Source organism: Leiobunum rupestre, chromosome 4 (genome assembly GCF_980474605.1).
Source record: "Leiobunum rupestre chromosome 4, qqLeiRupe1.1.hap1, whole genome shotgun sequence".
Taxonomy (NCBI): domain Eukaryota; kingdom Metazoa; phylum Arthropoda; class Arachnida; order Opiliones; family Sclerosomatidae; genus Leiobunum; species Leiobunum rupestre.
In genome coordinates, this window is record NC_143387.1 from 6,622,817 (window position 1) to 6,694,905 (window position 72,089).

Genomic DNA, 72,089 nt, shown 5'->3' on the forward strand with positions numbered 1-72,089 from the left:
TATCCATGAAGTATCAGCTCCTTTGATATTGCTTTATTTTTAAAGTTCTAAATTTACCATGGATCGAAATTTTAACATTTATAATACTAGTCGATTAATTTTGTGACTTCGCAAGCTACCGCTGATTTTTACCTCTCCGAGGGGACAAAGTTCCCTAGGAGGGGTTATACAATCACCGTGTCTGTCTGTCTGTCTATCAGGCCTGCGTTCACATTTTCGGGGCAAAGGGTAATCACTGCGTTCGCAGTTTCTCGAAGGGTCGGCAAAACCACCGTGTGACGGTGAGCGTTAACTGATTGCTTTGCGGTTTGGTTGGTCTTTTTTCGTCAACGCTCACAGTCGCGACAGTTTTAACTCAGTTTGATTGGATATTTCGTTATTGTAATGTTTATGTGTAGGTTGTGATGGTTGAGTCTGTTGTGTTTGTATGGGTGTTTTCTCTCCAACTTCTTCTGAATGACTTTGGGACGGACAGAGTGCTGAGTGTTATGCAACCTCTCAACGAAAATGAAAAACCGTTTCAATGTTGCATTGGAAAAGTTGAAGAGCATAGTCAAAATTGCAAAAAACCACTAAAAATTACTGGAAGAAGAAGCAGTGGATTCGCGAAAACCTTAATATGCGAATGCGAAGATAACCACAGTGTAAAACTTGTGTCATCGACTAGAGTGGGAAATCGTTTGTGGTAAATTGTTTGATGTTCATCGCTTATATGTGTTCCGGCATGTTAGCGATTCAATTTCAAAACTTTTGCGAGTTCGCCAAGTTTGGAAAATTTAGAAGAGAAACGTTTAATGATATATTTATTTCATTCTCGTCTATTATAGACTACTTGAAAATTCAATCTCTTTCTTACGCGATTCACGAAGAAAATCATATTAATTCTCTATTAGAAGGCACAATTGCAGGCTCTAAAGCCTTTTCAATAGAAACCGACGCACGACACCATTGTAGAAAGAACTCGTATCATTCGGATGTAGTGGGCCTGGGAAAACATACGCATAAAGTGGTCGAAATTGTCCATATCAGTAAAGCGGAAGAGAGATCTTCGCAAAAGCATGAAGCTTATGGAACGCAAAAACTGTACGAATCGTTCCAAGAGAAACAAATTAAGGTTTTCGACCACGCCCACGACCGAAACACTACGGTAAATAAAATAATTCGAAATTTAAATGGTCCGACTAACACCAATGCTCGTTGGCACGGTGTCAAGGCTTTCGCCAAAGGGTTGACCGCAATTTGTGATTTGGCATCCACAGCTTACTGAAATCACGTGTTCTGGGCAATTGAAAATTGCGGAAGTAACGCGCAAAAATTGAAAGAAAGATTGTATAATGAACTGCGTCGACCATTACACCGGAAATCACACATCGTGTTTCGTGGAATCTCCCTGTAGGAAGGATAACTATATTCCCAGTACCATCATTATAACGGGAAAAAGAGCGGAAGATAGTCTCAAAAATTATATACGGCCGACGATGTTATGATGTGTCGGGACACGTTTTACCTAGAGAGTTTTAATAATTCTTGTCTAATTTACCTTGATAAAAGAATCCACTACCTAACAACCATGTACGTGGTACGCCAAACTTTGGCTGTACTCGATTGGAACGAGCACGTAGGCAGGTATTTTACGTCAACTTCGACAATAAAATCCGATAACCACGCTTATCGGCAAAGTGGAAAAAGGAAATATGTAGCAAAAACTTACAAGTAAGGCAAATTGAAATATTGATGAAACGAAGAAAATGTTAGGAACTAATTTAAATTTCCATTTTTATTTTTCAGTTTCGTAAAGGATATTTGGCGACGTATGAAAAGTTCCCCACCAAACGGACAACAATAGTTTCCACTCAACCTATTATAATATTTGACTTGGGCCTACTGTTTTTGCTTATTCGGGCATCAAATAAAAAAATATATATTAATTTCATTTCATGTCATTTATATTGTACTCAATAAAAAATAATAAATACAGCGGTTTTTAAATTGATTGTTTATAATCCTATAGGCAAATAGGTCTTAGGTGGTACAGTCGGACCAGGGCCCAGCCTCTGGATAATTATGGTAGCTGCCTAATATTGAAAACTACTTATTATTATTACCTTTTTGGATTTGATTTGTAATTTTTTTCAATTGCTTTGTAAAGTAGTCTTGTTAATATGAACTTAATCCGTGTACCCTACTTTATTAATAACGGAATTTTGCAGTATCTGAGTATCGTAATAATAAAAGTCAGCGCGACACTCACTTTTTAAGCCTAATTTACAAATATATTATAGTTACGTCATTCTTGTACCAGGACCACTAATTTAATCGTACGACATTGATCGTACTAAAATATACAACTAACCATATATTTTTCCAGATATATTTCTAAAAAAGGTGATTTTTACTGGGTTTGTAAATATGTAAATAAACAACAAAAAAGGGAATTAATACCCTTTTTTATTAGTAAAGTGAGGATTTCAAGGCGAATAGAAGTGTTATCTTTTGAAAGTACCTTGCTATTTCTAATAAAAACGGTCTTTGGTTCACAATTTGAGGTTTATTTGTAATATTTGACCGTTAGTGGATAGTAACTGAATAAACCACAAAATCGAATAGATCAATAGTTCAAAGGAAGTCTTTATTAATCTATTTATTATTTGTATTTCAGTTTTAAAAGTGTAAAATAATACGTTGATTTTTAGAGAGATCAGAGCAATATCCGCCAAATACACGCGGGAATGATGGGTACCCGGTTGATTAAAACTCGTCAAATTTATTATATTTATATATAGGTAGTCTCGAGTTGAACATTAAAACCTCTTCCTTCCCCCACCGTAACGCTATGGAAAAATTAACCCGTTTTTCCACCAAATGCTATGGGACTTTCTAATGGGCTTCACGCTATGGCAAAATCAACTACTTTTGGCGCATTTTTAACTTAAGAATGGTTTATCTGATTGTTTTAATTTTTTAACGGAATCTTCGTTTGACAGTAGGTTGTGTGCTTTTGTATATTTTTACCTCTCCGAGGGGACTTTGTACCCTAGGAGGGGTTATACAACCACCGTGTCTGTCTGTCTGTGGGTCTGTCAGGCCTGCGAACGCGTTCGCATTTTCGGGGCAAAGGGTAATCGCTGCGTACGCAGTTTCTTAGAATTAGGGAAAAGGTTTTTCCAAAAGTGCCCGTTTTTGTTGTCATTGGGTATAGTATAAATATTTTTCATTTTCCGTTAGTACCGGGCGGGATTCGAACCCAAGCTCTCCTGCACGTCAGGTGAGCATTATACCACAGAACCACGGATACATTGTACACTTCCAAGGAGAGGTATATTTTGGCTTGCCAACTTGTATTAAATTAATTGCCAAATAAGTCTTTAAAAATTAATTTACAAACGTTCTTGTAAAAATTGATACCACCAGATGTCAATACAACTACAGCTCCCAATATTTTAACCTTGGTTGTCTAGCCTCTTTTGATTATGTCTCAATTCTATCATAAAAATTAAAATGGAGTATCGCCACGATGCACTAGCTCGTGTTTTACCTAAGCCTTGGCTTACACTTCGATTATTATTTTTTTTGTACTTTCCTATTTGTTGTCCGTGCATGGTCGAATGGTTAAATGAGAGACATCTGCGCTTAATGCGGTTCAGGGATTGACGAGTTCGAACCTCGTCTAAAGATAATTAATGTTTTTGTATTTAAGATTTTTATTTGATAATACATATTAATTTATATCCTGTTTACTTAATCTATACAAGACGGAATCATATTATTTTAATTAATATTATTATTATTCAGTGACGCAGACAAGGGGGTTTTCTAGGTCCAGACTCCCGGTCCTTGGGCCTAGCTTTGACTGTACTACATTTTCACCCACTTCTCGACCCCCTCTTAACATTCACATACTTAGACCCCCCTTTGTCGAATTTCTGGCTACACAGTGTTGGGTAAAATACTTTCATTTTGGTATTTAAAAAATACTGAATACTCAAACGATAAAGTATTTAATATAATGAAATACTTAATACTCCTACGGTAAATGATTCAAAATATAATACTAAATACCCACAGCATAAAGTATTTAAAATAAATAAAATACTTTATTTTAATATTTTAAAATACTAAAATACTCAAAATGCTGTGATTTCTTGAAAAGCGGTAAAAATGAAAGACTGTTCGAAAGATTGAAAATATTCCACTTTTACGCGCGATCTAAAAGGCAGATTGTCTCGTAAGGCTCGAGTCGTCGCTACTCCAACGCCACCACGTGCGATAAGCGGAAATTTTCACGAGTTTGTTCATGAGTATGAATTAGGCGTATTACCTCCGCTTGATGATGTTGTATGGAGACTATTTTGATGGATGAAGTATTTCTGCTAAAAAAATCAGTATTTTGTTCAAAATACAAAAATGTATTTAAAATATAATACTAAATACATTTCTTTAAAGTATTTGAAATAAAATACAAAATACTGAAAAAGTATTTAAAATACTACCCAACACTTACTATGTAAGTTAATGTTTAATTTAATCTTCTAAGGAGTATGTCTATTCAACCGAATCCCATTTGAAAGAATTTTTCTAGCAATAATTTCAATTTATAGGCATTGTATAGAGGTGTCCGTCACTTCGAAGAATCTCGTACGGACCTTGATTCCGAATCTCAAGAATCTAATCAGGAATCTTGAGAATATTCGAATCTTCGGAATCTTGGAATCCTACTCGAATCGATGAATCACATCCGAATCACGGAATCTCGTGTGAATCACGGAATCTCGTGTGAATCACGGAATCTCGTTCGAATCACGGAATCAAAGATTAATCACGGAATCTAAAATTGATTCAAGGTATCACAGTCATAAGCGTCGGCCACACTTACAGTAACTGTCGGCTCTATCATTGTCACCGGTATTAGAGATGGACATGAATCTGTCCGATTCTTCGAAAAAAGCGACTTGAATGGAGACCACGGTGCTATCTATTAATGAAAAATTAAGTTAAATTTTAACGTCCACTTTGGATTTTATGATGTGTTCTCCCACACCCGGCGAAAAGCGCCCGGCTCGGCGTTGCGATTCTGGTTGCTAGTTCTCTTCCGATGGTACAGCTTCCTTCCCCAGGATGTGTCGGGATGGAAGTGCTGACTCTTAAGATCCGCTTTACCACTGGCTGGATTACGCTTTTTAACATATATGACCCGGGTGGTGTAGCCTCCAGACAATTTTTCAACGATCTTATCCTAGGAGTTGAGACACCAGCCATTATCCTAGGCGATTTCAACGCCCACAACACACTCTGGGGTAGTAGTCATACGGATCAGCAAGGCCGCGTCATCCAGAGTTGGCTAGAGGCCCAGTACCGTCTGGTCCTCCTCAACACTGTTGTCGCCACCAGCCGCACAACTCGGGGCCCAGAGGCTGCCCTCGATCTGACTTTCGTAAGCTTCACATTGGCTATCTCCCTCCCCTGGACAATTTTAAACCGAGGAACAAATAATCATCTCCTTATTTTTAGAGGTGACCCAGCATCATAAATGGGCAAACCTCCGGAGGGCTTGAAGAGCCTCATTGAAATTAACGTTAAGCCCTCCAGCCCTTCAAAGTTCCATCCGGAGGTTTGCCCACGTATGCCCAGCACACACTACACGTTCTACCGAAAGTGATATGCATGGCGCTGTCATTCATCCCCGCCGGGGTATGTCCCTGAACCATTACTGACGTGACCTACCAATGCCCCATTCTCGGCAGAGGAACTATATGGGGTCATCTCCGGGTTACGCAATACGGCTCTGGGCGTGGATAACATGTCTAACCTTATTATCAAAAATACTACTCTGGCGTTCCGCACAGCACTTCTGAGTTTCTACAACCGCCTGTGGGAGGCGGGCATCAAGCCGTCGAGGTGGAAGCAAGCCATCCTCCATCCGATCTTAAAGCCGGGCAAGTTCCCCACTTCTGATGATTCATACAGAGATATCTCTCTCCTCCCGAACCTAAGAAACCTTTATGATAAACTGGTACTGGGCCGTCTGGTTTGGTTCCGTGAGGAAAATCATATTCTCCCCCAAGACCCATCGGGATTCCGGAAGGGTCTGCGGGTGCCGGATAATGCTTTCCGGTTGACTAGGACGGCACAGTGCGCCCTAAGACCCCTTCGGGAGTGTTCCTCACCACGAGCTCCTCTATTAGTTCCAACGTTGCAGCCTCGAGGGCATTCTTCTCTGCTGGGTGGAAAAATTAACAGATCGTACCTCCCAAGTGCGGGTCAACGGTTAAGCAGGGCGTCCCTCAGGGCAGCTCGGTAAGTCCCCTCCTCTTCAGCATCATGCTGGATGGGATTCCCTTGCTATGTCGAAGGACGGTCTACCAAGGTGAACGCGCAGATGATATCGCTGCCTGGATATGCGGTCGGAACTTGGAGTGTCTATATACGACCATGTAGGTCACCCTGTGGCGTAAGATGGGGCCTAAACTACCAACCGCTGAAATACAAATGCTGATCTCGACTTCTCTGGAACGTCTCAATCTTTTGAAGGCGGTTTCGGCGGCTGACTGGGGGGCTGACAGAGCAGTCCTTAGACTGCTTTACACCCATCTCATTCGCTCCAGGATGAATTATTCCAGCTCTCTCTCTATGCGTCGGCCACCTCCACTGCTCTTGGTAAGCTCGACAAGGTTCAAAATGCAGCTCTCCGAGTCATCCTTGGGGTCCCGCCCTCATTAGCCATTAGTATCATGGAGGCGGAAGCAGCGCTTCCTCCATTGTGCTTCAGACGCGAATTGTTGGACCTCCTCAACCTCGCTCCGTGCGTCGTGGTGGACACTCCTTCTTACTACACCTCCTTTTTGAGGGGAGGATTGTCTCCTCTCGAGACTTTGGAACATCGCTTCCCGTTGGGACGTTTACCATTCCTCCTCGGGGCTTGGCGTTTGGCACAGGCCAACAACCTGAGCTGGCTCTTCAATACCGCCCGCCGCGACGTTTCTCTCGACTTGGCTCACTACCGCTAAGGAGGATAACAGTTGCGATATGCTACGTTTCCTCTCGGCTCTAGAAAGAACGCTACAGACATCTATACCGACGGCTCGTTGGCTGAGGGCTCGGGTGTGGCGGGTGCGATCCCGGCTATCAATGTCGCGTCTTGTGGATTCCGGTCATTCCATAAATAGGATCGAACTCTTCGCTATTCAAATGGCTTTGTCTTACGCGTCGGTCAACCTCCAAGGCACTTTGGTTATATGCTTGGATTCAAAAAGCGCTCTGACGAAGCTTCACTCTCGTTCTACGGACTCGGTGGTCACCACCATTGATGACATTTCTGATGGATACCTGTGGCCCATAACTCGCCTGTGGTGTCCGGCTTATGTTGGAGGTCCGGGCAATGAAATGGTGGACCGTCTGGCGGGAGTTACTAAGGAAAAGGGCGCCTGCCGCAGGGTAATTTCATCGACTTTGACTCAAGAGTGGTCAGTAACTAGGACACAATGGCGTCTTCTGTAAAAATATTGTTTATAATTGCTGTAATTTATTTTATTCACCAATTTAAAAACGATCCAATCAACGCGAGGTGTACCTATAATTATCGCCTTTTGGGTCAAAATATCACTTAACTATCTTATTTTGGTGTCAACGATAGCGACTTCTGTTGAAAAAAGCGCTACTTGACGTCGAGCCGACACTTGCTTTAAGGCCCGAAATCGGTTTTTTAATGATTTGAAACGGTTTTAAGCGATTTAACCAGACATAATTTAGAATGTTATATCATAAATTCTCTCTGGTTTAACTAGGTTCACACTTATGGTCGAAAACGATTTGAAGATCTTCTAAACCTTTTAGACGTATCGCGTATGTGTGAACGTGGCTATAGTTGAATCGTATTCGTATTACCGAGCGTATTAACTCGTCGTATTCTCGGGCGTATTACAATCGATTACAATTTGGTTGCCTCGAATTTGGAACTGTGAACGTGAGGTTTGAATCTCATGCAGACGGAAAATAAAGAAAGCAGGGTGGAACATAAGGACCTTTTTTAAAGTGAACCAGTAAGTAGCAGTGACCATCGACTTAGCCTTCGACCCCGTGCCCTGAAATACCTGAGCTAATTCATAATATGTATCCGTAGACCAAGATGAATTAAAGGCCACACCGGCCTTCGCATTATTACAATTTCCGGTGTTAAATTATGAAAAGTCACCTGCTACTCGATTTTCGGGCTGGATTTTTCAAACACCAGTGGGACCCTTTTATTTAGTGGTCCAGAGAACCACTGACCCTTAACTGACCACTTTCAATTTAATTTTTAAACTGACCTAGACAATTTTTAACTGGTCATTTGCCTAGTCACACCGCCTTTTCTATAATATTGGAACAGCTAGATTGGTTTTGGTTGCGAATAGATGAATCAAGGAACCTTGTACAAGTGTGTAGCCGAACAAGAATCACGGAATCTAACAGAATCAGGGAATCAAATAAGAATCAAAGTATCAAGAGTGGAATCACTGAATATTAAGGAATCATGGCGGAATCACGCAATCTGGCTAGAATCTAGAATCTTAGCAGAATCAAGAATCTTGATTCCAGATTCCTTCATTCGGAATCTCGTACACAATTCCTCAACGTGACGGACCCCTCGCATTGTATGATTTTTCTTAAATATCTGAATTTATGACTTTCAAGGATATAACAGGGTACGTGACGAATTTAATTTTTCAGACTAAAGTACACTTCACTTTAGGAAATATTGGAAACTTGTAGGTCATCCATCACACGGGACAGTTTTAAATGTAATTAATTGGGAATGTTTAGGCGGTGTTTTCAAAAATTTAATATTGTTTGTATGCAAGTACAGAATGTAAATTTTTGGGGGGGGGAAATACAAATTATTGGCTGTTACTGAACATCACAATGAATATTGTACCACGGGTTACATGCTGTCACATGGAGTAGTATAAGATAGGTTAGGTTAGGTGACAGGGGGTTCCCGGAAATAGACTGCTTTTGTTCTCCACCCAAAGCCCCGGTTTTTATCCCTCCTACGAATTTTTTTTGATATTAGTACATATTGAACTAATAAAACAGCTCTTCGTCAGTTTTACTTCGCCCAATTTTATTGTTTTCGTAACACATAAGTGTAAATTGAAATCCGGCCAATTTGGCGAGTTTTTCGATCGCACTTAGGGATTGCAATCCAGCAGGGTTTTCAATCCAGCTGGATTTTTGATGGACCGACATCAATCCAGCTGGATCCAACGCAGATCCAGCAATTTCTATATTTAAAAAAAACAAAAGAATTTTATCAAAAATGCCCAACAAGTTAGAAAGCCAAAATATCCCTTAAGTTTTCCATAGAGAACTAACCGGTGTTTTTTTTGAAAGGCGATACTAGCGGTACCTGGCTGTCGTACTGTACTAAATAGATATTAATAACAAACTTTCGGACTAGCCCAAATTCTGGCCACTATGTATAGATATTTGTATTTTATAGCCCAAAATGCAAAGACTTTTATGTTGAAATCTTAATAAAAGTAAAAAATATATTCCCACGAAATACATTTTTGGCCAGGCCGGTATTTACCACTATTTGCCACATTATTTTCCACCTAGTATTTACCACCTCGGAGCCCTAAAATCAACCTGTTAAAAATATAACTCCTGCTCGTATCCTGTTCGCAACTGTACTTTTAATTATATCACTTAATCTATAAATTACAAAAATCTTGCTGAATAAATAATATATATAATAAATAATATAGAATAAATTACGTTAATGAGTTCATAAAAACGTAAAGGTTGACGGACTTTTCCCAAAGTTGTTTGTATAAATATCGTTGCAACTAAATTTACCGTAACCCTAAGCACTCGGCCAGTCCCAAAAGTAAAAAAAAAAAAATTAGGAGTTGGAGCGAAGAAGCCCCATACATACAGAACACACACAACATTCTCTCATGTTTGAACACAAACACACAGTAAACAAAACATTACAAAAACACGAATTCGAATACAAACGTTCAAAAGCTGGTTTACACTAACAATTAATTAAAACCGTCGTTACGGTGGGCGTTAACGTTAAAAATATATCAGATGTAACGAGGATTTTAGCCATTACACCGGTTTTGCCCTGGTGAATCTTTTCTAAAGTTCATGAAACTGCCAACGCGGTGAATACACTTTGCCAACAGTCACACCAAAAAATGGTAAAACCCCTCCTCGGGAATTCTGTTACGGTAAAGTCTTATTAGAAGTAGGAGTTATAAAATATTAGTCTTGAAGTATTTTAAAGTATTAAATCAATCACGTTTGTATAATTTGTAACGCACGTGGGTTGGGGGTATCTATCTACAAAAACTAGTTAAGGAGATTCTTGTTCACATCTTGGAAGAATAAGGCAGACAATTACAAATAAACCAGACTATTGTAAATACTGGCAACTAGCTACATTTAATTAAATATTAAACCACATACATTAATACAAGAGGCCTTTTTTTAATCTTTTCTGGAAGTAAAATCTCACGAAACAAATGGTATTGATGGTCTTGTCTCACGCAGGGCAGTAGCGCACCTAGCAAAGCAGAAACGTTCACTTTTGTGACATTCGCGGCGCGCGAATCGCGATTCACGTGCCAATTATTTAAAAAATAATTACTTGCGAATCCCCATCGCTGGATCCAGCACCAAAAATGCGCAGGGTATTTTAGATTATTTCCAAGTGAAGAAAATTGAAGAAAGTGGAATGAGCATTTGGGAGAAAAATCTGGATTTAATGAGCTTTCCGGATTTTATTTGTAACTGTTAATTATGGAAAATACTCTGAAAGACCATTTGCCAAGCTGTCTGAATCAGATTTTTGTCCTCAAAGAATTTTAAACAAGGAAAGAAGGTTCTCAAAAAATGAACATTACCTCTTTCATCTTCTTTATGACCGTGAAATCAAAGGTTTGTCGAATAGTATCGAGCATTTGTCTCGTATGAGTGCTAACAAAAATCTTTCAGTTAGCTCGTTATAGTTAATCAAATGGAAAGCAATGATAAAGAGTTGGAAGCTGGTTTGACCGCTTACATGTAAAATGTGCGAGGCACTCAAGAGTATTGGTATAAGCGATGCGGTGAAGTGAAAACAATTTGTTTTATTATGGTCCACCTACGTGTCTTATAACTCTAAATACGATTAAATTGAGCTGTACGTTATCATTTGCGATCTTTTTACCCATCAAGGGAAAAAGGTTCTAAAATTCCAGTTGGTGAACTTTGCAGTAATGACCCAGTTGCCGTAACACGACATTTTCATAATAGGTTTCAAGCTGTTTGGCAAAATCTCATAATGAGTAAAGAAAACCCAGTTTTGGGGGAAGTTGAACATTTTTTTAGGGTAGAATATCAAAGTCGAGGTGCTCCTCATATTCATTTTATTTTATGGATACAAAACGCACCGAAAATTGGCGAAGCGCCTAATAAGGTCGATATGAACTTTATCCAAAAACATGCCACTTGCGCGTTGCCAAACAAGACTAAAAGCCCAACGTTGTACTATTTAGTATCCAAGTATCCATGGCACAAATGCAATCGAACTTGTTTGAGGAGGAAAAAATCAGGTGATAAGTTTATAACGCATTGTCGTTTCAAGTTTCCCAGAGAAGCTACTAGTATAGGTAAACTGAATGAAGTTGACACCACTATAAGACATCATGTCTCAGTTTTGTCTCTGGAACATCGTCGAAAAAGCTCTATTCGCTGGCTAGAACAAAGGCTGAAATACAAATTAATGACTATAATCCTGTATTGCTTAGGGCTTTCAAAGGAAACATGGACATTCAGTTTGTAGCGGATGATAAAATGGGTATTGCACGTGAAATTACTTCGTACATTACGAAAAAAGATAAATCTGACCAAGATAATTTGTGGAATGATTTGGCGAATAAAGTTGTTCGTAGCCTAAAAGCTATATCGGTACGAGAAATCGGCAGTTACCAGCCAGCTGATCGTTTAACACATCAGCATTTGTACGGAAAGTCAGGTAGTTTCGTATTCGTGAATACTGCTCCTAAAGAACACAGAAAGCGCTTACTTAAGCGATATAAAGATTTGCTATATTTGAAAGAGAATGAGCCCAAAAGCACCGATATTTCTATGAAACAACAAGTCAATGATATTTACCCTAATCGCTTTGACAGTCGAGAAAACACTTGTTTGTATGATTGGGCGAGATTCTACTATCGTGTGCCAACAAAACCGAACTCAAAAGGTCCTTCTGAAATATTAGAGTTAGAGAAAGGAGCTGGATTCGTGAAGCCTTTTCTAGTTCAACATACGAAATACGATCCACCTAAATCTGAATCATTACTAGCTGTATTGTACTCACGTGAAAATGTTTTCGAAAAAAATTATTTTGTACTACTTAAAAAATTATTGTAAAGAAATATAATTGGAGAAATATGTCTACGATTTTACTAAACAGTAAACCTAGTGGAAATAAATATAATTTTCGGTAATGTATTGTTAAATGTTCATTAATATAGTTTTGGTATGATAAGTGTCAATGTATGTTTTAAAATATTTATTTTCATTGTATATTTCTACGTTTAAATACGTTCATTTTAAATTGATTATCGTTTCTGCTCTTAGTTTTACACCAGAATCAAAACTATTTGATACATACTCTCGTAACAATAATTATAAATTCAAATTGATAACAAATTCATATTTAGTGTTTCGTAATTTGAATTGAACTTATAACCCACGAAATAATAAAATAAATATATTACATATAATATACAGGGTCTTTTTTTTGCTCGGAAAAGTGTTTTTTTCAAAAACTATTTATAGTACCGATTTCAAATTTGGAAGGTCAATTCTCTATGCCGGGGGACATCAGTTTGAGAAATTTGAGCGTTTTCGGTAATGTTTTTCACCAATTTTGAAAAATTATTTTTCGACCACTAGGTGCGAGATAAAAAATTTCTATTATAAAGTTGTAGGCCGTCATCGAAAACCCTTAAAAATTGTTCACTCGACGAAAAACAACTTATTTATCAGTGAAAATTCGAGCTTGAAAAATTTACAAGTTGGTGAAGCCAAATTACGATTGTTTGAAACGATAATTGAAAAGGGAACAAGTCTAATACAAACGTAGTAGAGTTTTCACACTTGAAAAAATGTACACGTTTGGTTTTTAAATGCAGATATTTTATTCACATAAATTTTTACAAAACATTTTCAATAATATCACCATTGGCTGCAACACAGGTTTGTGCGCGGACAATTAAGTTCTCAAACGCTTTCTCTACCATTTCTGGTGTGACGTCTCGGCAAGCACTGATTATTCGTCTAATGAGTTCCTCCCTAGTTTCAATGGGCGTGGCGTATACCTTTGCTTTAACGAATCCCCAGAGAAAATAATCCAGCGGTGTTAGGTCAGGTGACCTTGCTGGCCAATGCACTGGACCATTTCTCCCTATCCACCTTTCAGGAAACTCGTTGTTGAGGTGCTCAGTTACTTGCCGGGAAAAATGCGGAGGGGCGCCATCTTGCTGAAACCACAACTGACGTCTTTCAGCCAATGGAAGGTCGTCGATTGCGTCACTCAGTTCGTTCTGTAGAAAATGTAAATACCTTTGGCCGTTGAGGTTCGTCAGCAGGAAAAAGGGACCAATCAAACGGTTTCCAACAAGTCCAACCCAAACATTGACCCGTTCAAATTGAACCTGGTGATGATATTCAAAACCCCAATGTGGGTTGATGTCAGACCAAAGATGGCTGTTTTGATGATTAAAGGGCCCATCTCTAGAAAATGACGCTTCGTCGGAGAACAAAACATGGCGCAAAAATTGTCTATCTTCTTGGACAGCATTTAGTAACCAGTTGCTAAATTCATAACGTATTTGATGGTCTCCGTCAATTAGTCCTTGGTGGAGCGTAGCTCTGTATGGGTGATAGCGATTCTTACGAAGAATTTTCCACACACGATTTGCAGAACAAACCAAATCAGCAGCGGCGTTAGCGCAACTGTGACGAGGATATGCCACAAAGTACGCGAGTACATTGTTCTCGAAGTCTAAATCCGGTTGACCCAATCCGCGAAACCTAGGTTGCAAGTTACCAAATTGATTGAAATCGTGAATTGCTCGTCTTACTGTATTTACAGATGGTGCTCCATTTGGATGTCTTTCTGCGAAGATTTCAGTCACTCTTCTAAGGTTTAGCGCTGTTTCTCCATAGTAAATGGCAACTATCTCGGTACGCTCAGCTACTGAATAACGAGGCATTGTTCGAAATATTATCAAACACTGAAAATAATATCCCAAAGTTTTCCTTTAAATACCCAATGCATGTTTAGGATTGACCTATAGCCTCGTGTTTTTTAAATCCGGTCGTTTTTTTAACCAAAGTTTCAACTGGATTAGGTAATTCGGTTTCAATTATCGTTTCAAACAATCGTAATTTGGCTTCACCAACTTGTAAATTTTTCAAGCTCGAATTTTCACTGATAAATAAATTGTTTTTCGTCGAGTGAACAATTTTTAAGGGTTTTCGATGACGGCCTACAACTTTATAATAGAAATTTTTTATCTCGCACCTAGTGGTCGAAAAATAATTTTTCAAAATTGGTGAAAAACATTACCGAAAACGCTCCAATTTCTCAAACTGATGTCCCCCGGTATAGAGAATTGACCTTCCAAATTTGAAATCGGTACTATAAATAGTTTTTGAAAAAAAAACACTTTTCCGAGCAAAAAAAAAGACCCTGTATATATTATATATAAATATAATATATATATAATATATTTATAAAATATTACAAATAGAACATTTCAAGAAATAGGTGTGTATAGTTCTCAAAAAGGGACATATATTATAGGAAAAAGCTCAGCTACGCTGAGTAAAGAAGGTGACATATAGGTAGACCTGAGTCATTCGTTGCGGCCAAGAAGGGACAGGTATTTGAGTGGATAATAAATAGTTTTAAATGTAAATTAATTCCAATTCAGTTTTTTTGGGGTTACACACATACGTAATTTACGAGGTTACCGTATACCTTTAAAATTATGTAGTTTTTGACTATCGCCTTCTAGTGACCAACGCTGTATGTATATATCAAAACACACTAAAACTACATAACCGTAGTGGCAACCAAATTGTTTATTACCCGTAAACTGCGTATTTGATTAATGAAAAAAAGTGTTAACAAAGTGTACAACACCAATGTACAAATATCATCTTATGTATTGCTGTTTTCCCTTTCAGCCAATATATAGCGGCCATTTTTATTAACGATGCACAGTATTAGTTACATGTATATAGTACACAAACGACTATTTTATAATAATGGGTTTACTAATTGGAAGGATAAACTTTCAACGATTGTCTGTACACTATAAACACTTAAATTTTTAAGGTTTAATAAAGTTCGCGTTCGGTCTTGGGCGAGTACGCCACCGTTCTGAAAAACTTAGTTTTACAATATTTACGTGTAAAATAGAAAATATAAGTCTAATTTTGAAATATGTACTAAACAGTAGACAGTGCACTTTTCCACTAAGTAACCATAAAACAAGTTTTAATAAAAATTAATATTTAATCATAAATATATTTCACCAACTTACTTCATTATGGCCGCTATATATAGGCTGAAAAGGAAAACAGCAATACATAAGATGACATTTGTACATTGGTGTTGTACACTTTGTTAACACTTTTTTTTCCATTAATCAAATACGCGGTTTACGGGTAATAAACAATTGTGGTTGCCACTACGGTTATGTAGTTTTTAGTGTGTTTTGATATATACATACAGCGTCGGTCACTAGAAGGCGATAGTCAAAAACTACATAATTTTAAGGGTATACGGTAACCTCGAAAATTACGTATGTGTGTAACTCCAAAAAACTTAATTGGAATTAATTTGCATTTAAAACTATTAATTATCCACTCAAATACCTGTCCCTTCTTGGCCGCAACGAATGACACATATCACCTTCTTTACTCAGCGTAGCTGAGCTTTTTCCTATAATATACGTACACGAGACCTAACAGCTTTCCACCGTCTAAAAAAGTGTCGTAGGTAGAAGAAAACGTGGCCGCTAAGGAGACCCATAGCTCGAATAGCTTTCCGCGTAGTGTCCAGTCACAAGAGATTCGCCACCTGGTTGATAGGCGCAGTGAAATTCTGATAGAAGAAATTACCAAACGCAGATGCTATGGCTGAAGGGCATGACAACGGCCCAGACTGAGTTTCAAAAGACGATGGCGGAGGTAGCAGGGACTTCGATCGGACGAAGCTCCAAAAGCGCTTGGGATGAGTTGCCAGGGTATCATGTAAGCTTGAGACAAAGTGATCAGAAGCAATACGAGTCACTTTCCGAAGGGCATTACTAAAGGTCTTATATTTTGTCCAATCAGTATCTTTTGAGCTTCTGTTTGCCTCATTAAACAGTGCTCCCTTAACATGGCTCTCGTGTACAAGTTCACCCGTAATCCAGGGCGACCGTTTTTTACCGCGAAATTGAATAGATGGAACGTTATTGATAGTGAGCCCGGACTAGCGACGCGCGAACGTAGAGCGCTAACTGATGGGCCGTGAATCCTTTTAACAAATAGACTACACAAAGTTTTGTCCACTTTTGACCGCTGATACTGGACAAACTATACATGTAGAAGTTAGGGTTTAATGACATTGGACAATATTGCTCCTTTGATCAAGCTGAAAAACATGTTTCAATTTGAAAGAAATCTGTCGAAAGCCAAATCCCATTGAAGAAGTGCGATGTCCTTTGAAGAAATTTAAATACTTACCGATAGGTCTTCGAGCAAACAAAAAGACGCGAAACTCGGACCAAATAGATCTTCGAGTGATAAACTATATTAAATGAAATAGCCAGAAATTTCAACGGTAGACCAGAACTTTTCGTCCTATTTGGAACTCGTCAGTAAAGTGCGGGAAATCTGGTTTGCGACTATTACAAGAAAAACTAAGCCAAACATTAAAAATTTCAAAACGCGTGGCGTACCAACGGAAAGCTAAATGGGGGGGGGGGAGTGGTGGAGAATAGTTAATACGAAATGTTTAGTTAAAAGGAACCACCTATGGACTGTAATGCAGAGGAGACCCACGAAGGGTCGGAGTGTGCAATAACTGGTGGCTTTACCGCGGAGTCGGGGTCCGGCTCTTGTAACCCATACGGGCGGTGGCGCGCTGGGAGATGTAAGCTCCGTCCAAATGGTCCTATCTCCACCTCCGACTTCGGTCCGGTGTGGGCTGGTAACTGGACTTCGGCCCAGGCTAAAGGAGAGGGGCCGGGCAACCTGGCCGCCTCGGCGGATTTGGTAGCCTGCTGTGGGGCTGTGGGCCTCCGTATGAGGGCACGGCGGTCCTGTTTCCTGGCCTTTTAAATCTGACGCTTTTAATTCAGAGGTTGATAATAGTAGCGAATAAGTAATAGTCGCAAGCCAGATTTCGTGCACGGTACTGACGAGTTCCAAATAGGACGAAACCGGTCTACCGTTGGAAATTCTGGCTATTCTATTTATCACTCGAAGATCTATTCGGTCCGAGTTTCCCGTCTTTTTGTTTGCTCGAAGACCTATCGGTACGAGCTATTTGTAAGTACATGTATTTAAATTTCTTCAAATTTGTTTAGGTGTTAAATATATTCCGATATTTCGTAATTTGTTTAATAACTAACATGTTTTAAATATGTATCTATAAACCTGTCAAAATTCAAATATAACCTTTATCTTCGCGCGCATGTTTTTAAAAACCCAAAATAAAGGGGTAAGGCTAGTTCCCACTTGGCGGATTTTCGAGACGAATAAAATTTTCACGCAACGAAAAAAGACGCGTTTTTTCGGTCGCTGGTGAAGCGGTTCTCACTTAAGCGCGAAAATTTAAAACGCTGAAAACAACTCGTGCGGGTTTTTAGTAATGTTTTAGGCCTAACATAAAACATCAGTTCAAAATGAACCAAATGGATGTTCCTGTTGATAATTTCAATAAATAAACGATTCTTCTATTCGTGAAATAATTACCTTTACTTTAGTATCTTGGTCAAGTTGGCTGAGCCGCTTTTCTAAAGACCTAGGCTTAATAAGTGACGGACGGGAGCGGAACAAATCGAGGGAACGCGTTTTCTGATTGGCTGAAGCTTTTTATCGCCAAGGTGTGGACGTCAAAAAATAGAACATTCGCTAGATACCACGGAGACGCGACTTTAGCGGCGAATTTGAAAAAAATCGCCAATTTTATTCGCGAGCGTCAATTTTCAGCGCGAAAATAGTTTTTTTCGCTAAGTGGGAACTAGGCTTTAGTGTTATTTATGTTATTCTGTGATAAACACGTTTGGCGTTGTTATTCCTCTTGTAGCGATTTTACGGAACCCTTTATGTGAAATTTTGTGAGCCCAAGTTATCAGTATTTCACTTTTAATATTAAACACATCGTGGTGTTTACCTTTTTAATTATCGTTCGTGATGTAACTTTCGATTAAGTACGCGCAGTTTCAAACTTCAGCGAATTGGTTTTAAGCGACCTATTTTTCAGTCGGTAGGCCATCCCCTCTTTGTGATTTCCCAAGCTATTCCTTTACATTTTGGTGCCGAAACCGCATATCAAAATCGAATTTGACGGTAATTAGAAGCGATTCGTGATCAGCGCGAACTGATAAACTTCCATCATGTCGGCAAATGCCACAGTCCTCTCGAGATTGCGCAAGAAGAGAGGTATCATAAGAGAGGGGGATGTCTATCCGGTGATTGAGAGCTTGGCTCCCTCCGTTCTCCCGTTCACCCGCGCCTCTCCCCCATCTCAATCACCAGAATTTCTATTCACCAGAATTTCTAATCACCAGAATTTCCAATCACCAGAATTTCCAATCACCAGAATTTCCAATCACCAGAATTTCCAATCACCAGAATTTCCAATCACCAGAATTTCCAATCACCAGAATTTCCAATCACCAGAATTTCCAATCACCAGAATTTCCAATCACCAGAATTTCCAATCACCAGAATTTCCAATCACCAGAATTTCTAATCACCAGAATTTCTAATCACCAGAATTTCTAATCACCAGATTCTCCCGTTCACGGGTTGCTTTCCCCCAACCCCCATTCACTGGATACTTTATCTCTCGTTCACCAGCTCCTTTCCCCCATTGCTTTCACCCCTTCTAATCACCAGTTGCTTTCCCCCATCCCCATTCTCCAAAATTAGTTTTCCTCGCGCAGATATCTGGAGATTAGATTTTTTACCCGTTTGCTTATCGCTTCAGAACCCCTTAATTTTCTAATCTCTAGGTAATAAAAACAAGTTATTTACATTTAATTTTTTATTTTAGAACTTTGTTTTACATGTTAGTAGGTACTATCAGATATTCCATTAGATGGTTATCTTGTACATTACACAATTAAAACAAATTAAAGTAGTTAAGTTTACAGGCATTTAAATGGGGTGAAACGATCTCCTGCAACTTAATTTAATTTAATTAAAAGTTCTAACTCACGTATTTGTAGTGTTTAGCAACAGTATCGTCTGACATCCGAGGGACAGTCACAAACGTCTTCTTCTGGTACAGGTGAGAAGCTTTTGTCAGAGACCGTAGTTGCTTTTGGCATCGGGGGAATGTCCCATTCTAGCGAAAGGTACTTTTTTTCCGATGGTGAATTATCCCTAGCCGGACAGTTTGGAAAGAATCTAGCATGTTCAAGTTCTGGTACGTCTCCTGATTCCCATCCTTCTAATACGCCGTGGCACTTGTAACATCGTACTTCATCGCCCCGCTGAATATAGTAGAATCCAGCCTTCGCTAGTTGTTCCTTAGTAACGTGCGGATTTCTCCAGTGACGAAAAGTTTCAAGTCGATACGCTTCGATGTCCATACTGTAAACTGATAGTTTCTATAAGCTATTGTCAACATTCTTAAGCCTAAATTTCAATAAATGTTTTTCTATTTATTTTGGTTAGACTCTATGACTATTTGACTAGAATCTAAGTCTATTTACTTCAATTTAAACAAGGCCTAATTTCCCTCTACAGTAAAATAATAAAGTCACTTACTTTTACGGAAATCCTGAAGCCTTTGCCAGTAAATAGAGTCGAGAAGGCGGGGAACGGAGCGCGAAAATCTACGTGTCTCTTCTCGATGAGGTCCAGGAACTAAAAGAACGTTGAGTCGTATATCTAGAGATCAAATAACACTCGAAACTTCAAGTAAATCCTGATTTCTCATTGGCTGAAACCAATTGACGTCACGGGAGAATGTAAAATGTAACCAAAAATAGAGGTTACTGCTCATCGGTTAGCGGAGAATGTAAAATGTAACCAAAAATAGAGGTTACTGCTCATCGGTTAGCGATAAAAAATTCGTCACGTGTTAAATTAGGCAAATTAGAATAGCTGAAAATACATTGCGCTTACTTCGCACTAATTTACTTCTGATACAACTTTGATAAAAATTAATCCTGTTTCGGGGCTGTAGCTTGGCTCCCTCTGTTCCCCCGTTCCTCCCCCACCCGCGCCTCTCCCCCATCTCAATCACAAGAATTTCTAATCACCAGATTCTCCCGTTCACGGGTTGCTTTCCCCCAACCCCCATTCACTGGATACTTTATCTCTCGTTCACCAGCTCCTTTCCCCCATTGCTTTCACCCCTTCTAATCACCAGTTGCTTTCCCCCATCCCCATTCTCCAGAATTTGTTTTGCTCGCGCAGATATCTGGAGAATAGATTTTTACCCGTTTGCTTATCGCTTCAGAACTCCTTAATTTCTAATCTCTAGGCAATAATAACAAGTTATTTTCAATTTAATTAATTTTTTATTTTATTTTAGAACTTTGTTTACATGTTAGTAGGTACTATCAGATATTCCATTAGATGGTTATCTTGTGCATTACACAATGAAAACAAATTAAAGTAGCTAAGTTTACAGGTTAATTGATTATCTACGAGTAAATTAGTAAAATCTTGTAGTACTTCCGAGGGTGATTTAAAACAGCCAAAATAAGATTTTACTTGATGGTACGAATTAAATTGATCAGGGTACAAAAATAAACCCTCGAAAGGTTTTCCATATAATAATTCGTGAATTTTTTTAAGGTTTTTAACAATAGCTAAGTACATGCATTCGATAACATTTTTATGTTCGTTTAAAAGATTTATTTGAAACTCACCGATTTCGCGAGCTCCCAGATCCAGAACATGACCGTAGGCAGAGTTCAATTTGATGTTGTTGGTAGTGGCGACGACGGATACGTTGTTGTCGTGATAGTCGATGATGTTGTGGGTTAGAGACGATGCTCCGGTTTGCGTAGCGGCGAAAAGCTCTCCCCAAAGAGAGAGTAGATTGGTGAAAGCTTCGGAGGTCAGGAACAGAATATTTTCGTTCGATTTTTTGAAGAAGAGAACTTGTAATTTTGATCCGTCGAAACCAAAAGAAATGTAGACTGATCCTCCTAACGTGATTTTTATGTTGATACGTCTTTCTTGGCCCCTGCGTTTGGATACGGTATGCGTCTCGGCTATAGAAAATGAAAATGTTAAGCCTTTGTCTATTGAAATAGTAATAGTATTAATAAAATAATGCTTACCAATAGATCGTTTTTCCATGTTTACGGTAGATGAGGATGCACTTCTTTTCAGTTCAGAGTCTCAGAGAGAAATGACGCAGTTCCTATCTTGTTGAGATTAATTCATCACGTGATCTAAACTTCAAATAACCCTCAAATTCTATCGGCTCTCTCTCTCTCTCTCTGAGATAACAGTTCTAGACACTCGAAATTAAACCGTCCCGTGCTCGAAACTGCCTCTAATTATTCCCATTGACGTCACATATTAATCCACTTGGAAGAAGAAAAAAACCCATTGTAGTTTCCTCTCGAGAGCTTGTGATGCAATCATATCCTAGAAAACAATACAATTAATAGAAATTAACATAAAATTAGTATACTTTTAATACCATTTTGTGAACTACAGTGAAAAAAGTTACAATTTTACGGTAGAAACGTTTTCAAAATACCACAAAATGAACTCAAATAAGAAAATTGTAATTAAAATAATCACTACGGCTATAATTTTAGAAGGTTGTTTCAGGACGGTGATTATGGCAGATGTTTGTACTTCAGTGTCCATATCGGAAATGAAGTTAAATGGAATATTTTGCGGAAATAAGTATAAATTTTAGCATAACCCTAATATATTCTCGAGAACTGAACAAGTTCTTTGGGAATAAGAGATAAGCTTACTATCTTCCCCTAGGCACTATATAAGGGGGGTGCCTGAACCGGGGGAACGTCACTCTATTGTTGTTCTTTGTGCGTCTAGTACCAGGATTTTTGAAGCGCGCTCTCTCTCTCTACGTAAGTTTATTTTGATTTTTTTTTATCGTAATTTTTTGAATAAGGTTTAAGTAAATCGGCATTAAAATGAAAGGTGTACAATACCCAGAAATTAATTTAGTTGATACCCCGGAAATGATTATAATCGACTCCCCTGAATTGATTGATATAACTGATAACGAGCTCCCGGAAGTACCCATAGTAACTTTACCCAATTCTCCAGAAATGGAAATAATAGATTTAACTGATACCCAAGACCCTACCCTTTCCTTAACTACAGTAACTGATTCGCAATTGGAACGTTTAAAAGAAATGACAATGGTACGAGATTATCTTAGAGAATATCAACTAACCCATCAAATCTGTTCGCCCCCTATCGATAATTTACCTTCACCCCTTTTAAGACCTAGTTCTATTCCACCTGACGAAGTACGTTTTTCGCCCTCGTATACGCCTATGGATGCTCCCTCACCCTTTCTAGAATCAGATGACACATGTCACTCTTTATCTTTGGAAGATAATTTTATCATGTCGTCCCTCAGTACGGACAGCATTCAGCGCTTAGCTGAGAACGTACAATTTTCATTTGTACGCTAGTACTCGAAGGGAGATAACCATGCAATTTATTCATCCGTTTAATTGCGTAACGGCAGGCCCGAGTCAGAGTGGCAAAAGCTATTTAATTGAATCTATAATTAATCACGAAGAAGAAATGTTTGTTCCGGGTTTCAAAGAAATACATTGGTATTACGGAGAATGGCAAGCTCTATACGATAAAATGAAGCACAGGGTAGTTTTTAAAGAAGGATTGCCTGTTTTATCTGATTATGACGGAAAAGATCCTATATTATTAGTTATCGACGACCAGATGAGCGAGAGTAAAGGTCAAATTGGTGATTTATTCGTGAAAGGGACCCATCACCGTTCTCTAAGCGTTATTTTTATTACACAGAACTTATTCCATCAATCAAAAGATAGCAGATCCATTTCCCTGAATTCGCATTACATAATTTTATTGAAAAGCCCCCGAGACCGTCAGCAAGTGGCTTATCTCGCTAGACAAATGTTCCCTGATAAGTGGCGTTTTGTAGTTGACGCTTACGAAGACGCGACTTCGAGACCTCACGGTTACCTAGTATTCAATTTAACTCAAACTTGTCCCGAAGATCAAAGAGTCTTGACTAATATTTTACCGGGAGAAACGTGCTACGGTTATCTCCCTAAATAAATAAATAGAACTTACATTTCGTAACTTCAATCAGTTATGAATCATGTCTCGTAGAGTACGTATCGAGAGAGACGCTCTCCGATATCTCGGTCGTTGCAAACCCGTTCAAAGAAAAGCCATTTTAGCTAAAGCCGACAAATCCCTCATAGACGCTATCAGTGAATGTATTCATAACACTTTAATTGGTAACGTAAAACTATCAAATACCCAAAAAACCAGGTTATCTCGTCATAAAAATACCCTTCGAAAACTAGCTAGTAAGCGGGTAGCTTGGAAAAGTAAAAAGAAATTGTTAGTTCAGTCTGGGGGCGGATTTTTCTCGTTTCTTCTACCCGTCGTTTCAACCCTTCTTGGTTCTATATTTGGTAGTAAACAATGAAACACGCCAGAAAAATGATTCTCGTCCCTAGCGGCGTTTTAAAGCCAGACCCGTTCCCGCACCCCCTCGCTCTGACAGTCTCTGAATTAGACGTTAAGATGGACCAAATATTAAATATGAAAGATTTAGACGACGCCTCGAAATGGATTTTATACGAACAAGCTTTAATGACACACGGAAATCTACGTAAGCAAGCCTCGGCTCCTAAAGAAATCGAAATTGCCCCCGCATTCGACTCGCTAAGTAGGGACTGGATAGACGATTTGCCTTTGATATATTACCAAAAAGCGCAAAGCATGGTGGATCAGTTGGAAACTGTACCCGAAAGAATACGGTGGGATGAAAACGGGGAGCTCGTAATAAACGGTCGACCTATTAAAGGTTCCAATATTAGCGAAATTACCAAAGCGTATTTAAATCCTAAAACCCACCCAAAACCTATCGGATATTTCGCGTTTATTTCCAATTTAACCCAATTTAACTCTTCACCGGCAATCCAAGGCTTTCCCTCCCCGCTAGCTCCGAGAACCCGACAACGACGTTCTCCCGTTAAGCGCGAGTATCCGGTTCCTCAAAGTGGGCGTGCGCGCAGGACAGATAAGCCCCGCCCCACTCGTAGCCTCGACCGAGATCACTCCTCCACGTCCGACTCTTCTCTTCACTCTTATAAACAAACAAGGAGTCGCGCGCAAAAGTCTAAAGTATGGGCGAAGCTATTTTAGAAAAAATATATTTTAACCCGAAGCATCCGGCTTCTTTCGGAGGCGCTGAAAGGTTATTCCAGTCCGTAAAGTCTCACGGCTTAAGTAGGGAAACTGTAGAAAAATGGTTAAGAGGAATCGACGCTTTTACGATGCATAGGCCGAAATATAAAAAGTTTCAACGAAATAAAATAGTAATTAGTAATATAAGGGAACAATACCAGGCTGATATTAACGATATGCGCTCGTTAGAGGCAGATAATGACGGATACAAATACATTTTAACAATTATAGACTGTTTTAGTAGAAAAGCGTGGGGGTTACCTCTTAAAACTAAATCGGGGAAAGAGGTTTTGAAAAATATAAAAATTGTTTTTAAAGACGGAATTCCAGATAAATTTCAATCGGACAAGGGCACGGAATTTAGGAATAAAGAAGTACAAGGATATTTCAAAAAGAATAAAGTTAAATTTTTTAGTACCGAAAATGACGAAATAAAAGCCTCTATCGTAGAAAGGTTTAATAGAACGTTAAAAACAAAAATGTATAGATATTTTACCCATCACTCCACAAATAGATATTTGGAAGTCTTACAGGACTTGGTCGAAGCGTACAATTCCTCTTATCATAGCTCAATTAAAATGGCCCCTAATGACGTTTCGGAAAATAACGTATTACGTGTGTACAATAATATCTACTCTAAATATTATGTCGAGAAACTGAAAATGAAACCGCAATTCCAAGTAGGGGATTTGGTTAGAATAAATACAACTAAAATGATATTTCAAAAGGGTTTCGAAGCTAATTATACCGAAGAAATATTTAAAGTCGTAGCTATAGTTAAAAGACATCCTCCCGTTTATAAAATAAAAGACCTATCAGAAATCGATATAAAAGGGACGTTCTATTCGAGAGAGCTTCAAAAGGTCAGTGCGCCTCGTTCGTTCAAGTTAAACAAGATTTTACGTCAGAGAACTAAAAACGGAGTAAAACAATTGTACGTTAGTTGGCTAGGATATCCTCCATCGTTTAATAGTTGGGTTAATCAAGATGACGTCTGGGATTTACATAACTCTTCCTAGTAATACTAGAGATAAGAATAAGAATAATTCAGAAAATACTCTAGCCTCGTATTCTACAACGTTGGCCAAACCCATTAGTTTACGCGGAGATTGGGAAATTGCTCTGGTAGAAATTATTTATCCTTTATCTTTTTATAACGTAAGTGAGCCAATGGGATGTGGAATAGAAATTAAGGAATTACTATCGAAACCTCCAGCCCACATAGTAGATTACAAATATACCTACGACTTCCGCGAGATACCTCAGGGCTACTACAAAAATCCTCATGAACTTTTGGCCGTACTTAATGAAAGTATTAAAAGTTTGAACCTTGATTTAAAGGAAAGCGCTAATTCAGAGTTCGATAATGATTCATTAGGAAAATTTGAATATAGTTTAGAAAGTGGACACGTACAATACACTTCCTATAGTAAACATTATTATCAACTCGAGTTAACGCCAAAGTTGAGGAAAATTTTAGGATTTAGAGATAATGTTACTGATATTTCACCTAAGGTAGCATTCAGATCAGATTCCCCTATGCAATTAAACTTATTCATCCCCGATCTTATGTTCGTGTATTCCGATTTGGTAGGAAATGAAATGGTTGGGGATACATTAGCCCCCCTTTTGCGAACAATTGTTGTAGACCAAAACGCCCCCAATGGATCAACCGTTTCAAAAACTTTCGATTCTCCGCATTACCTTAAACTGAGTAGAAATTATTTTGACTGTATCGACATTAATATAAGAACTAGTTTAGGTGAATTCGTGCCATTTCAGTTTGGTTCAGTCACGTGTAAAGTACATTTACGACGAGCTCAGTAAAAAAAAAAGAATGGCTTATCAGTACGTTGATAGAAATTGTCCCTACATGCAATATTATTTAAATCAGGCGGGGGGCGGAGTAGATTTACCTTATTTCTCTGGGTTTGCGGGACAAAAAGGACACGGAATTGGTAGCTTTTTTTCTGGGCTAGCTAGGTTTGTATTCCCATTCCTAAAACAGTCTGCCAAATACGTGGGAAAAAGGGCTCTTTCTACAGGAAAGAAAGTACTCGGAGACGTCTTGCAAGGTCAGGACTTAAAAACGTCAGCCAATAAACGAATGACAGAAACTGTGGACGAAATGGCAGCGCAAGAAGGTTCGGGTCGTCGCAAGAGAAGAAAAACTACTAAGAAACCATTGAAGAAAAAGAAAAAGAGTTCAGTTAAACGCCGCAAGTTCACGCGTACGGTTCGCGATATTTTTGCTCTCTAAAAAAAAATGGAAGTACTTAAAAGCGAATTAAATATTTTCAACGAACTACCAACTCAACTCAGCGTTGAAAAAGGTCAAACGGTATAGTGTAAGCCAATTTCATCTATCGACAGCAGTTCTATCATCGAATTCGTGGTACCGGGTACGGGAGACTCTTACACAGATTTGGCAATGACAATGATATATTGTAAAGTAAAAATCGTCAAAACCAACGGTGACAACTTGGATGCAGGGTCTAACGTTTCGCTCGTGAACAATTCTCTGCATTCGCTATTCAAACAATGCGAAGTGAAACTCAATGATACGACGGTTTCACCATCGGCCTCAAATTACCCCTATAGGGCCTATATCGAAACCTTGCTCAACTTTGGGTACGATGCAAAAAACACTCACCTTGCGACATCTGGATGGTACGATGACACGGCTGGAAGTATGGATCTGATAACAAACGCCGGATTCATAAAACGTCAGGTTCTAGCTGCTGAATCAAAAGAAATTGAACTTTACGGGAACATTTTTTGTGACATTTTTAATTTCAACAAATATTTAATTAATGGCGTACAACTTAAGGTTTCACTCACTAGAAATAGCGATAATTTTACCCTTTTTAGCGACACTGTCGACGCGTATAAAGTCGAATTTATAGACGCTGCTCTAATTGTACGTAAAGTTAAAATTATGCCTAAAATTTTATTAGCCCATCAGCAAGGATTATTACGTAGCAATGCCAAATACCCCTTTACTCGTACTGAAATTAAAGTTAAAACATTAGCTAGTTCTATTCAGAACGATAGTTTTGACAATATATTCTTAGGTCCGATGCCCAACAGAGTCATTATTGGTTTAGCCACCAACAAAGCGTATAAGGGCTCCGTTAAGTCTAATCCTTATAATTTTGAAAATTTCGACCTAAATTATCTGGCTCTATACGTTGATAACGAACAAATCCCTTCGAAAGCGTTGACCCCTAATTTTAATAGTAAACAATTTACGCTGGCCTATCATTCGCTATTCTCGGGATCTGGGATACTCTACCAAGACGAGGGAAATCACATTGCGCTGGCTCACTTTCCTCTAGGCTTTGCCCTATATGCTTTTGATTTAACCCCCGACAATTCGGCCAGTGACGTCACGTTTTGGAACCCCGTAAAGAGAGGGCAACTACGTTTAGATTTAGGATTTGGTACCCCTTTAAAAGATTCTACGGTCGTTATCGTGTACGCTGAATTTCAATCTTGTTTACAGATAGATAAAAATAGGAACATTATTCGAGACTATTAAAATGACTACGACAAACGTGGACTTATCTCAGGCACTGTATAAATCACCGAACTTTTTAGGCGTGTTTTCTTCAGATAATTTAAAACCCATGGTGAAATATCCGCAATCGCTTATCATTAATTTTGATAAAAGGGGCGAAACAGGTTCTCATTGGATTTGCGTCTACGTCGATGGCCGAAAACGGGGATTCTATTTTGATTCAATGGGGCTTCCCCCATTTTTACCCACAATCAGAAAATATTTAAATTCAATGTGTAAGACGTGGACATTTAGCAAAAGACGATTGCAAGGACTAACTAGTAACGTTTGCGGCGAATATTGCGTAATGTATATTTTGCATAGAACTAAAGGACAGAGTACAAAAACGTACTACCAAAAGTTTTCCAAAAATTGGGAAAAAAACGACAGCAAGATATTTTTATCTTTCGCAAATCATGCTAGAAAAATCATCACATCGAATTTAGCGAATCCATTAGCTAGAGAGAGAGGTATGGTGACTGACTGGAAAAAATCCGGTTCCAGAGGATAAAACAATATATTCCCACGCTATCTGGTATCTTTTAGAGATATGACCCGTCCTCTCACGAAAACATGCGAGCGCTTCTATGGGCGCCAAACCATTTACTTTCGAATAAAATAAACCATCCAAAAACAAAAAAATTAAAATAGAATCAGAAAGTATTGGTAAACTAGTTAGGACAACGTGGGTGGTTTACGCAATCTAGCATGAAAACAAAACATTGGTAGAAATATATTATTGCATTATTCCTGTACGTTCTATTTAAAGTACTTTCTAAAAGTCATTGAAATCTGTTACCGTCTTGAACCATTGAAATATGTTTTCTACCCGTCATTAACAAAATATCTTTAGTACACGCAAAATAAGATTGGTGAAAAAAACATTGCCTTAGATAATTTAACAGGGATTTAGTTAGCTTTGGGTCTTGTAATGATAAAAAAAAAGATTAAAATTTGACTCTGCCATTTTATTTAATAATATAAACTCATGTACGCGAAAAAAACAATTGTAAACAATTTTTCCTATGTAACTTTTTTCACTCTTAATAAATACTTGAAAAAACGTAACAAAAAAAAGACTCTTTATTGAAAATCGCTTACCCTTTTTTTTCCAGAATTTCGTTAAGTCAACCAGTCCAATGCAAGAACGTACTACAATGCGGACTCTTATCTGTAAATTTGTTAGACTTTGCACGAACCTAAACCATCTTCTCGTGACGTACGCTAAGAGGAAGATGGTGGAAATTCCCAGTCTCACGAAATTAATTATCTACGAACACTATTTAACCAATGGAAAAATTACCGACTTTACCCACACTGAATAGATTCCACACTCAATCACTAACTTAGATTTCTTCACGGAAAAGAAGGAGATAGGATATAGGGGCTAGGAAATGGTGGGGATGGAAAATGGTATAAAAAGGGAGTAAATCAATTAGAACAAAATTATTCTGATCTGGACCGAAGAAAAAGAAATCAAAATGCGGTAAATATTATTTTAACATTTAAATAACTTTTGGGACAAAAAAATTAAAGATTTTAATTTTCTTCATGTAGAATTGAAGAGATTATAAATAGAATTTTATGGACGAGCCGAAATGACGATACTATAAAATATGAGCTTAGAATAAGGTAATAAATTAAATTTCACGAATTATATATGCTGTACTAAAGTTAAAATTTTATGTATTGTTCTGTTAGGATTGAGGAGAGAGAAGATGTAGCAGGAAATCGGATGTTCCTACAATTTGTAGAACATCAGTTATACTGGGATGATAGGAGCTCCATACATAGTAGTATGATTCTACTATCAATACCTATTAATATGGAATAAAAAAATTAACTTTTATCACGATTCTTTTATTTTCCTATCCAACAATAATCATTTCAGTATATATCAAACATTACAATAACAAGGATTATATGCAATTGCAATTGCTAAAATAGTGTATTCTACCGAGTTAATAGTCTCTAAGATTTCCTCCTGGGGGTTCCCCCCCCCCGAAACAGGATTAATTTTTATCAAAGTTGTATCAGAAGTAAATTAGGGGGGAAGTAAGCGCAATGTATTTTCAGCTATTCTAATCTGCCTAATTTAACACGTGACGAATTTTTTATCGCTAACCGATGAGCAGTAACCTCTATTTTTGGTTACATTTTACATTCTCCCGTGACATCAATTGGTTTCAACCAATGAGAGATCAGGATTTACTTGAAGTTTCGAGTGTTATTTGATCTCTAGATATACGACTCAGCGTTCTTTTAGTTCCTGGACCTCATCGAGAAGAGACACGTAGATTTTCGCGCTCCGTTCCCCGCCTTCTCGACTCTATTTACTGGCAAAGACTTCAGGATTTCCGTAAAAGTAAGTGACTTTATTATTTTACTGTAGAGGGAAATTAGGCCTTGTTTAAATTGAAGTAAATAGACTTAGATTCTAGTCAAATAGTCATAGAGTCTAACCAAAATAAATAGAAAAACATTTATTGAAATTTAGGCTTAACCAATTAGGCTTGAGAATGTTGACAATAGCTTATAGAAACTATCAGTTTACAGTATGGACATCGAAGCGTATCGACTTGAAACTTTTCGTCACTGGAGAAATCCGCACGTTACTAAGGAACAACTAGCGAAGGCTGGATTCTACTATATTCAGCGGGGCGATGAAGTACGATGTTACAAGTGCCACGGCGTATTAGAAGGATGGGAATCAGGAGACGTACCAGAATGGGAACATGCTAGATTCTTTCCACACTGTCCGTCGAGGGATAATTCACCATCGGAAAAAAGTACCTTTCGCAAGAATGGGAGATCCCGGCACCACCAAGGGCAGCGGCACTGGAGGATGACGATTTCATATCTATTCCGGTCAGACGTGGTGAGGTAGAACTTTTATTAAAATTATTTATACAATCCGCACTTGCAGAAGGTAGTTCGTTTCAGCCCATTAAATGAAATTGTACATATTCCTTACGAAGATCGAGTTAATTTTTTTTATATTGATAAAATGCGATTTAAACGCGTTATTTATAATGTCGGTCTAATATTAGAACCTGTTTTACGCAATCATGTAATTAAAAGTAAAATAAAATTGGAAATTAATTAAATTGAAAATAACTTGTTATTATTGCCTAGAGATTAGAAATTAAGGGGTTCTGAAGCGATAAGCAAACGGGTAAAAATCTAATCTCCAGATATCTGCGCGAGGAAAACTAATTTTGGAGAATGGGGGTTGGGGGAAAGCAACTGGTGATTAGAAGGGGTGAACGCAATGGGGGAAAGGAGCTGGTGAACGAGAGATAAAGTATCCAGTGAATGGGGGTTGGGGGAAAGCAACCCGTGAACGGGGGAATCTGGTGATTAGAAATTCTGGTGATTAGAAATTCTGGTGATTGAGATGGGGGAGAGGCGCGGGTGGGGGAGGAACGGGAGAACGGCGGGAGCCAAGCTACAGCCCCGAAACAGGATTAATTTTTATCAAAGTTGTATCAGAAGTAAATTAGTGCGAAGTAAGCGCAATGTATTTTCAGCTATTCTAATTTGCCTAATTTAACACGTGACGAATTTTTTATCGCTAACCGATGAGCAGTAACCTCTATTTTTGGTTACATTTTACATTCTCCGCTAACCGATGAGCAGTAACCTCTATTTTTGGTTACATTTTACATTCTCCCGTGACGTCAATTGGTTTCAGCCAATGAGAAATCAGGATTTACTTGAAGTTTCGAGTGTTATTTGATCTCTAGATATACGACTCAACGTTCTTTTAGTTCCTGGACCTCATCGAGAAGAGACACGTAGATTTTCGCGCTCCGTTCCCCGCCTTCTCGACTCTATTTACTGGCAAAGGCTTCAGGATTTCCGTAAAAGTAAGTGACTTTATTATTTTACTGTAGAGGGAAATTAGGCCTTGTTTAAATTGAAGTAAATAGACTTAGATTCTAGTCAAATAGTCATAGAGTCTAACCAAAATAAATAGAAAAACATTTATTGAAATTTAGGCTTAACCAATTAGGCTTAAGAATGTTGACAATAGCTTATAGAAACTATCAGTTTACAGTATGGACATCGAAGCGTATCGACTTGAAACTTTTCGTCACTGGAGAAATCCGCACGTTACTAAGGAACAACTAGCGAAGGCTGGATTCTACTATATTCAGCGGGGCGATGAAGTACGATGTTACAAGTGCCACGGCGTATTAGAAGGATGGGAATCAGGAGACGTACCAGAACTTGAACATGCTAGATTCTTTCCAAACTGTCCGGCTAGGGATAATTCACCATCGGAAAAAAAGTACCTTTCGCTAGAATGGGACATTCCCCCGACGCCAAAAGCAACTACGGTCTCTGACAAAAGCTTCTCACCTGTACCAGAAGAAGACGTTTGTGACTGTCCCTCGGATGTCAGACGATACTGTTGCTAAACACTACAAATACGTGAGTTAGAACTTTTAATTAAATTAAATTAAGTTGCAGGAGATCGTTTCACCCCATTTAAATGCCTGTAAACTTAACTACTTTAATTTGTTTTAATTGTGTAATGTACAAGATAACCATCTAATGGAATATCTGATAGTACCTACTAACATGTAAAACAAAGTTCTAAAATAAAAAATTAAATGTAAATAACTTGTTTTTATTACCTAGAGATTAGAAAATTAAGGGGTTCTGAAGCGATAAGCAAACGGGTAAAAAATCTAATCTCCAGATATCTGCGCGAGGAAAACTAATTTTGGAGAATGGGGATGGGGGAAAGCAACTGGTGATTAGAAGGGGTGAAAGCAATGGGGGAAAGGAGCTGGTGAACGAGAGATAAAGTATCCAGTGAATGGGGGTTGGGGGAAAGCAACCCGTGAACGGGAGAATCTGGTGATTAGAAATTCTGGTGATTAGAAATTCTGGTGATTAGAAATTCTGGTGATTGGAAATTCTGGTGATTGGAAATTCTGGTGATTGGAAATTCTGGTGATTAGAAATTCTGGTGATTGGAAATTCTGGTGATTGGAAATTCTGGTGATTGGAAATTCTGGTGATTAGAAATTCTGGTGAATAGAAATTCTGGTGATTGAGATGGGGGCGCGGGTGGGGGAGGAACGGGAGAACGGAGGGAGCCAAGCTCTTTGTGTCTATCCGGTGATTGAGAATGAAATTCTCAATCACCGGATAGACATCCCCCTCTCTATCATATGAACCGCGATTACGAAAAAGGTGAACGACATTACGGCTGACCTCGATGAATCAGTGATCAACTTTGAAAGGGTAAAAGTGAACCTGCAACTACTAAACGTGAAAGAAAAAGAAGTCCTCACACTCGATGAGCAGATTGGTCCACTAGTCTTAGAGTTGGAATAAGCGACTTACGAGAAAGTGATTGAAGAAGTAGAAAAATACAAAGAAGATATTTTGAGTATACAATTACTTGTAGGCCTACGATTAGAGGCGAGGGAGGCATCGAAAAAGCAAAGACAGTTCTTAACCGCTCAAATTTAAGCTCGGACGATAATGACGGTCAAGATGTGAGTAACGATGACGGTTCGGAAGATTCAAACGTTGGACAGCACGAGACGCATTGCTGGGAACCCGCATTTTTCAGCTCGGCTCCCCATAATTGGATTCCCCAACCAATGAATCAGCGAAGATGCGAGGCTAAACTCAATGTCAGGTTACCCAAGCTTGAGATGAAGAAATTTATTGGTGAACTATCGGAATGGCTTAATTTTTGGGGAATATTCGAATCAAACTTTCATTCGACATCTTTAAGTGACAGCGAGAAATTCAGCAATTTACAATCTTTTTTAGAAGGCAAAGCCGCTCGAGCAATTACGCGACTAACATCGTTAAGTTATGACGCGGCTATTCAAATTTTACACAAGCGTTTCGGCCAGCCGGAAGTTAATATAGCGAAGCATTTGGACAATTTACTATACATGGAAAAAGTCTCGGAAGCGAATGATTTGGAGGCTCTAACGAATCTGTACGATACCTGCGAAGTAGAAATAAGAAGTTTAGAAGCATTAGGAGTTGGAAGAGATACGTTCCGCACACTTTTGTGTCCACTCTTATATCGAAGCATACCGGAAGAGATCGCGCTGGCCTTTACGAGAACTTTAAAGCCAAACTAGCGTTGGAGCCCCCACGAATTTCTGTCATTTCTTGAAATAGAAATATCGGGTCGTGAACGAGCTTTCGCCATGCCGAGAACGAGATCTAAGCCTACCGAAAGAAAGCAAATTCAAAATCATAGTTCGCAAAGGTCGAACTACTCGCGATCGGATTACCGCGGAAACCGTCATATAGTAGGCGGAGCCAGCCTTACTACGGCAACCGAAAAGTACTGTGTTTTTTGTGAAATGTCTTCACTTTGGAATGCAATAAATTTATTGTAGCTGAGAGACGCGAACAAAGTGTTCTATCGAATGAGACCAACACAATCATAACTTTCATCCCTACCGAGCTACCCTCCACCAAGCTCTGCACGTAGAAGAGATGGAACGACGATATGATTTCTGTAACTGGTTTATCAACATGTCTGATGATGACCCAAATTTCATCACTCATCTTCTGGTGACCGACGAGTGTTACTTTGACCTGATGAAGCCCCGATTGAAATAAAATTTTACAGATTTAAATAAACTTATTATTGTACAAGAAGTGGTTTTTGCAATTTTTAATCTTCATTGGTTTATGTACAAGTGCCGTAAGTTACTTCTAAAGACTAGGCAATGGTTTAGGAAAAGTTATAAAAACACAACAGTAAATATAATTTATGAATATAAATATGTAAAATATAACAACAAAAGTTTAAGAAAAGTCATTGTGGGAATTGTCACAAATTTAGAAACAGTAATTTAGGAAACAATACTTCAATGTTATCAACTTTGATAGTAGCTGAGTAACATTTTGAGATTAAAAGTGAAGGTTGTCAAAAAATTAACGTTTAATAATAACAACTTAGTCAGCAGTACCGTGAACCCAATGTTTCATTGCTTTAACAGCATTTGTGACAACCTCTAATCTTCTCCCATCACCTATTTAAAAAAACTTCTTAGAAGAGCTGCCATATGCTACAACCCTTTGGAGGGTAGCTCAGCTCCAAAAAATAAAAAAGTTAGAAACAGGCGTCAACGGCTCGCAATAAAGGTTTCCTAGGAATATTTTTTTTTCAACCATCCCATAAATGAAAGCTGAAAACTTGTTTCCAAAAGTAACAACATAAGGTTTTGGTACTATAAAAAAAGACTACAATTGGCAATATATTCAGAAAAACCATCTTTTTCGTAAAAACTATTTGAGAGATAAATAAATCCAAGCTACTTTAAAAAATTACTTTTTAAATAAGGTGAAATACTCGCAGGAATGGTCGTTCTAAATTAATTATTTGCAATCTCAATAGAAGCTGAACGCTTTTTCCTCGCAACGGTAAGATATAGCTTGAACAAAAATAAGTCAAAATTAGAACCCATACATTTTAGAATTAATCTGAATGAAACCTTATTTTAATCGATGCTCCAAAATAAAACTGTCAGTTATAAATTATCACCTTCTGGGTCTTCACCACATTCCTGGCGATATTTTGGCAAAATTTCTTCTTTCAAACTGACACCGGTAAGTTTCTATATTTTATTGCAAACCTTTGAAGGCCAACTACTTACATTACATAAAACGTTCGAGTGAACTAATATAGGATTATACCGTACTACCATTCGGTGGCGTAGCGTGGGCCATTATCGCCCGGGGCGGAATAATAATTCCAAGGAGGATAGGAAGAGAGGCGAAGTAGAAGGGATGAACGCGCCAAAATCATCCTGGTTAGAAAGGGCAATTTTGCCGCCCTCCTAATGGTGGTGTCGAGGGCGGTCCGCCCCTCCGCCCCCCATCGCTACGCCACTGCTACCATTCCAGAGATATCTTCGGGTCTAGGATATTCCTCAACACATTGAACTCCTATGGGGTTTTAAATTAACAGAGGTTTACACGCTCTGACGACGGGTTCCTACCCAAATAATAATAAACTATCTAAGAGTTCCCTACTCAACAAGGGCACCATCACCCATAAAAAAAAATCGAGTTCTGTATTCACCACACGGAATAAAGGGTTAGCAACCCTAGTACACACATTGAAAAAAAAATTAAAACTGTTTTACCTATACCGCTCAGATGCCGAGGTTGATACCGCTCATTAATTTAATATCTAAGGTGCCAGGTATGGGCAGAAAAATAATGAAAAATAAAATAAAACAAAAGTAACGCAGTGCTATCCTCTACACCACCCGCAAAAACGAGGGAAAAAATTCCGAATCGCCAATTGAGTAATGGATGTGGATATCGGGATTGCCTTGAAAGGCGTAGCTAAAGCGATGTTTTGACAATTTTGTTAACCCAATCGAAACCCATCACTAGCTAACGAGCATACAAATTAAAAAAAAACTACAGTTGGGAAAACAAAATTTACCGATATCACAAAATGAGTGAAAAGTACTTTAAGCTAATACGGGGGGAAAGTAAAGGTTACGGAAAATTCAATCAGGGTGAAAAAATATAAACTGTTATTAAGGGAAAATTAAAAATTCATAAAACAACTAAGTAGCTAATGGGTAAGAATTAATTGAAAGAGAAGCTGAATTGTTGAAAATGGTTAGAAAAGTGAAACGAGGATATTTAATAAAAAAAATTAATTAAGTAAATTTAAGCTATAGAGTGGGGCCCGAGGTAACCACCTGCAGAGAACATCCCAAACACAGCGGGATGCGTTGGAGGAATGTGCCCTCAATACGGGAGGGCGGAAATAATGGGGTTTAAAGAAAAAAAACTTGCGGCCCTTCCCAAAAATCTCGGGACGAGAAGGAACGCAACAAAAGCCAAAGCGAAATACTTGGAAATACTCACACAACTTGGCGCGAAAAACTAAAGAAAATACCAAAATTTTCCTACAAAATGATGAGGCGAGAGAATACCATGAAAATATTAAACAAAGGCAACTGGAACTAAAGTGATCAACCACCCATCATAAAATATATAACATATATAAGGACAACTTAATAGAAAACGTATTAAATAAGAAACAGAGACGAGAAAATACAGCAATTAAAATATCAGGGAATATTTGGTAACAAAGCGCCAGGAGACAAAAACGGCCAAGGTTGAAATTAAACGTGCAGTTTAACATTAAACCAAAAATTAATCGAAATAGAGGACCCGGGTTCAAATCCCGGGCTGGCCCCCAAAATGTAACACTTTTAAATATTTTGGTAAAGTAATGGGGATTTTAAATGGTTAAGTTGTCTAGGGGTAATTAATTAGAATAATTGAGATCGTATAGGGGTTAAACGTCTCACCCGAGCGAGGAAAAGACATAATTGAGAACGCGACCAAGAAGACGCGATGCGGTTTTAAATTGGTGGGCGCGCCGTGAATTTGGCCCTCTCCGACAAGCTTCCGCGAGACGGACATGATTTGGTAAATATACTATCTTTGCGTTCGTGTAAATATATTTCTTTGTTGTACATACTTTTGATTTGCTTCTTATGTTTATTCATTATTTTATTATAGTAACCATTTAACTCCCTAATTTATTTATTTAATGTAAAACTGAATTATAATCTAAATTATTCTAATTCAGTTTTACATTAAATAAATAAATTAGGGAGTTAAATGGTTACTATAATAAAATAATGAATAAACATAAGAAGCAAATCAAAAGTATGTACAACAAAGAAATATATTTACACGAACGCAAAGATAGTATATTTACCAAATCATGTCCGTCTCGCGGAAGCTTGTCCGAGAGGGTCAAATTCACGGCGCGCCCACCAATTTAAAACCGCATCGCGTCTTCTTGGTCGCGTTCTCAATTATGTCTTTTCCTCGCTCGGGTGAGACGTTTAACCCCTATACGATGGGTATTGCGAAATAGGTGGCAGCCTCCTTCCCGGAGCGAGGAAAGTTTATGGCGACATCATACGCCCAAGGTATCATTATAAGTTCAGGGAGTATAAAAAATGTTACATAATTTGTAAATTTCAGGAAAATCGTGACATTTTTCCCTATTTTTTATCGCTAGGTGGTAGACGAAGAATGACAATGAACAAGTTTTAGAGCAATTGGTTTGGTTAGAATAGGTCAATTTGTTAGCGTAGAGATTTTAAGTTAAAGGTGAACGAAACTGTGGAATGATTAAGTTGAAATCAGTCCACCGGTGGAGCAGGAAAACAATGATCAAGGTACGAGTTTTTGAGTCCCTGTGCAGTTTGTGCGGAGTATGCCATGCAGCTCCGCCCACAGCACCTTTGTTGTCCTTTAAAACCTATTAAACAAATTAAAACAAACCCCATCCATTTATATTTATTCATAAAAGTGGTACTAAACATTTGAAAAAATTTGTGTTTTTGTGTTAGTTAGTTTATAATTTATTTTATTATTACTAAAGGGTTAATCAAAAAAGTATCCTGAACAGATTGAAGAATATACATTGAAATAAAATTATGATGTTCTTAAACAAGTTCAATTACAACCAAGTTGTAATAAATACCTTTGAAAGAACTCCATTGTAACCGCCGATGTAGTTGGGTACTATATTTTCAAAACATAATACGGTCCAAATAAAAATGAGTCCCATAGACCAGCCAGTAGGGGAAATGAGGTCATTCACAATTATTGGATCCACGGCTACCCGATAGTGATTTGCCTTTCCTAGACCTTCACCAGTCCTATTAACTAAAAAATAAAAATAATTATAATTTTTCAAATCCCAATGATGATTAAACACGGAAGATATGGCAGCTTCTTTTCAATGGCACTTGAGGTGTTCCAGGCTGAAAAAATTCAAAGCCAAATAAATAAAATTTAGTAGAGCAACAACATAATAAACACTAAGCCCCCCAAAAAGATATTCCTTTTTTGAATGAAATATCAAGTTATTACCCCAAACAGCGGAAACAAGGACTTCGGGTCTTCATTAAACTTGTACATCAGAAGATTCACAATTACCACGATAATGACTTCATTTCTATTTTCATTGTCTCTATCTTTGAGTTTGGCCACAGTTGCTTTTAACTTAATTTTGGTCCTTTTTGAAAATAAGTTTAAAATTAGATTGCTTTTTTCTTTAAAAAAATAAAGAAAAGATCCAAGATGTTTAAGTTTATAAGTTCTACTAAGGGTGCATATAAACCAAATGGTTCAAATATGAAAGGCCAATTTAATTTTAACTTCTGAACAGACATATCCTAGTTAAGCTCTTTAAAGTACATAACTTTTTCAGATTCTCTTTAACAATATCAATATCATCATTGACTTTCATACGTTTCAATTTCATTTCATTTAAAATGTCTTTATAGGTTCTCGCATCTTCTTCAGTAAAGGTTAGATTAAAAGCTGCATTTGATTCATACCTTTCTTTAGATTTTTCCACCAAGGCTGAGTTTTTTTTCCGAGCTTTTCCTTTTAACAGAAGACTTCAAATTTTCAGATTGCCCCGTCATGTTGTCTAATTTGTTAAATACTTGTGCCAAGAATGAATCATATGCGTTACCGTCTCTTTTTCTATTTTTTTATTATCTTTTGCGTTTGGATATTTCTTCAGAAACATTTCTGTCACTGTACGCATATTACTCTTACTAGGGCGATGACATTTATTTAAGACATCAATAAACAAATTTCTTTTAACCTGGTGTCTAGTCGCTTCACCCCTATGAAAATCCCCCTCAGACCGTTACCTCGCTCTATTATTGATAATTTTCTCATTTATTTTACTTTTCCGATCGATTTATTAAATAAGATAGTTTTTAAATAGGAAAAAGTTCGTTTTCACCCATTACTAACTAATTACATAATTATAAGATATAATAGCTACGTTCTTACAACGAGTACTAGATGACACCTAGGAGCAACAAACACAAGAAGTACGCAGCTAACTTTTAAATACAATAACGCAGTGTTGTGTACATTTTTTTCGGACGAGTCTTTACGCTGAGCGTTTTACGGAAACGGAGAAGACAATTTCGGAATTTTCCCCTTCTTATGGCAGTAGCCGCTAAAGCGTCTAACCAATGAAAACTGTACACAGGAAAATTCACGTCTTTGACAGGTTGCGTTCTCCTTGAGTGGGGTGCTGTGTTTGTTGCTCCTAGATGGCACAAAGTAATTTTAACAAGTCGGCGAAGGCCGTAATAATAGTTCCACATCGGGCATGGAGATATTTGTGCATATTGAAATTAAACATACCATTGTAAAAATGAAACGGAATTTAAAAGTCAATCGGATCGAAAATTATAAGAGTGCGTATTTTTTTTTAAATGCAGGGATGTTGCACCCCTGGTTTATCTGACAGAACTGAAACGTGCACACAATGTAGAGGTACAGCACTAATATAGATTAAAAATGAAACGGAAATTAAAAGTCAATCGGATAACAAAATTATTAATACCGCGTAATTTTTATAAACGGTAGGCTGTTGCACCCCCTGTTTACCTAACAGTGGTTATGTAATACTAAATAGCCGCGAACTACATGTAAAAGTATAATAGACTAGACTAAAATTGCTTAATATGATTTTTTATTTATATTCCTTTTACAAGGTGATAGAACATAGATTATCTTATTGAATTTTTTTGACGTTATAAGCAGTACAATAACCACAATAGCAAAGGCAATTTAACTAACTCCGTCAACTATAAGCTTCCGGAAATACTAAAATGCTATACTGATGAGGATAAATATAACTCGGGATATGAGAAGGACAAAGAAAGAGCTTATGTCCTCAGCATTATTTAATAGATAAATATTCTGTGTAAGGGCGTTTAACACTATAGTTAGCTTTATTTAAATTTTGGATTTTATTCATTTATTCATGCATTTATTAATTCCTTAATTTAGTTGAACCATGAGCTAAATTTAGGTCATCCGAGTTGGAAAATTCTAAAGACCCCTACCAGATGAGTATGTCTAACAAATTTTGATACTTTAGCGTGAGTACTTTCCGAGCTATTAGCCCTTCAACATGGTCTCGGGTGGATTATTTTCATCACGACCTACCGGATTTTGTCTTGTTATTGGTCAAATTAGGTGGGCCCAAAGCTATTTAGTTCTAAAATGTGACGGTAAACACTTTTCGAATTGTAACCAACTTGGTTTCTCTAAAGGTTCTCTAAAAACAATTTGAATGACCTTAAAGACATGATTAATTTAAAGGTCATGGAAATTCCGTTGTCAAGTGAACTCTTCCTTTTTATATGTGTCCAGAAAATTTCACTTAAATTAAAACACATTTAAGAAATTTTTCAATCACTTTTAAAATCATTATAAAAACTACATGTAGAACATACTACGAAATTCCTACTTTAAAATCTAACAAACAATTTTGGATTTCCGAAATCATCTTCTAATTAAAAATTTTAGCTATATTATCCCTTTTAATTATGGACTTATCTACTTTTTCGCGTATTTTATCAATTATATTTCTAAATATCCAACTGTATACCTGCAGCGTATTTACACATCTATTTATGTTTCGTGTAATGTAGGATTAAATAGCGTAAAAATAATACATTCATGTTTATTTTGTAGGATTGATAATATTGTTTTTCTAATAATAAAAAGTATTTAGAGAACCGTATCTCGATCAGGGCACATATCAGATTTAAAGTTATTAAGATATAATCAAAAATAAAACTCTGTGGATCGTACAAAAAGGCAACGCGAAGGTCACTTAGTGAAGTAATTAACTAAAAAATTTGTAATGACCTCCGCCATAAATATTATACACGAACACGACAGAGAATACACCCAAATGATTAAAGGTACGCTGACCTGCTTCAAGTTCAAACTTGAAGTATTTTCAATTTGCTTCTTCCACTCGAGAGCTTCTACTAAGTATGTATTCTTGAGACAAGCATAATGAAGTGGCTTCAATTCCGTGAAAATTAGAAAGCTAAAATTGGAAATAAAACTCATATAAGAGGTAGCATTTTTGGATGAACAGTTTCCAAAACGTTTTTAAATTTTAAATCAGTTGAATAAAGTAATTTTTAAGTAAATATTTTATGATTTCCTTTGAAAGGCTAATGTTTCGCTTCGTTTAAACCTTATAAAATTTATAAAATAAAATTAACTACGTGATGAATACTTTATCGTAAAATATCATTTTATTCGACAAAAATTGTTTGGCGAGCTTTCGGGCCGCAGCCCGTTTTCAAGCGACGTCTTAATACAGACTTATTTTATAAAAAAATTATCACAGTTAACATTTTCCTTATCGTAAATTAATTTTTTAGTACATTTCGGTTTTAGCTCCCCAAACTTTGTTATACATATTTTACCCATATCTTAATGTTATTTAAATGCGCTTTTATAAAAATGTTCTTCTTTATTTATTATCTCCTCGTTGTCAAAGTCCACTTGAAGTCCCTCCGTTATTCCATGATATTTTCACCCTGTTTTAAATTATTTTTGGGTTTACGCTGAATTTTCGCTTTGTTACTCTAACAAATGACTGTCCGCATTCACAAGATAATTTCTACACAATTCCCGTTTCATTATATATTTCTGTTTTGGTCTAGTTTTAATGAGAATTGATGCCGGGGGGGGGGGGAGATAAAACAGAAATGTACTAAAAAAATGGATTTATGACAAAGGAAATGTTTACAGTGATAAAATTATTGAACGCTCGCCAAAAAAGTGTCGAATAAAATGAAATTTTACTACGAAGTATCCGTCACGTAGTATTTATTAGCTATTTTTAACCATGGTAGGAAATTTTAATTTATAGAATAATTATGTATTTTCATTTATTTCCTTCACGGTGAAAATGTTTTTTATTATATTTTGTAATCCACTTTCTAGGCGTTGGAATTAAGATACAATTGTTGTCTCTTGTAATGCGTATTTCAGGTTTTGCGGTAAACCAATATTAGATAAAACCATTTATTTCTTTAAATTTATAACATTGGCAAAATCGTCAAAACTTAATTTTAGATCAGGTTTCAGAGTAAATATATTTTAAATTTATGCCTTAATTTTTTTAAATCAACACCGTTTAGGATAATTTGATATCTTCAAAACGTAACTTTAATAGAGCTCTTTTGAACGTAAAGCATTTCTAAGTTTTTATTTAATTTTTTTTTTGCAGACGAGGTATGAAACATTTTTGGGGTAACACGATTCTACAAACTCGAAATGTTTTATGATAATTCGACCATTGTACTGCTATACCGAATATTATATTTTGGGACCTGATTCAAGGATTTGGCCCGAATTAATTTTCTAATTTGACCCCATTATTTCTATGCTGTATGATTTTTTGGATGACTTTCAGATTTAACTAGATCGCTTTTCTTATTCGTTATGGGGCGATTTAATTAAACCAAAGTCTACATTATCTACTTAGAAATGGAAAATCAACAATTATTTGAAAAGGGATACAAATAACGACATTAACATAATTTCGTGGGAGGTTTTGAATGGTCCCAGTTCAAACACACACTTGGGACTAAAATGTGGCACATTTTTGCTTACGGATAGAGACATAGTGACAAAGATATTTCGAATGATGACCATCAACTAAATGCAACTAACGGAATGGATTGTGGATTATTATTTGATTTGGAATTCGAGTTTATGTGGGCGTGTCCTGATGGTTTGACCGGAAAAGACGCGAAAGTGGAAGGTCAATCTCACCTTATATTTTTAGACGCTTAGTTGCCATGGAAAATCGTGAGTATAAAACAATATTAAAAGAAAAAGATTGTATAGTTATTGGGCTTTATGCACCCTTAAATAAAGTTTTACAATCTCCCTTCTTGTACAAAAACATCTATCCCATATTGAAGAAGGAAACAAGGAGCTGCAGATCGAAGGATCGTTTAACTGCAGTGGCGAGGTGGCAAAAGATGGTTTAAGCAAGGACGAAGCACATTTGCGATTACGCGCCTAAATCTTCGTTGCGGCTGCCTATTTATTACGTTTCTCACTCGATGTCGCTAAAGTCCCAGGTGATTCAATTTTAATTTGCTACTGGCGGTCACGCGAACAGGAACTGATCAGCTGCAGACTCCAAGGCATCATGGCTCCCAGAAAGAAAGTTTTGGTAAGTTTTATTTTATTTTTGGTTTGTTTATAAAATAATAAAAATATATAATTGTAACTAGAAATGCACGCCCATAAACTCAGTAAAAATTGATTAACCAGAGATTATAAACACAAAAACGTATGTATCAACAAAATATTTATTTAAGCCTTGGCAATGTTAAATCTAAATTTCCACAGGCTGTGCAAGAAAGCGCCATTTCAATGTACAATAACAGGTACGTTTTAATGGTTTCATTTTTAATATAGTAATTTTAAAGCTAAAAAAATTTGTTTTCAGAATTAGATTTTATATTCATATTTGAGGAAATCATAATGAAATCACTTGAGAAGGTTATTACTGAGGACCGTGATTTTCATAGTCCAGAAATAAGTAGGCTAAGAAGAACTATTTAACTAGTTAAATTTGAGGATTCAGCTAGCTATAATCAGCTAGGCTAATACCCAAGGCACCACCCTAGGCCTAAGTCATCAAGCGACTTTTGAAGCCTTTTAATTCAGGTGGCCGGGTTACACTGCGTAGGAGGGTGGTGGCAAGCCCTGCATGCCACGTGATCGAGCCAACAGCTCCCTACACTAACTATTACCGTTAACCTCAACAAGCTTTTATGGAAGGGGAAACCGAAGAGCTCGGGGGAAAACCCCTTAAACCAGTGGGGAGAGAACTTGCAAACTCAACGCAGAAGGAGTTTAAAGGAATGGGCGGATTACCTCTCAATTTTGTGCAATATTTCATACAAGACGTATTGGGCTGCAGCTCAAAAACTCCTTAGGGACAGTGCAAAAATGAACTTAATGGCCAGGTTTTCGGACAAAATTGAGGTAAGAATAATTAACAGTCTTTTTTGTTTATTTTATGGAAATAACAATTTGTTTTAACTTATAGGGCTCAGAACATTTTTCGCAGCCTCTGAAAAATGTTGGTGTAAGTCTCATTTTGGACAATTTCATCCTGGAATTTTTATCTATTGAACAGCCCCTAAAAGATAAAGAGAATAAGCCAACAACAAACGAAGAAGATAAACAGGCCTTGTATTACGTTATTGGCTCAGTTTTACAAAGTTTAAAAAAGGACTACAAGGATGGTGCACTTTTAGTTGAAAGCCTAACTGCTTCGGATGAAAAAGCTACCTTACCCGATACATGGACATTATAATATTCAAAGTAGAGGAGGACAAATTTTTCCATCTACCGATGCGTATTATTTTTTCAACAAAGTTGTCGATAAAGCATTAATTTTTTTTATTCGAAAAACTTTTCAAATAAGAAGGAACAAGCAATAGACAATATTAAAGAATCTCAACAAATTATGGACAAATGGAAAATGTTCTGCCTCAAAATTAACCTAGTAGAAACAGTAACTATATAATACTCTTTTTAATATCGCTATCAGCACATTGTTAAACACTCTAGCCAATGGAGAGGTGAAAAAACTTAAAAACTACTACAAACAGTAGGCGTACGAACGTTCTAGTCAAAACAAAAAACCAGAAAACCCAAAGTGTCGGTTAAGAAAAGCGTTGCAAACTTTAAGCAAATAATTCTAGTTGTTAAAATTTTATTTCTAAAATATGTATAATTGTATATCATATTTTATAAAACCAATATTCACAATATAATAATGGTGCTTTTTTAATTCAATAACTATGGTCTCATATCATCATCATTAAAAAAAGTTTCAGCATTTCCATTAGTCACTGAAAATTTGACATTTAAGTTATTTAAAGTACCAACAGTGTCTCCAAACTGATTTAACGTGGGGTTATCAGCAGTTCATTAGCCCTTCTATGACGACCAAATTAATGTTCGAGGGGGTCCTGGTTAAAGTTGCGGGTAAATATAAAACTTGCTCCCTTCTCTAGAAGAAAAGGAATCAATTCCACCATAGCTAAAGATGTGATAAAATTTGAATAAATAAATGTAGATTTTGGTATGTAATTTCAAATCTTTCTAGTTTTTTAAGCCCAGCCATTGTCTCCCGACTCAAGGACATTTTCTTCCTTTCTTCATTAGTGAATTCCCCTTCTCGTTCCGTAGCGTAAAGCTCCCAGTCATCAAGGTACCCCAAAAAATCTTCTTTCGGCCACTGTATTCAACAAATCACTTTTATTAATTTAATACTAAATTAATTTACTATGTATACTAGAATCAACAACTACCTTAAGGCGGGGATCATTGGTGGACCTAAATGGCTCCAGATTAAGGTTTCTTTTTTTGGTAGCCTCAGTGAGATTTCTGACATTAAAGATATCAAACCATTTATTCATATGTTCAATGAATTTCACGGTTTCTGATACCTTGTCCTAGAATTCGAGCTTTAGAGCATTGGCCATAGCACTACTGAGGACCTGAGCGGCGTACTTAACTCGCATTTAGCTAAAGCTTCCTAGAAAAACATGGTCGTGGCTTAATTTATGAAGGCGTCGTAGAGATCCCTTATTTTGTTGTTCTTTTCTGTAGATATCTTCTATTATCATCCATAAAATATCTTGCAAGTTGTTATTTAATTGTCTAACTTTGCATTCATCAGTACTACTTCAAAAACAGTTTCTAGCCGTTTTTAAAAGATGTGGTACATCCAATATATAATAGATGTATCTGTCTTCATCGTAATCATATCGGTTTATGGCTTTGAAGTGGCAACCTTTTGTGGTGTTATTTGTAAAGACTTAGCGATTGGTGGTCACACCATCTCCGACTAAGCATAGTATTTTGAAACCACACTCCTCTAATTTTCTGGTTGCTTCTGAAAGTATTGAATCCACAGTATCTGCTTTTATGGAATGTGTAGCAAAATATGCAAAAGGGTACTTTATGTTTGAGGTTAATCCTCTCAACATTAGCATAAATACATGGCTGGCCAATTGTGGATCCTCCGTTCCGCAAGTTTCCATTTAACCTTGTAAATCCAATAATATCTCCTGTCGACTTCTCATAGACAAGATTCTCATTGATTTTAGCTTCGTCCATTAATATTGCAAAATATTGTTAATGTAACGGTTGGTCTCTAGGTTTAATTTCTTTAACCATTTTCTCAAAAACTTCATCATGGAAACCCGGCGAATTTCCTATAATAGCTTTTTTCTCAAAGAGTGCTTTTAGATGGGAGCTGGATGGTTTCAGATTCTCTTAACATATTATACATGGAAGGGCTTTTATGGTATAAAAATAAACACCATTTAACGACTGATGGATGCCAACGCCTTTAACATGGATGTTGATTTTTCTATTTCAACATAGAGAGTTGCACACGTAAAAACACATTTCGAAAGGAATTGTCATCTGATTTATCTTTTAGATCTGTTTCTAGTATATTAAGTAAAGCATCGTGATCCAATTCAGAAACGGTAGTTCCCTTTTTAGTTCCACATCGAGATATATATATATATATATCGAAGTGGGACTATTGCTATGGATGGATTGTCGTTAAGTGTTTGTTTGTTTGTCGTTGAAATGCAACGACATGGTAGATGGAGCTGTAAAAATAAACAATATACATTATTTGACTGGCAGCGCCGGGACTCGAACCCAGATAGCCGCTGGCCGCGTAATCTCCAAAAACCGACGACTATATACCAACCGAGTTACGCCGCTCTGTTCAACTTTCACTCGGAACTTCTAGTCGTTTTCAGCGACGCGGGGGGATTTGTCTAGTTAAGGTGTCGCAATTCTCGTTCCTTTTTCAGCGTTATTTTACGTATATTTACGGCGTTTTAGGGTTAACCTCAAAATTCGCCTCCCCCCGCCCCAATTTCGACCCCCTTATCGAAACCGTGTATGGTCAGTAGTAATAAATAAGTGTGGCACTTTCTTATCGAAACCGTGTGTGGTCAGAAGTAACAAATAAATGTGGCACTTTCTTATCGAAACCGTGTATCGTCAGAAGTGATAAATAAGTGTGGCACTTTCTTATCGAAGTCGTTTATATGTGGCACAAAATAATATTATCGCCTTCTTGGCGAACTTGTATAGTTGATCCAGAGATTTGGTCTCATTCGATAGAACTCTTTGACGCGCACGCAAAGCCGTTAATTTCCGCCCCCTCCGAACAACCCCCTTAAAGGGTAAGTGACCGAAAAAAACAATTTGGTCTCATTCGATAGAGCTCTTTGACGCGCACGCAGTGCCGTTAATTTCCGCCCCCTCCAACCAACCCCCTTAAAGGGAGAGTGATCGAAAAAAACAATTTGGTCTCATAGAACAATAAAAGTAAAAGATTGGAATCGTCTACGCTAGCGTCTACTTGAAAGAGTGAGACCAAAAAATCCAAAGCAGTCGAACTTAGGGCGTGTTGCAAAAGTCTGCTTTGCTAGAATCAAACATGTTAAATTCAATGGGCTAGCACTTTGGCTAGGGCCTTGGCAACAGGCCCTTAAGCTGAAAAGTATACGACCATGGGGACAGAATCTCCGTCTCGCCATGTTCTTAGTACATAAAAATATTCTTGCAATAATATGATTTATGCAGTTGTTAATAATCCATTTTAAAAATCTGCTCTAAGAAAATACTAATTTATCCACCGAGATAATATAAAATCACATGGCCTGAACAGCTTTTGTATTGGTTTGCCCACCCGGGTATCCTGAGGGTGGGCGGTGGCCACTCTTTAACAAAGGATGGTAAATTATATATCAAACGCTAGGAAATCATATGGCCTCAACAGCTTTTGTATTGGTTTGCCCACCCGGGTATCCTGAGGGTGGGAGGTGGCCACTCTTTAACATAGGACGGTAAGTTATATATCAAATGATAGGAAATCACATGGCCTCAACAGCTTTTGTATTGGTTTGCCCACCCGGGTATCCTGAGGGTGGGCGGCACCCACTCTTTAACTTTGGATGGCAATTTATATATCAATCGATAATATATCACGTAGCCTCAACAGTTTTGTATTAGTTTGCCTACCTGTGTCTACTAAGGGTGTATGGGAATGCCCACTCGAATACACTGATGTGGAACTAATATTACGGCCTGGGCCGACTTGTTCTTTATTTGCAATGCACACTTCTGTTTCAGCCTTTTATTTTGTTTCCGAAGGTTAAACGCAATGTTCCTTTTTTTCCTCAACTGCGACACTAGCTCTTCTTTGGTCAATTTAACTTTGTGGCAATATTTCATGTATTTCAATTTTTGTTTTCTGTGCTGTAGCATCCTTAAACTGGAACTTAATTTCTGGCACATAATACAGCGTCCACTTTTGTTTTTGGTGAATAGTTGGCAATTTTCATGGTGATAAGCGTTTGAGGGCCAACAGAAATTATAAGTTTTCAGATTCCGCTCTTTTGCTATTTCTATTAATTTAGTATCCATATTTCCAGAGCACACATGTAGTTTTTCTAGACAATCCAAAAAATAACATAAATCTGTGGTATTTAAAACCTTGATAGGAAACTGAGGAATAGCTTTGTGCGATACTACTACTCTATTGAGCACCATATGTTGAAGGTTGTGATTCTGATTTAATGTAATAGTTAAAATTATACTATTGGTTAATCGGTTTTTCTTCAAGATTTCGAGACCGTCACTGGTAAATGTAAATGCCCAGTTTCTAGGTAGTGGTTGACTATTAAAGAAATCACCTATATTTTCAACATCAAGCTTAGGTTTCTTACAATAGCTGTGATCATTGGTATCGAAAACGTCATATTCCGTGCAAGCTTCGAAAGCTAAAGGTGGCGTTAAATCAGTCTCTTCATTATTGCCCAGTTCACACGAAATCTCAACTTCTTCAATAACAAAATCTTGATTTTGATTTTCATATTGATATTCTGCACTAGTGTTAGGTGGGTTATTTATTCGGCTGTATGTCTTTATGGTTTGCGAATTAATATTCCTAGACTATAACAAAACAAAGTATTACTACAAAATTAAACTAAATAGTGGTATAGCTTGCTTACCATAGTAGTTGTTTGGTGTGTGGAAACATCTCGAGTGTGAAAGATAGGGTTCGTATATTCCACGCTTGGTCCCTTACATCCCATAAAATGATTTGAACAAATATAAGTGTTTTTGGATTCCCGATCAGCATGAAAATCTTCTCGGTCTAGCCACTTAAAGGGACTTTCAAGTGAGCTCTGAAGTCAATTTGAAATACGTCATTCAGTCGCCAATCGTTGTTGTTCTCAAAAACGCCGCTTCACTTTCTGCGTAGAGAGGTGGCGCTAGTGTTCAGTGAAAATTTGAGTTGAGCTCACTTGAAAGACCATTTAATCCAAGTTTCACATTTCTCTGAAGACCTCTTGGGCTTAGGCCAAGGGATAAATTGAACTCCAGTCATGTAGCTCTTGAAATAATACCGCGAATCACTTTTACATTGCTTAACAATGCACGTTTTTGTTCTCATTGTGAACCGAATTAAGAATTATCTATTTAAGTTAATTACAAAAACGTTAGTTACACACTGAAATCCATTCAAAGACGAGACTAGCAATGTTTTAAAACATTATCTATAAGCAGACGCCACTACTATCACGTAGTCGAAAACCATCGTTTTTACTCCCACAGATGGCGCACGTTTCTTATCTGTATCACCGTTTATTCCCTCCTTTTAAAGCAGCCGCAACGAAGCACCGCCGCGGCTAAAACACTGCGGAAGCTACGCCTGCTCCGTCCCTGTCTTTCATCGTCTAAGGTTTAAGATTGAAGAAAAAGCGGTGATTTCAGAAATCAGGAAATGACTTTGAGATTTCACAGTGATTTCTGATTTTTGTAGGCTGATTTTGAGATTTCCGAACTAACTTTCACCCAGATTTCAGGATTTTCAAGCGGATTTCAAGATCTCTCAAATAATTTTTCTCTAGACTGTACGGGATTTGCATGAATGTCGGACCCCGCGTATGCAGGTTTTACAATTTGGTTAAATAGGTGTGAAGTATCACTTTAAGGAGACCAAAAATTGTTCAAAGGTGGTGATATCACCAGTAAAATTGGAGAGAAAGGTTGTAAACACATTTTCAACACCTTGTGCGAGTTTCAGAAACACCATTAAGGGTTATTTTAAAGTGCATGAGGGAATAGAATTTCGAAAATAAATCCATAACACGACTGTGTATGTATATCTTCTGTCACCGTGGTAAGTTGATCTGCATACTTTATCAAAAAAGCAATTTTTCCATAATCATCGTGATTAAAATATTAAAAATTTAACAATAATTAAGGTTTTAAGAACAAAGAGCGTTTGATTAAAGTTAGTAATATAAAACAAAATATAGTCACGACTAAAATTGTATCCAATCCTCTTAAATCAAGATGTTTAAATTAATCATGGTTAAATATAAATTAATATTTAGTTCAATAATGGTTAAATGTAAATGAATATTTTATTCAATCATGGTTAAATGTAAATGAATATTTTATTCAATCATGGTTAAATTTAAATGAATAATTACTTTTAATTAATCATGATTAAATTTAAATGAGCATTTAATTAAAAATGATTAAATTTAAAATAGCATTTATTTAATCATGATTAAAATTAAATTAACATTTAATTAACCATGATTAAATGAACAATTAATTGATTATGGTTCAATTTTAATACAAATTTAGTTAATCATTAGTAAAACACCCCAAATTTAAATTCATAGATTCATGATACTTAACGCTGATTGATAAATTATCAATATTGTAATGAAATTTTAACAATTTCCATAATGGTAATTAAAAACACCGAATTTAATAGGTATAAATAATTTTTCAGTAATTTGATATTTATTTAAAATTTGATAGTTCAATTATTTACGGACTTTAATGTGCATTGATTTCCTGTCAAAACAGGGATTTCGTAGAAGTGGACTTTTTCAGAAATGGGGCTTGCTGAAGTTGCTGTAAAATCCACAAAGTAGAAGCTGCTTTTGTAGTGAAAATTTATATTTCATCTAAATCAATTAGGGTTTTTTTAAATATCTTTTTCCATTTATAATATGATTTCCAACACAATATTCAACTGTCTCATGTACACCAATCAGCAACGACTAGAGTTCATCAGGAATATCGTTCAATTTACAGGCAAATCAATTTTGTGGACTTAAGTTCCGGATGATGTTGATTCAACTGCTGATTATACTGGTAACCAATTGAAGCACTGATAAAACTTGTCGCGATTTGATAAAAATAATAATAATAATTGAATTTCGAATTTGGATTTGCAGATGATTACTCTCTCTCTCTCTCTCTACCTCTCTCTACCTCTACCTCTCTCTACCTCTACCTCTCTCTACCTCTACCTCTAGGCACTGCAAGTTATCACGACGTCTGTCCATTGACCACATTAGTTTCTCGCTTTCCAATATTTTAAAGGTTGTTGAATCATAACTTAAAAAGTGTTGATTCATAACTTGAAAGGTATGATTAATAACTTGAAAGGTGTTGATTAATAACTTTAAGGTTTTAATTAAGTGTAATTAACACAGTGAAGGGTGTTACGGTGTCTCTTTAAGAGAGTGTTTGTATTATCAAAGTTTGGTTATTCTGTAACATTTGAACACCCCTCTATAGGTGTTATGAAAACCCTTATTTCAAGTGTAGTTTTGTCTTCAAAATGTTACAATAATAGCCATGAATAATTAATAATGTATAAAAATCCCGTGTCAAATATAGAACTAGACTATAAATAATAACAAATATTATTTATATTTTTAAATAAACATAAGACATTCCCATTCATTAATTAAATATCTAGATAACGCAGAATATAAAAACGAAACTTCGCCAAAATAAAGGTATTCGTCATAATAGTTTCTTTCAAAAGTCTCAAGTCTAGTAACTGCTAAAAATATTTCTTAAATTTCAGATTTGGCAGTCATATATCCGTAATTTATATTGTGTTAAATTTCGTTTTTATTGGAAGGGTAAAATCAAGTTTTCGAATTTCTAAGATATAAAACATTATATTGAAATTAGGCTGATTAGAGATTTAAGACTAAACTAACACACCCGCGAGTAACTCAACACGAAAATTATTCAAATCGTAAATGAATAAGTGTTATTGAGTATAAATCCAAAAGTTATGTCATTTCGTTACCTTTGAAACACCAAAATATATTTACTTATAGAAAATCTCTTTTTTCTTTAATACGTTTGGGGAAATGTTTTTGTTTAAAAATAGAAAATGTTTTTTTAAAGATATGAAACATAAAAACTGTAAAATTAAACTTGGTCTTAGTGTACGGAATGAAAATAGTGTTTATGAGACAGTACAGTAAAAATATACTTAACTTTGAACTACCGCTTCAATGACGTATTCGCTGGACATATTTTTGATAAAGGTTGAGACTGCCATGTAAGTTAGAAAAGTACGCTGATCGTTGAAATAAAGTTTCCCTATTTTCGCAAAGGAAAAATCTATTGTCCTCGCAAAGTCGAATTTATTAAAATACAAAATAAAATTCCCTTTTGAAATAACTTCACGTAAATAGGCTCTATTGAATATTAAAGGTTTCGATCTCTTGAAGTAATTATTAATGTCACAAGCTATCTGAAAAAAAAATAATATTTGCCAAAAACCATAAAAATAAACACTTATAATTGTTTGAAGTTTTAACAAAACCTAACCGGAAACCTGAAGTAGATTTCTTCAATTTCTGTTAAATATAGCGCCTTAATAGTTCAGCTTTATTCATTTTAGGTAAATTCAGGATGTAGTTTCCGTTTAAATCTGCAAAGCTGTTTCATATTATATAAATGAATAAAATGTAAAGATTTTATGTTTTTTAATTTCCGGTTTTCCATGTGTTACTATTTCGAAAAGGTAGAAGGTAACCTAGAATCATTGTGATTGGTTGCAAGTTTTACTTATTCTCTGTATCGATTTTTAAATATTGATGGCAAAACTTATGGGTAGCAACTTCTTTGACATTTGCCCTCTCCGAAATCTATAAGTCGTTAGGAGAAGGTGACATTAGCCTTTTCAGTCCAACAAGCCAGCTCACAAACTATGTACCCTAGCCCAAAATATCTTGCTTTACCTCTTGATCCACAACGCAGGTCATAAAAATGTTATTTTTTTAGTTATAATTACTATCCGAAGCCTTGTTAGGAACTTACCAAATGTTTAATTCGAATTTCTTCGTATGACCAACGTTGTACATATATGGTAAAATTTTGAAATTCCGTCTTGCGATATATATCGGGAAACTCATTAAACGTAACATATTCGGTGATGGCAAAGTCGCTTTTCATTCGAGATCCAATGACGAACAACAGCACTGTCACTGCCAACAACCAGATTCCAAAAAGGAGTTTGTCAACCAAACGCGCTAAATTCTTAGGTTGATATTCTGTTGAAATAAACATACGTGCGATATTCAACAACGATTATAATGACTTCGATTTGACAAATCATATAGTAAAGTTTTCTTAATTTTTTTATTATCTGTAATAATAATTTTATTGCAAAACATTCATGACTTGTTAATTTTTAACTGAAATTCAGAAATCCTAAATAATGGGAATATGTCTTATATAAATAAACTGGAGCTGTTTGTTGGCAAATTCGCTATTTTTAAAGCCAACGAGGAATGTTTTAAAGTCAGGTTATTATATTTCGGCGCCAAATGCTGATCAGGAAATAGGATTGATATTGGCCTAAACACGGTTTAAAGGGTTTTTATTCGAGTTCTTTGGTTTCCAGTTCCATAAAAGTGGGAAGCTGTGGGCTCGCGTAGAATGAAGGGCTTGCTACCACCCTCCTACGCAGTATAACCCGGCCACCTGAGTTAATGGTACTGAAAGTCGCTAAATGACTTATGTATTGGCCTTGCTGATTTAATTGTTAAAGAGGAAAAATACGTGAACAATCTTCCGTCATAAGTTAGTAAAAGGTATTATTTAAAGCTGTTTCTAGCGTAATGTCTAGCCAGATTCTAGATGAATGCAATACGCTATCATTCGATTAATATGTATCTAGTTGCACAGATGGCAGTTAAATATTATAATATTTCGCCTGTAGATACAACGATTACGCGGAGAACGCTGAGAATACGTGAAGGGTACGCGCAGTAACAGAAGGGCGTACACACGTTATTCAAGAGTGATGAACCCAGTGGTCAAATGTCACAAATTATTTCCTCAAAGGGTTCGTATAATCAAACGACTTTGAGCATTAGCCATACAATTTAGAGTTTTTCCTCTTTTCCTGGTCAGTTCTTTGTTTAATTAGCGAATATTAATGTTCAATCCTGGTTGAAAACTGCCATGCATGACGGGAAATGTTTATTGCGTAGCTTATTGAATCCCAAATCGTAATCGTTCCAGTTTTATGATAACAAAACTTTGTTTCTATTGATTTCTGTTTAAAATTTTGTTTTAATAATAAAGGTAAAATTATCCTTACGCTCTACAAAGAAAATAGCAAATATTTTCCAGGCTGTATCCAGATATGTTGTGGCGTAAGATTCGCTTCGCTTTCTTTTTGCTATTTTTTTAATCCTTGATTGTGAGAGAAACCACGACAGGATGCCCAAGGAAAGGAGAGTCAACGCAATTACCTTAAAAAATTATTAAAATTTATAAATCAAAGGTGTAGCGGTATCTACTTTTACCTTAAATGTAACCGATTCAATAATTAGCCCAGTGAAATAACTTAAAATGGCTAGAATCCTGGCATTTTCAGATTATAGTATCATAAAAATAGGTTCTGACGTATAAAAATGGGAGAGATAGCTGAATATTTATTACTTTTTAGATTTAGGGGCGCACTTTCATGTGGTATCACATCCAATGTTTTTCCATTTATCTTAATTAAGATTTAACTTAGCTGCAGTTCCGCTTACTATATTCCAATGAGCTAGCTTTTAATGGAGCTTAAGACCTTACTAGTCCATGAACCAGACACTTTTTCAGGCTCATTAGGTGGTACCAAACGAAATTCTTAGGGTTGATAGATGATGTCGTGAAAAAGGCAAATTTCAATTATGCACTCTCAAATCCGTAACTTTTCAAGATGGCGGCCATTTCAAGATGGCGGCCCCACAACATCTTAAATGCGCAATATCTAAGGTTTGCCTGGTCCGAAATTGACGTTCTATACGTCATGTAAAAGCTCTTTCAGTTACCTACATTTTATGTCTTTCGTAATAACTCGATTTGTAAAGTAGTTTTGTAGACACGCCCAATTTACGGTGACACCACCCGTATCAATATGAACATTTCCGGTCGCTTTTCAAAACCGAATTGAACAATAATATTGCCAATTTTTATTTTAATACTACAAAGAATTGGCTTTCTTTCAATGTATTACTCATAGAAATCAAGCCAATGGAATTTTTAATTAAAACAAGTTGGTTAAGACCCACATTTAAGTAACCAAATTTAAAAGAAATAACACTTTCAAAGAATCTTTTTTAGAAACCAAGTTAAGTTAATTGATTTACTCAACTATACTGGCATATTAGCGTTCCTTGCGCCTTGCCGCCATTTTGAAAAATGGCCGCTGGTTCCTAATGCTTGTTTTCCACTAGCGCGCGTCATAATGTTATTTTCTTAACGCGCGTAAAAACGTTTGAACGTTTCAAAGCTGAGAAACGCGTCGTTGCGCGCGCCATTGGAAAACAAGCTTTAGACATTGTATTATGATAAGTAGTTAGTTTTTTAAATATGATTTTGAAGTAGGAATGTACAGTCGCTAGACTATTTGAATTGGTACAAAAACGATAGGCAAATATTAACTTTTACCATAACAACATAATACTAAGCCCCATAATGAATAGTTATAACTGAAAAAAAATAAGCTAATAATGTTTAATGTTCTTTTTGAAGTTATAAACCGAAATTTTTACAAAACTTAATATTAATAGATATTTCGTCTTCGCTATCTGCGTCATTTAGGTCCATTTCTAGTGTTTCCACTGGAGCGGCCATATTTGAACAGTCCTGTAGTTTGCAGGCATCTGTACATTTTAAGCCATTTGATACGCATTGACATTTGGAATTCTTACATGGCTTTGCGCAGTTACAGGCAATAAATTCTAGTATAGCTTGAGGTGTGGGAGGCCCTAACATCCATTTGATGTCCAATAGACCATTTTTTTCGATTTCCCATCCATGTCCTTGGGGTAAAGGTATTTTCGGACATGCTATTAGAGAGCGTCTCCATATCCCCGCTTGATAATTAGCTCTGAGTGCGTGAAGGCGGAGAGCATCTGCGCAAGGAGGTAGCTGGCCTGATTCTACGGTTCCTTTTTTGGGACGCCACAATTGGTACCGTAGCTCCTTTACCAAGATCACGTTGGTTCTTGGTGCATACAAGCGGCAAGTAAACTCTTGCCTAACAAGCTGAAAGCTTTTTGCAACTTCGTATGTGGTCGAAGTAGTTTGAGGCCTTTAATTTTGCCCTGACCTGATAAGGCGCTAACAGTGTCACATCCGGTAAAGGCATGCAGTCCTGGTAAAGCTTGGCACAATTCAAATCCTAGTGACACTGCTACTTTGCTTACACTAACTAAGCGACTCCTATTTTTGGTTCCACACTTGATATTCATTTCAGCCGTTATGTTGTATGAAAACGTTAAGCATAAAATGAAGACGTCAGTGTCTTCTGAAACAATGGTAATGGTCTTAAAGCCGCGTTCTGCAGCATGCTTAGCGTGTAGAAGCATTCTCTTGTCTGCCTCTTCCTGGGTGGAGTTTAGTTCCTCAACTTCTTTAGTATTTATTTTTGATATTTGAAGACATTTTTCACCGTAGGCAACATACAACAAGGTTGTGCCAATAGTGTCAAATTTTAAACTCCAATCCTCGGCAAGGAACGTAATTAAGTTATTCTTACTGGAAGAACTTTGAAGGAGACGCCTCCAGTTTTTGATTTTGTGACCGCAGCTACGATTCGGGAAAATGAAACGCCAGAATCGGCTCCTCGTTTTAGCCTTTCGCTATTTTTAATGGAGATTTCCCTGTAGACATCGAATACAACGTCGATTCTTCCATTTTCGGAGCCTATTTGAAGCACTTGACTTAGAAGGTATTGAGATAGCTCTCCAAAGGTGAAGTTGTCACATTTCAATTTTTGTACTTGCGCCATTCCATTAATTATAGTTCCTTTAGGCCGTGAAACGTTTTCAGAAGGACCGATTCCAGATGTTTCGCTAAAGCGGACTTAGTTGTTTTCTTCATAGTTCCGTCATTATTGGCCCAGGACCATGGCAATGGTCCAAGAGGGTGTTGGAACACCTGCTCCATGTTGAGTTTTCTGCTCGAAGCTACCAGTATCATACGACCGAATAAGTGATGTTCAGCTTTGAGAATAGTTTCATTGTTAATTGAATTGGTTTTAGTTTTGGCTTGGGCAGTGGTGAATGTTTTCAGTTTTAATTTTGGCAATCTATCTGGAGTCAACAAATGCTTGGTATGCTGCTCCACCCTTTTCATTTTCCTTAAGGAGATCACTGGTGACGTCTTGAGCGGCTTTTACACTGGTAGAAACGCTAACCAGATCTTCCTCGTGTTCTTCAAAGGGATTTATCCAATTCAGTTCCAGCAAATCAGTGACCGACTGAACGTCGTTTTCATCTTTTCTCATACGTAAAACACCAAAGTCCGGGTGACTATTTTCTTTTTGATTATCGATCAGGCTTCGAAGTTGCTTCAATGACGCGTTCCGATACTCAGCTGTTAAATAATATATGGACAATGTAGATGGTTTCCGGCTAAATCCTTTCGTTCCTACAGCTGTTTGTGTATCCTTATTTACAGTTTCTTCTATCGTTTGATCTACTGGAATTCGGCCAAAGCTGTTAGTTGTAGACCTTTGAACGGAAAAACCTCCATTTGATAAATGCTGAAAAATTACGGGATGACTTTCCGGTAATCTGGTCATCTGCGAGTAATACACCGAAAGGTATCTAGCGTAGTTGTGCTTGTCGTACGCGAAGCACCATGGAATTAGTGACCAAATGGCCTGCAAGTGGAGATTCCAGTTTCCTTCCCGCGAAGCTCGAATCAATCCCAAAAGTATTTCAGCCATGTCGAGGTAAGACATCCAGAACGAAGCGAGAGGACCCGAATCATATCGAAGATAGTTTTGATAGTATCCAAAAAAAATTGATATTTCATCAAAAGTTTGACTTTTCATTAAATCGAAAACAATTTGGTAGTCGGGTTTTATAGAAACATCTTTGACACATTTCATCAAGTTTTCCAGGGTTGGGAGGTCATTGGGATTATGTTCACGCATCCATATTAAAAACCCCTTCCAGGATAGGCGAAAGAGACCCTCTTAAACAATTTTTAAGAGTCTCACTCCTCGATTGTATTGGCGACCATCAAGAACAGCGTCAATGGATCCCTCGGCAACTACTCCAGCTTCTACGGCTATATCTCGAAGGCCCGCATCTCTTAATCGTTTTCCTACAATTGACAAAGCATTACATATGGTGTGGAAGGCACCCATTCTCAAAACAATTGGCTTGTAATAGTCAAAATCATTCCACACAATTTCGGCAGCTTTCACGTACAATGCCTGATCAAATACGCAAACTATTTCTGAAAGGTTGAGATACATCATGATTTTTAGTGGTTGTCGTAGAATCTCATGAACAGTGGACATTTGAGTAGCCGGTGCATTTATTGTTGGCAAATATCCCACTGTGTCAGGCTTTAACGTTTTGTCACTGTTGATGAGAATGTTAAACCCAGTCCATGAACATATATTTGGCGTTTCTTCTTGCAAAGGTTCAAGTGGTGTTATAGCTGGAGGACTTTTCTTAGACGTTGATACAATATTCGGTAGTGTTACGATATTTAATGGAATTGATCGTTGTTTACCCTTTCCCCTCTGTTGGTTCTGAGGTGGTCTAGAGGCGGTCAGAACTTGTGTTTGGATAATTATGCCATAAACTCGGTGTGAGGTTCCTGAACCACTTAACGTTTCTTCCATTCGGTCAATATTATCGAAAGCTAGAACCGCTGGAACCCCGAAGAATGTATTCGAAGGAAGTAGTAAATTTTCATCGGTATCGGCTAGCTTCTGCAAACATAAATCAGTATCTATTTCTTCTAGTTTGGTATACGATACTCCATGACCTCATCGGTTGAGAATCTTCACTGTTTCGACATTTCCTGTAAGGGTTTTCATTGCCCAAGGAAGCAAAACAATGCTTTGGCGTTTCAGTTTTCCCACTGGTGACACCGTAAACTAAATCTTGACTGACTGACCACACTAGTCTATCAACCCGTGATGTGCAAGAACGATGTGATTCACCACTAAAAATAACTTTCAGAAATTGATTTAAAACATCAGGAACGTTAATGTAGTTTTCGTCGAGCTCCATTGGGTTCGGTGGCCACAACTGTTCTCTAGATTGTTCGACACACAATTGTTTTATTTCTCTTCGAAGCAATGCGGCAGATTTAGTAACCACTTCGGTTATTTCCTTAGAATTGTCCATAAAGCGATCCAGTTTCTCTTGTGCCACTAGTAGTTCTTTGGCTAGGTGTTCGCGGGTAATATTGTCAGGCATTACTATACTTTTTCCATCGCCATTGGAAAATATGTGAAGGCTTTCACCAAATTCCGTCTCTAATTTTCGTCGCATATTTTTAAATAGATATCGACTCACAACGACTTCACCCTGATCTTTAATGAGCGAAGCTAGTTTATGCTGAAGAACTGTCATTTTCACTACCTTTCGGTTTCCAAATAGCTCGTCAATTATAAAACGGAACAGCTGATTGAATGCGAGAGACTTTTTCGTTGACTATTGGCTAGATTCATTTTGTTTGTTGTCCGTCGACGTAATTTTTTCTTATCTTTGTCTTGTGTAGTTAATGTAGCATGACTTGTGATAATGAGCCTCGGCTGCAACTATATCTCGTGTTGTTAAGGCTGCTATTCTTTGGTGAAAAATAACTTCATCTGGTGATAGTTCGGTACCAAGCATTCTAGTTGATACTTCTCGAATGATGTGATCAGCGCGAAGATCAACGCATTGAGTCAGTTTTTCTTTAGTCCGCTGTTTGGCATATTTATTTACCTTTTCGCAAAATATACATTTGGCTTCATACACAAGTGATTTGGTGTTTTCTACCTCTCGTTGTGATAGCCGAACCGCTGTCTTACCCGTACTAACTTCCAAAGTTTCCTGGCGAGATGCTAGTCTAAGTTTATCCAAAGTCTTGTAATGCGTAAACTGTAAGCGACATTTAGCTTCATACCATATATCTGGTAAATCTTCGCAACTTTCATGTCGAATAATGGCTTCAAACTTGTGAAGTTTTGCAGCTTCAAGAAGGGACAACCATGATTTCTTATTTCTTAATTTCGAAAGTTCTTCCTTTGGAAACACGCGGTTACAAATTATACAAATGGTGTGGTCCTCTTTGTCGATGGGTAGCGCGGGGCTTTGAGATTGAGCCATATAATTATTACGTTGAAGCTCAAATAACTATATCAGTTTTCCACAATCTCCTAACTAACGGAAATAACCTTCACTGAAAGCTTTAAAGATATAGATAGCTAATTTTAACCCTTCGTTATAGCCTAGAAGTCTTCAATATTTAAATATATTATTCCAGTGCTAAAACTACACAAAACCGAACCCGTTACTAAGTGGAGCTCCTGTGAAGTGAAGAGCGTTTCATTTACCTACCCCGATTTTGACCCCCTTTTGACCAAAGTTCGAATAATATGACACTTTTCTTTGTCCGGTACGAACTCCCGCTACCGATAGTCGTCTCTATAGAGTTGATATTTGACCTCGAACTTTGATATGGTTTTTTAGCCATTTAATTCAGACGCGATAACGACTTTTATATTTAACAAATACTTATGATAAATTGATAATGTACCTTAATGCTTGAATGAAACTAAGTTAATGATTACAGTAACAAATATTGAAATTAGAAATGACGAAAAAAAGTGGTAGATGTTTAAAAATCAAAAGTAAAGATTTAAGCAAACATACATGTCTTAAGAACCGTTGGCCATTTTTCAAAATGGCGGCGAAAGCGCGGAGAAAGCTAATTTACAACACTTGGTTTCTAAAGTGTTATTTCTTTTAAAGTTGATTACTTTTATGTGGGTCTTAAACCACTTGTTTTAATTAAAAATCACGTGATATTTATTATATCTCCGGTTCTATTTGTTTGATTTCTATGAGTAATACAATGAAAGAAAGCCAATTCTTTGTAGTATTAAAATAAAAATTGGCAATATTATTGTTCAATTCGGTTTTGAAAAGCGACCGGAAATGTTCATATTGATACGGGTGGTGTCACCGTAAATTGGGCGTGTCTCCAAAACTACTTCACAACGCGAATTATTACTAAAAACATGAAATGTAGGTCACTGAAAGAGCTTTTACATGACGTATAGAATGTCAATTTCGGACCAGGCAAACATCAGATATTGCGCATTTAAGATGTTGCGTGGCCGCCATCTTGAAACGGCCGCCATCTTGAAAAGCTACGGATTTGAGAGTGCATAATTGAAATTCGCCTTTTTTCACGACATCATCTATCAACCCTAAAAATTTCGTTTGGTACCACCTAATGAGCCTGACAAGCCCCTTTTTGGCGCCTGGCTCATGGACTATACGGTCAATCCTTATAATTCATATTTTATTCACAGTAAAGCTTAAATTCAACAAGTTAAAATTATAGTTTTTCGAATTCTGAAATTTTATTTAGTGTGGTGTAAATGTGCTGAGATATCAGATTTAAAAGAGCACATTTTCTGATAAATATGGAAGAAAAGTGAATGATTTAGGGTAACTCAAACTTTAGAAGATTTTTTTTGGTATTAATTGCTATATCTCCCTGTTGTCCATAGCTAAAAGCATTTAGCAGCTAAATTCAAACAATTTGTTTAATAATTAACGTTTATAAAATTCAGTTTATCCGAAAATACTCGTGAGTGAAATATAAAATAACGGTAAACCACTAAAAAATAAGAAAATTTCTATTTACGAAATTACGGAAACTAATAATCAGTATTATGGATAAATGTGATGAATTGGTTTCCTGGTAGTATTTCGAATTTAAAAAGCAGCAAACTATAATAATTTATTATGAAGTTAGCATTTACTGAATGAGATCTTATTTGGCCTTATGTTAGTATAAATAAGGATATTTTGGAAATATCTCATACATATTATTTGAATAAAAAAATTATCCCACAGGATTCTGAATAAGATAAGTTGCATCGGATAAGTCGCCTCGGAGCGAGACTATTAAATCTGTTATGGACTCTCGCTATATAGCGTTTCCAGATTAATTTTTAAAACTCACAATTTTGTGACGAGTTTCTCTCGCACGATTTTATATTATTAATATTAGGACACATTTATTTCTTTACAATAGTCGTTCAAAATGAAAGCAGGATGTCTCTAACAATTTCTTTGAATTGACGTGCTAAATAGTTATCGTGGTGGATAGTATAAAATACGGGAAAATATTGAAATTATGAAACAACTAATTTTGATATTGACCCACTTCTTAAATGTTAGCATTTGTGATCGAGTTAATTGAAAAAAAGCTAAAATTCACTTTTCGTTAATTACAAAACACGCTGATTTTCTCAGTAAATTATAAAATAATGGTAATTCATATTTCAGAATTCTAAAAACAACTATTTTATATTGTGGCTTATAACCTTTACTTTGAATAAAAGATTAGGATTTTACGGTCACTCCCGAAAATTAAACTAAACAAGATTTCATGGTCATTCAAATACACACAATCCCCGATGTATTAAATATATTTTTAATATTGAATTTCAATTTGAAACAATTTTCAAGCATCTTCTCCTTAATAAACCCAAGAGGAATATGATCGAAATATAATTTTTTTAGTTACCTGGTTTTAGAAATAAGGTATCAAAACACGAACGTGTAAATTTCAATTAAATAATTTTTAGACCTAAAGAATTGTTCGAGTTACCTAATATTAGAAATAAGGTAGCCATGTTTTTTTAAGTTAGCTGACGCCTGTATCAATTGGTACGAAATTTAAATATAACAATAATGCGTTTGCGGGTTATGAGGTCCAGCAAATTAAAATATCATATGGTAACCGAAAACGTAGTTCAGAAATGATCAGTACCAAGAAGGATAAGACAAGGAGAAGAAATGTGGGGTTAGCGCGGTTGCTAAAGAATGGGCCTAAATTCCCACTTGGGAGAAAGGGGGTAGAGATGTTTCGTGGTAAAATGTTGTCACGTGGGTAAAATGGATCACAATTTAGCGCCCTCTCTCCGCTATCAAATATCAATTTTCTAGACGCATTTGGTTGTAGTAAAAGCATATGAAACACACGTGTTCGATATTTAAAAACATTTTAACTGCAAGACGGTTTTAATTTTTGGTCTTTTTAAAATGGATTTTATCGATCATAATTATTATAAAGTTGCAAATATTAAAAAACCTACTAAGAACCAGCAACGGAACATAGATAATTGTAAGAAATTAGTATTATTCTGAAATTATTACCAGCAGATTGGCCTTTTCACAATCAATTTCCTTTCATCATAGGTATTGCTTTTAACAGGAAATTTTTTATTGAAAATTTAAGTAGCATTCTTGCTGATACTTCTAAATTATACAAGGTAACTTATGTTGGGAGATCAAAGGGAATGATTGTAAGTATTAATGTGAACAAAGGACTAGCTATAATAATTTCAATTGATAATTTTCTTCTTAATTCTAAAGGATGCAATGCAAGACATAAAGACATCAACAATTACTACTATGATTGATGAAGCTGTCGATTTTCTCAGATAGCAAAACTGGACTTCTAGATAAAGGACAATTTACAAGCAATAGAAACGTGCTAATGACTTATTCTGATTTTCATTCGGAATTGAAGAAATCTTTCACAAATAAGCCATTGCTTAACACTTTGCAACCGAAGGAAAAGGACGTCTTGACAACAATATTTTACAATCGTTTGTTTAACGAAATACACAGCAAATATCTGGAAACTGAAGTAAATTTGGGTCAGCCTCAACCAAAATATAAAGAAAACTGTAAGACTGAGAAACTAAGCCCGAATGAAATACAAAGTAATTCACCAAATGGCGGGATATACCATGAGCAAATTGATTAGTTTGTACGAATGTTCAACATTTTTTGGGAAGATTTCTTTTAAATAAATAGGAAGCGATAGAAGAGTTTCGCTAATGGAGCTTGAAGCAAGATATAGGAGGATTGCTCTATCTCTCAAGTGAAGCTTTCAAATTATTTGATGAAATTTGTAAAGTGATTAGGACATTTGTAAACCCAGAAGATCCATTTAAAGACAAAGATGCGAGAAAGAAGACTATTGTTAATGAGTTAAAAGACAATTGCTACATAAATCAAACTTGGGATTGTTTGTGGGGGAAAGAGAAAGAAAATTCTAACGCTGCTAAGCAGAAGTGCTATAGAATACTGATTAATTGCCATTTGAAAGGTTTAACGCGAAGCGTAAAAAAAACATTCCAGGGGCCTATTCTTGTCTTGGCGATAGCCATGTCGTTATGGCGAAATCGATAAAATATCGCCATAACGACATCGAACGGCGAAAACCTTATTCTTGTCCCCAAAATTCCCTTCGACATCGCCGTATCGCCAGTGAATTATAACGACAGGGTTAGGGTGTCTGAATCACGTTTTGTTGTCGTTATGACGTCATTTTCAGCTGGGAATCGCGGTATTTTCAAAATGGCAGCTTTGCAGCTCGGGTGTTTTGAGTTTTTGCGTCTGGTGGAGGAAAGGAAGACTTTAAGGAGAGAACGAGTTATTAGGGACCGTTCCAAAGCTTTTGAGCTTTCTGAACATCAATTTAGGGGATTGTTTAGGTTAGACAAGTTTCTAATCATGGAGATTTGCGAAGAGCTGAGGGACTCATTGGAGTCTAATGCCTCTGGCCAAAGATTAATGGATCTCCCTGTAGACTCGTTAACCATTTTGTACCTTACAGGTGTTAGTGGCTGTACGGTTTTTAGCAGTAGGCTGCTATCAAAAGGCTATTGGGCAGGATTTGTTTTTAGATGTTAGTCAGCCATCGGTCACTCGTTGCTTACATCAAGTAACAACAGCTATTAACCAAGTGTTAATGCCCAAGTTGATAGGGAAGCTATAAAGTTGAGGTAATTATTAAATTTTTGAATAGTAACGATTGGCCTAACAATTAAAAATTAAAACTAGGTTCATGGAGAAGACCAACTTCCCCGGTATTTTGGGTGTGGTGGATTGTACCCACATTGCCATCGTAGCTCCAACGTCCAAAGACCCCAACTTCAAGGAATATTTGTACGTAAATCGCAAAGGATACCATTCTTTGAAAGTGCAGTTGGTAAGCTTATATATATATACACAACTATATAAATCTATAAGGGTAAAAAATATTATTCTTTAGATATGCTATTACGATTTACTAATATCAAATGTAAATGCACAGTTTGGTGGAGGTACTCATGATGCCCATATTTTCAAGGCTTCTTTTGTGTCAAAGTACCTTGAAAGGAATTTCATGAACAACAACCTTTGAAATTCTTGGCTCCTTGGTAAGTTAGCTTCATAAGTTTGGGTGTTTTTTTTTAATACAACAGTAAGTATAAATAATAATAATAATAATAATATGGCTTTATTGTGGATATCCAAACGATAAGAAATCACGTAGCCTCAACAGCTTTTGTATTAGTTTGCCTACCTGTGTCTACAAAGGGTGTATGGGTTTGCCCACTCGAATACACTGATGTGGAACTAATATTACGGCCTGGGCCGACTTGTTTAAGTTTTCCACTGTTGCTTAGTCCGGTTCGTGCAGTTTTTATATTGTGGCAAACTTCAGAGACAAAATGTAGTGGCTCTCCGTTACTACTAAATGGGTTCTTACTTTGGAAGCCTACTTTGTGGCGGTTTAATCTTCGTTCAGTTTCTGTACAAATTTTTATTAATTTTTGATTCGAACTAGCCTTATCACACACGACTGCCAGAATGAAGAATCCAGCATTGTTATTACTAGATGAAAAATAGGCATAGGCAAATTTGACATTTGTTGTTATCCCACGAACCATCAACTGAAGGATGTGTGAAGCTAAGTTGATCTGGTTGTTCGAATCATTACTAGACTCTTTAATTCCGCCTTCCATCTCATTCACCTTATTTCTGAACTCGTTTAAATATGTTGCTCCAATCAACTAACCTGTACAACTATTAAAAACCAAGTCTTGCTTGACTTGTATTTCATCTATGATGAGAGCCAAAAATTTTGGTGTTCTTCTAAATTGTCAATGTCTATTTTTTTTCTGCATTTCTAATAACACTTCGTCATTGAAACCACTTTTGGTGTTTAAATCTGCCGAGTAATTGAAAAGGGTCCTTTAAGATGGTAACGGAATTATTTGTCTGACTGCTTCGTACGTACTACTTTTGGTCTTTTCCTCTTTCATGTTATGAGTTTTAGTTGTTCGCGCATTAAAATCTTTTGGAAAACAGTCCTACACTGAAATGGGTTTTTCGCTATTATTTTTTCAAAATCCTTACTCTCTTCTTCTGTTAAGAAAAATCTTTCATTTTGAAAGCTTTTTTCAGTTTAGATTCCAATAACTTGACCCTTCTTTTCAACGCAACATTTTTCTTATTCAAAATAGCGACCTCTCCTCTCACCTGGCCAGGAGACATGTAGGGGATGTTTGCAGTTCTTGTTACATCTAATTTATTTTTTTGTGTTTCTCTTTTCCTCCGACTATCCAATATTTTTTTGGTTAATCGACAAGCTTGACAAATTGAGGCTGTTACACCCATAACCAGCTGTTGGCATTTTTCTGATCGGATCGACAGACTTTCGAAACAGAAACGGTCGGATTTCAAATACTTGTCTTTGAAATGAGATAATAACTCCCCTTGAACACCGTGGCAGGTTCTCCAATTTTCAATTTCATAAAGAATAATCTTTAAATCTACCAAATAAGAAATTTCTTTGTCAAAATCTACAGAACTCGCAGAAAATAAAATGTGGTCACGAGAAATTGGTTTGTGGCAAAATATTACAGTGGATTTAAGTGTTGGTAATATTTCAAGAGATACTAGGCTATTGCTTGAAATATTTCGGCTATTAGTTTTGGAATAGTTGAAAAAGTTTTGGATTCTTGAACTACGTCAATTGACCATTCACATATATCAAAATTATTTGCTTGATGAATCAAAAATTCATGCGCTTCTTTTTTAAGGTGTACGTCGATTAGAGTCATATCTGACGGTTCCTCGCATTCTGTAAGATCAACAAATGATGTTACAACATTATTAACACAATCTTCACTATTCAGCGTTGCGAATGAAGCAGGTTGTGAGGTTTCCATCAAATTACGCTGCATGGTTTCCACCAAATTACGCTGCATGGTTTCCACCAAATTAGGGTGCATGGTTTCCACCAAATTACGCTGCATGGTTTCCACCAAATTACGCTGCATGGTTTCCACCAAATTACGCTGCATGGTTTCCACCAAATTACGCTGCATGGTTTCCACCAAATTACGCTGCATGGTTTCCACCAAATTACGCTGCATGGTTTCCACCAAATTACGCTGCATGGTTTCCACCAAATTACGCTGCATGGTTTCCACCAAATTACGCTGCATGGTTTCCACCAAATTACGCTGCATGGTTTCCACCAAATTACGCTGCATGGTTTCCACCAAATTACGCTGCATGGTTTCCACCAAATTACGCTGCATGGTTTCCACCAAATTACGCTGCATGGTTTCCACCAAATTACGCTGCATGGTTTCCACCAAATTACGCTGCATGGTTTCCACCAAATTAGGCTGCATGGTTTCCACCAAATTAGGCTGCATGGTTTCCACCAAATTACGCTGCATGGTTTCCACCAAATTAGGCTGCATGGTTTCCACCAAATTAGGCTGCATGGTTTCCACCAAATTAGGCTGCATGGTTTCCACCAAATTACGCTGCATGGTTTCCACCAAATTACGCTGCATGGTTTCCACCAAATTACGCTGCATGGTTTCCACCAAATTAGGCTGCATGGTTTCCACCAAATTACGCTGCATGGTTTCCACCAAATTAGGCTGCATTGTTTCCACCAAATTAGGCTGCATGGTTTCCACCAAATTAGGCTGCATGGTTTCCATCAAATTACGCTGCATGGTTTCCACCAAATTACGCTGCATGGTTTCCACCAAATTACGCTGCATGGTTTCCACCAAATTAGGCTGCATGGTTTCCACCAAATTACGCTGCATGGTTTCCACCAAATTACGCTGCATGGTTTCCACCAAATTACGCTGCATGGTTTCCACCAAATTAGGCTGCATGGTTTCCACCAAATTACGCTGCATGGTTTCCACCAAATTACGCTGCATGGTTTCCACCAAATTACGCTGCATGGTTTCCACCAAATTACGCTGCATGGTTTCCACCAAATTACGCTGCATGGTTTCCACCAAATAAGGCTGCATGGTTTCCACCAAATTACGCTGCATGGTTTCCACCAAATTAGGCTGCGAATTTTCTACGAAATTAGGCTGCACGGTTTCACCAAATGGGCGTGTGTTACAACCAGTTGATCCTCAATAGGTTCCATTGATTGAGCATCAATCGTATCATGATTTCCGGTATCAGTAAATCAATAAACATAGTTGTGATCGAGAGTTATTGAAGAATATAAAAAATTATTCAGTGAAGTGTACAAACAATTTGTAAAATATCAAAATTAACTTAATTACTTGTTGAAATCTTTCACTGGGTCTGGGTGCTGTGGGGTTGGACACTAGTAACCGTTATATCATCCCGATTAATAGCATTTACCCAACGTAAACATTTTGCATAGTTTTAGTGGGAGTTACGAATTTCCTTCTCTAACTCCACGCAGCCCCACATTTCCTCTCCTTGCCTAATCCTTCTTGTCAGTACTAATTTAAAATATAATTTTCAACCAAGTCGGTCGAAAATCGCGAAAAACTACTTAACTTTTTTTTAGCTTTTTGAGCTCCGATTTCCAATATTTATAACAGGCTACCGAGGGCATGATAATCCCTTTCGATTAAGATATAACTTCTAAGCCTAATGCTTGGAGAGTTATGTACATGGGCCCAGTACATTACACATTGTAATATGTTTATTTATATCGGCTTAATATAATATTACCGTTTTCAACAAAACCAAAAAACTCTTTGTGTAGCTTCTATCTGGTAGAATTTCGTCAATCTTATAACTCTTAAATTCTCGGGCGTTTTTGCATAAAAAGCTATAGACTATTACCAATATCGCTCTGCGAACAGAAAAAATTGGTTAAGGTACAAATATAATTTTGTACTTAAATTTTATATACTACTACCTCTGTCACAACTCAAACACCGCTTAGCTTACCAAAAAACCTTTTCTTTCTCTTTTGTACCTCAGTGTTCGTGGTCACATTTTAAACAAAATATGCGCCACGTATCCATATTTATTGTCACGCCCATTTATTTCTAGGATTGTTTCAAGTCTTGCCATTGTATCCTGTATATGGAATCTACTTTTAAAATATACTTTAACGTATCACATACCGCAAAATCCATTTTCATGAATTTGTAATCGAATTTTGTTCTTGTCTGAGGAGCTGGCAAAATAACGTGCTCTTGCACGCTTCCAAAATATATTCTCGAAAATCCATACCAAAGAAACGGGTCGGGTGTCGAGCTGAAGAAAGGACCACCCATCCTCAGTTCTTTCATATAAACATGTTTTTCTTGGTTCTATAGTAATTATAAATATATTATCAGGAGAGAAGAATGCATATCACCCCTTAATTAATTTATAAAATTATTATTTATTAATTAAAGTTCCAAGGCTTTTTAAACAGGTATAGATAATCGAACTTAACATTATATCTTCACATCTCACATGCTAATCGGAAATGTTTTGCAGGACCACGGTGCACACTGCACATTTAAAAACATTTCTACCTCATAATTAATTTCTCTATGGAGATTAAGGGCAAAGGTTTATTTCAAATAACATGATTCTTTACAAATCAATTTGAAGGGTAGTATTAAAGTGTTGGGATCTCTCAAGAAACAGATATTTCCAAATAATTAATATTCAGAAATATTAATTGAATCGTTTTGGTCATTTTTGGAATAATATTAAAAGGGCTAAATATATTTTAAAAATTGCCTTTCAGTTAGCTCTCCTTTTCGCAAACTGATGCCAATCGGTTGGCAACAAGGAGATCGTTGCTCTTAGCGTAGCTAATTTCCATATAAAACTTCACGAAAGCCATAAATGTCCAGTAATACAAACTTTTCGTTCCAATTCAATTCAATTCAATTATTTATTATTATTTTTCTTGGTTTGTCATTGATGTTAGAGGGCCAAGTCTGCATGCGACTTACAGCCGTCTTTTTAACAAATTATCATAAAATAACTAACAGATCTCAATGTAAATTTAAAAAGCGATTAGTTAAAAAAAGAAAACAAAGTTATTGAAAACAGTAAAACAATTTTTTTGGTACAAGACTAACAGGGCTTAGATGAGATTTGATTATTTATAATAAAACATTTCAATTCTAAAAAATCTTTTGACCACCGAATATGTATTTAAACATTTTAACCCCCGTATAAAAAAACAATAACTCAATAAGGAAGCTTCAGAATCATTTTAAAAGATGTTTATATTTTGCCATACCTTTGTCTCAAATGCTAAACAACAGGATGATAACATGCAGGAAATAGGGAAAAGCTTTGAAATATACTAATTTTGATATCGTGTCGATTTGGCCATAAATTGGAAAAGCAGAGGGAATATAACCAGCCGCCTTCCCAGAAAATGATTGATTTGGCTCCAATAT

General features: G+C 36.8%; 4 protein-coding genes across 4 annotated transcripts; 3 read left to right on the top strand and 1 right to left on the bottom strand.

The window, feature by feature from the left end:
* Positions 1-20,824: 20,824 nt before the first annotated feature.
* Positions 20,825-21,618, bottom strand: LOC149945959 (uncharacterized). Its single transcript, XM_090170676.1, has 3 exons — positions 21,567-21,618; positions 20,885-21,497; positions 20,825-20,834 (listed from the first exon to the last, which is right to left on the bottom strand). The coding sequence occupies exons 1-3, from the start codon at positions 21,583-21,585 to the stop codon at positions 20,825-20,827; spliced, it is 642 nt and encodes a 213-aa protein (XP_090026802.1). The 5' UTR covers positions 21,586-21,618.
* A 10,473-nt stretch (positions 21,619-32,091) lies between these two features.
* On the top strand, positions 32,092-32,674 carry LOC149945960 (death-associated inhibitor of apoptosis 2-like). The gene is made up of 2 exons (XM_090173203.1): positions 32,092-32,112; positions 32,297-32,674. The coding sequence occupies exon 2, from the start codon at positions 32,305-32,307 to the stop codon at positions 32,665-32,667; it is 363 nt and encodes a 120-aa protein (XP_090029329.1). The 5' UTR covers positions 32,092-32,112; positions 32,297-32,304; the 3' UTR covers positions 32,668-32,674.
* Positions 32,675-33,867: 1,193 nt separating this feature from the next.
* Positions 33,868-34,365, top strand: LOC149945961 (uncharacterized). Its single transcript, XM_090170677.1, has one exon. It carries the CDS (start codon positions 33,868-33,870, stop codon positions 34,363-34,365), a length of 498 nt encoding a protein of 165 aa, XP_090026803.1.
* Positions 34,366-65,955: 31,590 nt separating this feature from the next.
* LOC149945962 (uncharacterized) lies at positions 65,956-66,784 on the top strand. Its single transcript, XM_090170678.1, has 4 exons — positions 65,956-66,286; positions 66,359-66,383; positions 66,442-66,589; positions 66,653-66,784. Exons 1-4 carry the CDS (start codon positions 65,956-65,958, stop codon positions 66,782-66,784), a joined length of 636 nt encoding a protein of 211 aa, XP_090026804.1.
* The last annotated feature ends 5,305 nt before the right edge of the window (positions 66,785-72,089 follow it).

Excerpts from the sequence above, each read along its gene's own strand:
- LOC149945960 (XM_090173203.1), top strand. The coding sequence starts at position 32,305 with ATGGACATCGAAGCGTATCGACTTGAAACTTTTCGTCACTGGAGAAAT.
- LOC149945961 (XM_090170677.1), top strand. The coding sequence starts at position 33,868 with ATGAATCAGCGAAGATGCGAGGCTAAACTCAATGTCAGGTTACCCAAG.
- LOC149945962 (XM_090170678.1), top strand. The coding sequence starts at position 65,956 with ATGGCAGCTTTGCAGCTCGGGTGTTTTGAGTTTTTGCGTCTGGTGGAG. Across the intron at positions 66,287-66,358 it reads GGCAGGATTTGTTTTTAGAT|TTGATAGGGAAGCTATAAAG; the intron begins GTTAGTCAGCCA and ends TTAATGCCCAAG. Across the intron at positions 66,384-66,441 it reads AGGGAAGCTATAAAGTTGAG|GTTCATGGAGAAGACCAACT; the intron begins GTAATTATTAAA and ends AATTAAAACTAG.